Here is a 71,283-nt window from a genome sequence, read left to right on the forward strand (position 1 = left end):
CACGAGGGCCTCAGGGTGAGCCCAGATGGTGGGGCAGCCTGGCACAGGTGTACCAACACCTGTCTGCCTTGGCAGGACAAGGCTCAGGTTGATATTTCCCATGTGTCTCTTGAAGCAAAGGGGCCACGGAGGGGGGAAATAAAAAGGCAAAATGAGATCACATTGGCCATATATTAATGCCATTCTGAATCCTAAGGAAGAGCTGGTGGCAAAATTTGGTCAAAGGGAAAATCACATTGGCTGGCGATCTGTTTCTTTCCTTGGTCAGCCGATCAGCGCTGCCCCATCAAGGGCCTTCGATGAGCCAGGCACCCACATCCTCAGATGGTGTTTTCTGTTGTCAAAAGATTCTTTAGGGAGGGTTTCAGCCTTTTCTTAAGTTTCAGAAACCTGCTTCTTTTTTGGATTGATGCTGTAGGCATTCAAGGAGACTTTGAAGGCTAGTCTTTTCTCTACTTTTTCGTTCAGGTCCTCTCTCCCAGGTGGGAAGAGAGATGAAGGAGAAAAGGCAGGTGGCCCATGTGCTGTTTCCTCAAAATTCCCACAGTTAATTTGCAAAAAACGAATCTTAGTGACTCTCCAGTTCGGCTCTGGGCGTCTGCTCATCCATTCACACCATTCACGCCATTCCTGAGAACCCACAGTGCGTCAGGCACAGTCTCAGGCTCTAGAGCTGCAACAGAGACGCTGGGCAAGTTCCTGTCCTCCTGGAGCTTATGTGTCAGTGGATGTCGCATGTTGTTTGAAATCTGGCCTCCATCAAGAGGTAGAAAGAAGGGGCGCCTGGGTGGCTCAGTTGGTTAAGTGACTGCCTTCGGCTCAGGTCATGATCCTGGAGTCCCGGGATCGAGCCCCGTATCGGGCTCCCTGCTCAGCTGGGTGTCTGCTTCTCCCTCGGACCCTCCCCCATCTTGTGCTCTCTCTCATATTCTCTCTCTCAAATAAATAAATAAAATAATTAAGAAAAAAAGAGGCAGAAAAAAGAGAAGCAAAGTACCTTTTTGGGAGCACAGACACCGTAACTCGTGCAGGATTTCTGCCCTTCTTTCGTTTGGGGATGGCCAGCCACCACACTCACACTGGGGTCCTTCACCAGACCCAGGGGAGGAGGGCCGGACCGTGGGAGCAGCCTCCCCGGCTCCAGAGTGCACCTTCCTTTCTGAGTCAGTTTGCTAACTTCCAGCCCAAGGGGATTTGGGCTGTGACGTCCCTGAACATGGGCACCATTGGCTTACAGAAGCGCTCAGGGCCTCACAGGCTTCCCCTCAGGCCAGCCCGGGGTCCTCCCTGCTGTTTGCTTGGGGAGGTGGGCCTAAGGGACAAGCACCACCTTCCTGGCCAGGGGAGCACTGCAGACTGCCTCGGAAGGATGAGAAGAGGGAGGTGTTGCTTGCCCTGGACCTGGGTCACCAGCTGACCCAGGTCATTCCATGGCCCACCATGTCCCTGTGGCCCCTCCCCCTTGTGAAGCCAGCTGTGGTTGTCACAGCACCCGATTCCAGATTTCACTGGCCCTCCCCATTTGCTGGGCATTGGGAGTCTGGCTATTTGCATCGAGGGCTCAGCTGACCAGTGAGCGAAGGGCGGGCCACTTGGAGAGGCAGCCGGGGCTCGTCCAGCCTCGTGACTTTTGGGAGGATGGCCACTGTAAACAGTCTGTCCTGGCTTTGAGTGTTGGCCTTGCCACTTATTTGCTAAATGATCTTGGCGAGCCACTTAAGTCTTTCTGAGCCTCAGTGTCCACATCTGTAAAATGGGCATGATCCCGATCACAGGAGCCTGTGTGAGGTTCAATCTGATATGTAGGCAGAGGACTGGGAGCAGGGCCAGGCTCTGGGCTGGTGGCCAGCGAGGCTGTCCTGTCAGTGCCTGGGGAGGGTGAAGAGCTTTCTCCTCCCTGTTGGGCTCAGCTTTGCCACCAGAGTCCAAAGCACAGCATCTTTGGTGGCCGTTACTGAAATAAATGGAACCAGCATTCCCTGCTTTCTTGCACACCTCCTGCCACACTCCTTTTCCCTGGAGCTGCCTGCCTCTTGCAGCCCTGAGCCTGGCTGGACCCTGGCATTGTGAAGGAGGAGCCCCGTTGGGATTTCCTTGGGGAGGGTGTGGGCACACGGTTCCGTCCCTCGGCGGGATCACCACGTCTGGGAGACCAGAGAGGTTTGCAGTCGTCCGGGAGAGCAGAAGCGTGGGTAGCACGGAGGCCGGAGCAGGGCCGAGGTGCCGAGTCAGGGTCAGGGGCAGCAGGGATACCCTGAGCTCCAAGGGCACAGGGAGGCTCATGTCCTGGGGCGGTCCCTGCTGGGAGGGGGCTGCCGGGGGCTGAGAGGCCTGGGCCGAGGGGAGGCGGTCCTGGAAAGGCCTGCTTGGTGGGAGGTCAGTCATTTTGCTGCTCTGTCACTCAGACTTCTGAGGAGGACTGGGTCAGGAAGCAGAGACAGAGAGACAGAGAGAGAGGAGAGAGAGTGGGAGAGACAGCGCTCTGGGGGAGACCACGTGCTGGGTGGGGAAGTGTTTCTGAACGTCACCTCGTCTGATCTTTTCAGTAAATACTGTTCTTGTGCTCATTCTACCGATGACTGCAAAACTGAGGCTCAGGACCCCCTGCTCCCACTTTCCACATTTCCCTGCATTCCTGCAACCCCGAGACTCCACTGTTCCCTCCCTTGACAAGTGTCCGAGGGGGCAGTTTGGCCACCATGTCTCCTTCCCGGGTGTTTCAGGTCTGACACATGTGAATCTTGTCACGCTAAGTTTTGCCTTTTTCTAGGGCAGAGAACATGTCAGAATCTTCTCATAAAGATGCTCCCGTGGAATTGTGCATGTGTGTGCGTGTGTGTGCACGTAGGAATTTTTCATCGGGTTACAGTAAGGGAGACCAAGAACGGTTCAGGTCATGATCCCAGGGTCCTGGGATTGAGCCCCAGGTCGGGCTCCCTGCGCGGTGGGAAGCCTGCTTCTCCCTCTCCCTCTGCCGCTCCCCCTGCTTGTGTTCTCTCTCTGCCAAATAAATAAATGAAATCTTTTTAAAAAACCAAACCCTTGCCAAATATACCTCAGGCTCCAAATCCAGAAGGTTCTAGAGCCTCAGCCTGTTCGACTTCATGGAAACTAAAAAAGCCCCAGTAAGGGGAGGGCAAGGGCCAGGCTGCCGGCCTTGTGAGGGTAGGGGCTGTAAGGGCAACTCGGCTGCTCTAGGTGTGGACTCTGGAGCGCCACTGCCCGCACTCAAATCCCACCTCTGGCGCTCACTGGCTGGGAGACCTTGGGAAAGTTACTTAACATTCAACTTTTCCATCTGTAAAATGGGTATCATGAGATAGCTCCTACCTCATAGAGCTGTTGTGAGCTTACCCATAAAGACAGTGTAGACAGTGTACCCAGTCATATGAGGTGACAATCCAGAGGGGGTGGCTGTCGTTGGGTCATCTTTGAATAGGTGTGAGGAGGGAGTCTGGCTCCTGGCTCCTGGCCCAAGCTCTGTCATGAACTTGCAGGGTTTCCTTGGGCTGGTCCCATTTCCCTGTCATATTTGACCAAGTTGGACCCAGCCGGTCAATTGCACACTTGAACAAAATGCTTTATTTGAGCAGCAGAACCCTGACTTCAAAGGAGAGTTTACCAAGAACCCGAGTACAGAGACTGAAGAAGCAAAGCTCATGAGGTTGAGAGGTATGTGTGCTGGGTGATGGGGGAGCCCAGAGCGACCACCCTCAGCTCTTCTTCCTCACCTGGGTACATCTGCAAGACCCCTAAATCCCCGTGAGACAGGTGCCCTGGACAAAGGGTTGATTTTTTTTTCTGACTCTGACAACACTCATCCTGGACACGTGTCCCTTTGCTGGTGACCACCTACTCCATGTGGGACGCGAGTGAATGGGAAAGAAGGCTCCCCGTCCCAGATGCCACCCTGGGGGCCTGGGCTTGCAGGCTGACGTGCATCACGCCCCACCTGTGACTTGGTCTGATGCCAGACACCCTCACGCAGTGGCCCGAGGACCTGGTGTCTGGTTCTTCCAGGGCAGAGAAAATGAGTGGGGGTATCACGGGGCCAGGCCTAGGAGTTTAGGGCTGCCGGGCAGGTGGAGGGAGCAGCCTCTGGGAGGCCGGGCTACACAGCAGGACTTCCTTCCCTCATATGGGGAGCAGCTTTCCATTGTTGCTGTTGTACCAAGTGTGAGTGCCCTGAGCCCCAGAGCCAGAGAGAGGGCTTTGTTCTCTGTCTTGTTTCCGGGTGGGGCCAGCCTGAGCTCACTTGGGGCCTTCTGGGTTCTTGTTTAATTAATTCTTCCTCAAACCCTACTCCCAGAAATTCAAGTCCACATTCGGGCCCCCCATTTTGTGGATGGGAAGGCTGAGGTCCAGAGGGGCAGTTGCCCAGGCCACACAGACGGTCAGAGAGGGCCGAGTCAGAATCTGCTCTGTGGTGATGGGGAGAACCGAGGATTATTTAAATAATCCCAGAGCCTGACTGGCGGGAAGCTCTCTATCCATCAGATCTAGTGGCTTAACCTCTCACTTTAGACCTGGGGAAGTGAGGTCCGAGGCTCGCAGTGACTCACCAGGCCTGTACCGTGGGCCAGAGCCAACTGAGGCCTCGTCCACCTGGCCAGGTCGAGTGAGTGGACATCCCCACCACCTCTCTGCATCTTAAGAACAGAATACTTGTCAGAAGGTCCAAATATTTACAACACTTGCCCCGCCTCCTAACTCCTTGCTTTTCCTTTCCTTCCCTTGCTCCGTCGCTGCATCAGGGGCTCAGAAGTTTTCTGGGTCAAGTGTGCTTTTTCAGGTGATGGTCAAGGCTTGTGGCTTATTAGGGAGACTCCTTGATCTTTGTTTAGGCTGGTTAACTCAAGGAAATTCAACCCTGCTAGTGGAAGAGGCCCCTCCCTGGCTTTCTGGTTGTCCCTGGCGGTGGTGCTGGGGAAGGTGGTGGTGGGGTGGGCGGGTGGCCTGTTTATCTGTTTGTTTAGTCTCTATGGTGGCCATTTGATCGGTGCCAGGTGCAAAGGACCAGATGTCATGCATCCATTCAATCCTTTTTGCACCAAATACTTAATGAACATCTACTCTGAACCAGTCACTTTGCGGGATGGATTCAGGCATTAGTACAAGAGGAACTCACAGTCTGGGGAGAGATGGGCTTGTAGACATCAGACAGTAACCCAGGTGAGCACCAAGGGCTGAGAGGGAGAATGTTCAGACCTGCAAATATCCACAATACCTTTGTCTTTTGTAGGGCCAAAGGGGGAGGAGATGGTGAAAGGGACGAAGATGCCCCAACCTGGAACAAGTCAATCATTTTAAAATCTCATTGTTGAACCTGACATAATTCAGAACCCGTATCTGGCTAATGCATCAGTTCATTAGAACACAAAATACACTATCAAACAGACAATCAAATTTCATATAAAATAAGCTTCGGCATTAAAACGGTTCCTGGTGTTTTATGTGTGTGACTCAGTGGGCAGATATATTTCTTGCTGCGAGAGCAAGACTGATTTGTGTGAAGGCTCCCAACACCAAATCACTTCGAAGGTTGGGAGATAAAATGTCGCTTAGGATAATGTAATTGGCCTTAAGGTACAGGAGTTGAATTATTTTCGGTGATTTATAATGTGGAAATTAAAGACTCACTCACTTTCTAATTTAATTCCATCTTCAATGGAAAAATGTTCACTCTGATCTAAATTGGCGAGTAATGTTGCTAATTCAAATGCAGATGTAATTTCGATTCTGGTAGCAGTTTGCGGTGATTGACGGGTCTCCAAAGAATCATTAAGATCCTTATCTCCCAATCTCACAAATTCCCCGGCAGTTGTGATAATAACTTTGGCTAAGGAGAAAAGGGGAAAAAAAATAAATTTTCCCCTGCCCTGTTGGTTTGAGCCTTGCTTTTTGCGGGATGTGAATTGCGTGTCTCTTTCAAATTTACCTTCTGCCAGAGACAAAGAAATGCTCACTTACCAAATTCGGTGGTGGTGTAAACATGGCAGTTTAAATTGTTTACCCGTGCCTTCCCTCTAAAATATGAATGAAATGGCCCAGAGAAGTTATACCCAGTTCACAGTTAATTATCTGGGATTTTACACCACATTTGGTGCAATTCATTGATAAGTATCAACTACCTAGGGACAGGCAGACAATGATTAGCCATAATCACGCAGGCTTCGCCCTCCCTCTCTCAGCTGTCACATGGCTAGAACATGGTAATGTGTCTTCATCTAAGTAGACCCTAAGAAGCCACAGTGGAGAATGATGGGGTCACTCCTGCTGTGTGAGAAATGGCCAGGTCAGAGGGATGGTTGTCTGCATCATCTGTTTGCCCACCGAGTAGCAGCGGTGGCTTGGGTCACAGCTTTGGTCCAGTGTGCATATTAACACTCCTGACCCGGCCAGGCAGCGGCTCTGGCTCTCGCTAAGCAGACGGCAAAAGAATTGATTTCTTTGACCAACAGCTAATTTGACTGAAGTAAAGCCATTACAGTCCGAGAGTTGGTAGATTCTATCCAGCTTAGACAATTACGTAAAGATAGGGGGGAAGTTGGGCATATTCCTGCATTTCTAGGGTTGCTGAGGACCATGAACGTGGAGTGGGACATGTCTTGGAAACAGGCTGACCCCATTTGTCGGCACGTTCTCTCACTGCACATGAGCATTTTCTCTGCACAAGGTTTTATAGCAGAATTTGTTGATTTATAGCCTATGTTAAGTCTCCAGGGGCACATGGTCATGGATGAATGACTTTGGAGAGTGGGGGAAACACATCTCAACCAGCTTGGAAAAGAAATAATTCTGCGTTGGAACAGGAATGAAAACAAAAGCTTTTACAAAATATTTATTGCTATTTTATAAATGTATTTTTAAAAGTTTGATTTGAGGGGTATGAAGCTATCTGGCAAAGACTGCTCATGCTCACCAACATCCGTGCTCTCATCTTATTCTTGGGCACACTGCTGGACCACGTCTCCCTGTCTTTTGTGCTGTTAGATGGAGATGTATGACTGAGTTCTGGCCGGAAGATCGTGTTCATACATCTCTTGTAGATCTGGCCCAAGAAAAACTCTTAACGTGTGACCCTTGCTCTCTCTCCCCATCTGTTGGATAAATGGAGAAGACTCAGAAGATTCTTCCTCCTGCCTCCAAACACTAGAACTAGAAAGAAATTTTACCTGAACAAGAGAGAAAAGCCTATTGGGTTAGACCACTGAGGTATTGGGGTTTGTTTATTTTAGCAGCTAACCCTGCTCATCCTAATACAAGCTGTATCAAGCACACTGGTATAAACAATAGATCTATTGATTTCCTCTAATCCCCAAGTTAATTCTTTGTGGATCTCATATATATTACTGCCAGTGGTCAAGCTGATACCTGCATGATCCACAGATGAATGAACAGTACTTCCATTTTGCCTTTAATCCCCATGGCACTTTGAGTCAGGCTTTGGCCTTAAATATGATGACTAGTAAATGGGGAAGCATTTTGATTTTACAAATTTGTAGATGGTCCACTAAGATTGCATTTATGTTCAGAACCAGGGTCAGTGGATAAGCTTTTGATTTCAAGAAGGAAATTTTTACTTAAATATGAAGACTCGCCGAGGCATGGTGTGTGTTTTTGGCCATTGCTTTCTCGGTCGTAGACTTAGCCAATATTTAGTCTTTCACAAATTTATCCATGATGTACAAAGACAGCTGGCTGGAGATCACGTGCCTCTCCCTGTCACCACCCCTTTTCGTGGACTCCTTCCTAACCTCTCCACACGTGACTACTTGACACATCATTCTCCATTGTGTTGGGAGAATTTTCTACTGATGGTCTTGCTGATGGGACATGCTTCCGTGAAGCTGGGAAGGTCTCAAAGACCATGGAATAAGCTCAGGGGATAGACTTCTTTTCTGCTTTTTAATAAGGGTGCCAAGGATGTCCATGCAACTGAAACTCATCCCAGTGTGTGACGCAGTGTTGGCGACCTTAGTCTCAGCCCTGCCTACCTGTGGGCTCAGTGCACATCTTCCCTCCTGTGCCCCTTGCTTCCCTGTCATCAACAAATCTTCATTCCTTACTATCCACTGGATGGACTAAGCCTGTTCCCACCTCTGTGCTTTGTTCATGTCACTTTCTCTGTCTGGAATACTGTGCTGGCTTTGGAGTAGAAGTCCGCCTTTGGAGTAGAAGTCCAATTAGTGTCGGAAGTTCAGCTCAAGCAGCTGTAGATCCTTGAAGGGCTTTCTGCCCAGTTCCCTTGCTACCCACGGGAGATGTGGTCTTCTCTTGTCAGATGGCTCTGTCCCAAGTAGCTGGGGCTTTGGACTACTCTAGTTTTCTTAGCCTTTTGTCTCCCTCTACTCTGAGCTTGGAGGACAGGGTGGTGATGCTAAATGTTATTGCCATATTGTTCATACCTTGTCATCATCACCACCAGTTACATTACAGAAATATCCATGATACCCTTTTCACGCTGTACCCACAGGGTGGACATCCTGGATCCAGGCTAACTTCTGCCTTCTGCCTTAGGCATTGAGAGTCCTTTTCTTTCTGATGCCAGGCAGTTGGCATGTCACCTCCTAAGGGTCTTCCTCTGATAGAAGTGGTGGATGGTGATGCTGCTTGAGTTTGTGACTGCCTATAACTATGTACAGAGCTGCCCATGTGTCTGCATTTGGGTAGATCTTCTATAAACTGCCTGGGCCACTAGATGCCAAGAGGAGTGGCAGAACCAAACTGTGCTGTCACTCTCCATGCACCTGATCCACCTGAATCATGACTTGCGATCAGGGGTTCCACAGACCAATGACCTGGCGTGTACATACATATTTCCTTGCATGCTTTTTAGATTTTTTTTCCTTTTAATTTCCTGAAGTGCTCTGTTGTCCCTGCACCATCACAGTCCAGAGAGACCCTGCTTCCCCTCCTTTCAGGCAGCCACCTCAGCACACGCGGGCCCTCTTACGCCACCCTCTTCTCCGCTAGAGGCCAAATCTTTTTCATCTCTCCTGATACGGCCATCCTCTTGCAGAATTTTGGCTCTGAAGCTTCAGGAACAATCTCCAAATTCACTTGTTTAGCTCATTTTTTCTTGATGATAATAATAAAACAACTGTCAGTGATTAATGTGCTGGCAGTGGGCCAGGTGCTTGGCATGCATTTTCCCATTTGATCCTATATCTAATGGGATATTGGAGATACTACTGCCTCCACTTGGTGTAAAAAGGGATGGAAGCCCAGAAGAGTCACGTCCAAGGTCACATGGCTCATCAACTTACAAGGCTGCGCTGTACCCAGGCCCATGCCGTGCGCTTTCCAACTGTGGAAAGAGCCGATGCTGTAGTTCAAGCCTGAAGGCCATCTGCTGAAGGAATTACCTCTTGCAAGGGAGAGGTTAGTCTTTGGTTTGATTCAGGCCTTCAACTGATTGGATGAGGCCCACCCGCCACATGAAGAGCAATCTGTTTACTTAGAGTCCACCAATTTAATCCCATCCAAACACACTTACAGGAACATGTAGAATAATGTTTGACCAGATATCTGGGCACTGTGGCCCTCCCAAGTTGATGCATAAAATGAACCCCCACAGCCTTCTTGCTCTGTTTTGAGGATCACAGTCAAGGAAACATTTGCCCATTTACATAGTACAGTGCCATCATCAGGAATGGGCTCAAGACTGCATTTGAACGCTGATCTCTCCATTTACTTACCATGAGACCTCAGGAAGGTAGATTAAGCTCAGCTGTTAACTGGACATAATAATGGCTGGGAAAAATAACACCAGGCTGATGAGGAGATAAATAGCAGTGCATGTGATGAAGAGCTTCATAAGTGTTAAAGTGACACATCAGATCACTAAGTGATCTGGGCTTATTATCATTTCTTGCTTGGACATGGATTTCCACCTCAAGCCCTTTGGAATGGCATTTCCAGCTGGAAATTCCTGATGGTGAAGCCATCTTGGATACCAAGGCAGCTCTCCTATAGTGGGCATGATATTAGGCACATCAGGCCATGTTCTCAAAGCCACCAAATCGTGGGCGGCCAGAGAGTGGCCTGGTGCCTGGTTGGGTGATGTGGGACAGCGAGCCTATCCTCAGAAATGATCCTGCAGATGTGATTTAGGAACAGAGGATGTGGACCTGCTGCTCAGACCCCAATGTGTGGCTCACACTGATTTTTTTTCCCTAAAAACACTTCGGCTGGAAAGTTTCTGAGCACATTGTATATATTAACTCCTTCCATCTATGAAGTAGTATTCTTCCCATTTTACAGATGGGCCTGAGCTACAGGGAGATTGAATGATCTGCCAAAGCCACACACTGGGAACTATCAGGATTCAAATTTGAATCCAGGACAGCTAACCTAAGAACCTGTGTTTCTATCCACTGCTCTATGGCTGTCTCAGTGGCTGGCACATGACTGGAAACCAGCAGAGACAACCAGACCTAAGGGGGCTCGGTGATTTGTCGCATAAATGCTCACCGTGGAGTGGTTTCCAGTCTCCCCTGTGTGACCTTGGAAAGGTCTTTTCTTCTCCTAGAGCCTCACTTTCCCCATCTGTACAATGAGAGCCCTTCCTGTGCTGCCCTCCTTGGCCTTGTGACTTTCTCCTTCCCAGAAGTGGGTCCTCCTTAACCCTGGGCGCCTGCTCTGAGGCTGCCTCTTTGATTGCTCTGGTCTCAGGGGGTGCCTGGGATCAGTCAGCGAGAGCAGATCCACCCCACAGGATGGAGAAGCAACTGGTGAAGGCTGGGCTGGGTGCTTGTGTGTGACCACACCTGGGCTCCCTATTCGCTCTGGCTCTCCAGAATCGGGACAGCATTCCTGCCTCTTTTAGCATCCGGCCGGCCACCTGGAAACATACGGAACCGAATGCAGGAAGGAAACAGGGATTGTGGCACGGGATGAGAAAGGATTCTCATCTTGGAGTTCTTGCCCTGAGGAACTGCGGGGGGGTCAGGGTGGGAGCGGGAGTCAGTGCGAGCACAGCGTGTTCTCCGGAGGCCAAGGCCAGCTGGAGGGGAGGCCTGGCTGTCCCAAACAGGCACTGTGCTTGGATGGTCAGCCAGATTAGGCAAAGGGGAAACCTGACACCAGGACCCTGCTAAGTGCCTCGTCTGGAGGTGGCGGAAGGAAGGGGCTAGCAGCCCCCCAGCACCTGTCACGTGCCAGTCACTGCACCGGGCACTTCCCGAGCACTGTCTCCATCATTCTTCCCAACTGTGTCCCAGAGCCGAACTTGTCCAAAATCACACATCTGGCCAGTTCTGGAGCAGAGATAGACCACCCCCAGAGCCGCTTCTCCCAGGCTGTCTGACCGGGACCGAACCAGGGGAGAAACCTCAGAGCCTGGCCTGCCACATGCCTGCTCGGCCTCTCCTCGGCAGCTGGGGGTGGGGCGGGGGGACCACTGAGTGGGGCTGGCCTTGGGGGGGGGTCTCTCTGCCAGGCAGGGCTGCAGAGCTGGTGAGCTGTGCGCTCATTTCCTGTAACTCACATCTCCCTGGCCGTTTAGGAGCCCTGTGGTCTTTCTGGCAAACGTGCCTGGTCAGGGCCTTGCTGGCTTTTTCTGCGGAGCCGGCGCACTGTGCTATTGTGAAGAACGATCACTGTCCAGAGAGGGGCCCCATCAGCCGAGAGCTAGCGATCGTAAAGATGAACTCCCAAGCGCCCTGATAACCCGGCAGCCCAGTGGATTCTCAGCTCTCCGCGTCCGGCCCCCGACCAGGGGCTTCTCGGTCAAGGCCGGCCGCCCTCTAGGGAACGTCTTGGAAGACCGATGCCATCAAAAGACGGAGCAAAGCAGGACTGAGCCCCGAAATGAGAACATAAAAAGTTTTCTAGTTTACTTATTAGTACAATATGTAATTGGATAGAAGGAGCAAGTTTCAAAAATTTGTCTTACCATAATGACTATAATTTTTTAAAGATTGAAAATGAATCTGACTAGAAAATACCATTAAACTACCAAGTTGCTTAAAATTTAAAGGGTAATTCACATATAATGCTTTTATTTAATAGCCCAATTTACAAAACGTCTAAAATTAATGCGGATCTTTTCAGGACAAAATCAGCCATAACTGCACCAACTAATTTTTGCTCATTTGAACTGAATTATTAATAAGAGAGAAATATACCATATGTTCCCCAAAGAGCTGGATACATTTATTTCAAATAAAAGCACTGTGTTTGGTGGAATATAAGAGGTTTAAATGCTTTCAGAGAAATGGGTTACTTATATCCAGATTTAATAGAGTATAAATCAGGCAGCGTAATTAAGGACGCAGATGCTTCTGAACCCAACGCTAGCAGCTTTTGCTTCCGAAGTTCCTTTATCACCTGCATGGCTTTCATGAGCCACCATTTGTTCTCATGGAATAATACTGGTGATTCAGTGATTTTGCAGTTTATACTACCCTGAACAGGAATTTTACAGCAGGTTTTAGATTAACCTTGGTCATATCTATTGAGTTCATCTATTTCTCCTCTACAAGGTATTTATTGAGTGCCTACTATGTGTCATTCAGAGAATTGGTCTCTGAACAAAATGGACTTGGACCTTGCCCTCAGTTTCGTTTCCTTCCTTCCTTCCTTCCTTCCTTGCTTCCTTCCTTCCTTCCTTCTTTCCTTCCTTCCTTCCTTCCTTCCTTCCTTCCTTCCTTCCTTGCTTCCTTCCTTCCTCCCTCCCTCCCTCCCTCCCTCCCTCCTTTCCTTCCTTCCTTCCTTCCTTCCTTCCTTCCATTTACCCCTCATTCTGCAAACCTGGGGATTCAGGTTCAAAGTCACTGACTCCCACTCACATGGTGGAATGGGTCAATGCCATGGCAGATGCACACCGAGAGAAGAGATTTTCCCCACCGCTGTTCATGGGTTCTGCAGCCTTCATCTGGTCACGGGAGCTTTTAGCCCCGAGGTGAGTTAGAAGACTCTAGTCTGTACTTCCTGTGGCTCTGGGGACCTGAGTGCTTTCAGAATTAGAGCCCCCCACAGCAGACCATCGGGGAAGAGCCCACGGCTGAGCAAGTTCAAGTATTACCGGCACAGGCAGGGGCTGGAGATGGGTTTTCTGATCCTAAAATGTCCCCAGCTTTACAGCAAAGCTCACATTTCTCTCTGTACTGGGTTATAATGCTTGAGTTTAACTGATCAGATTGCAATGAGTTTTGGAACAGCTTACTCCATCCAAAGGCTGTCAGCATGTGGACAGTTCCAGAGACTATGTTTGGTGCCTGCTGATCTCCGAGGGCTCTGCATGGGGATCTCTGTGCCCCGGCATCTCAAAGGCGGTCGGGGTCCTGCATTGTAGGCACTCCGAGCATGCTGCCATTGTGTGGTCATTGCTTTAATTTCTGTCCCTACCTCTGGATTCCCTGTAAGCCATGGGCAGGCACTGTGTTGGGTCGATTACTATTCTCATGCCTGTTGTGGTGTTCGGCCCCATTGTGGGTGCCCGAACCCCATGTGCCATGAACGAACCTTTGTTCTTCTTTAATGATTTCTTTAATGAATGGATGTGATTTCTGAATCATGGATTCAGAGGCACCTATCCATTTCCCAGCCTCTGGCAAGTCTTTGCCGGCTTTGGCAATGCCGTGATGACAAGCAGAGTTTAATTCCGGAGGATGTGCTCATTTCCCTGTAGGCCTGTGGGCCGACAGGGGCTGGAAACCATGGGCTTTGAAAATCGGGTGTGTGTGCTTCAGCAGGACGAGCAGCCGGCCTCAAACCCCAAAGCACTTGCATGTTAAATGTATCTCAGAGTGAGTTTTTGTTTTAATGGAAGCAGTTTTCCAACTAGCAGGCTTCAAATTATGAGACTGACGCGCTGCCTACTGCGCTAAGGAGGCACCTTAACTAGCAGGCTTCAAATGGAAATAGCAGCTCTCTCTCCATAATGGGTGAGGGGTACTTTAATTAATAGCACCTCTTGGATTTTAATGACAGTGGCTTTGGTTTCTGGCCATCTGATGACCACTTGAGCTATTGTTCAGGGGGTGCAGGGACATGCAGACTTGCCTGAGTCAGCTGGGGCACAATGGGCATCTCAGAGGTGTTACGGTTTGTGGATTTACTAAGCCTCATGCCTGTGCCTTATTTATATCTCAGGGCAGGCGTTGTACCCCACAAGGTTGGGGAGAAGAAAACCCTCTCCATTGTCTCTTTTATTCTGGTGCAGACTCAGAGTAGAATTTCCAGCTGCCTACAGAGCCTGAGCACAGTTTCCTGTTGATGGATGGATGCTGCTTTGTCACAATGTGGCTGTGCCCACCGGGAAAGGTTCAGTGGCCTCCCAGCCTCCCTGGGTGCCCTAATAGGCTGGTTCATCGTGTCCCGGCTCAGATGTGCCCAGGAAGCCAGTTTTCTAAGGCCCGGGCCTGCAACTGATGGGGAGAAAGCCTTCACTTCCCACCCCAAAGAAGCCACGACTAGGGGTGGCAGGCTGGGGACAGGGCTGGCAATTAGGGAGAAGCTACTCACGTCACCCCTCCCAACCCCACTGAGGGTCTTGTGTTGAGGGCTGAGGGTACAAGGGGACGAAGACCCTCGAGGGGCTCACTGTATGGGAGGAGAAGGGCATGGAAGTGAGTGTGTCATAGGTGCCATGTGAAGCCCGGGTCTGGGGTCCTATGGGAACATCATTCGGCTCTAAAGAGGGAGCAAGAGGTGGCCTTTCCAGCAGCCAGGAGCAGCTCCCAGACTTCCTGACAGGCTTGCCCCAGGAGACCCTGCTCTTCTGCTGCTATGAGGAGCCCCAGGGACAGTGGTCCCCTCCTCATAGGGGCTCCACCAGAGAAGCTCCAAACCATCCCATGCCTGCCCCCCCACCCACCCAGCCCCATCTGCAGACACTGCAGGCATGAGGGGCCATGGAGGGAAAAAGGTGGCTGTTTCAAATGCAGGGGGCATGGTGGGTGAGTGGGGCCTGGACCCTCTGCATCCTTCCTCCTAGCTGGGCCTGGGCCTCTGCTTGGATTTGGCTTTGGCTGCTGAGACCTCATAAAGCTGACCCGGTTACTTACTCAGCCATCCTACCCAATACGTACACTCCTATAAAGCCCTCCAGGGCCCTCCTCATAGTGTGAGGCAAATCCCGGGGATGGGGTCCGTCACTGTGCTCTGCACCCCCCCCCCCCGCCGACTTTCACTCCAATACCTGGTCTCCTCCCTCTTACTCCCGCTGTCGGGAACACCCTTGACCCCCCCCCGGTGCGCCGGGCCTGCTGCCTCCTGTGCTCCAGATCCCACTCCCTCACTCCATTAGGAAGCCCTCGCTTCCCCAGCTGGGGCGGTGCCCCTCGATGAGAGCCGTGCACGTTACCTCCCGGGACAATGCCCTTATTTCCCTACTGAGTCCTTCCCTGGGGAGAGGAGACACTAGCTGCTTCCCCTTAGATGCACATTTTAAGATCTGGGAAATATGGAGAAGTGGGGTGTTCTGTTCCTGGCTCTCTCCACCGGGGAGGCTGGAGGGAGCTGTGATGACATTTCCCCCTCCTGCTGGACCGGCTGTGAGCCCGTGAGGTTTTGATCCCCATCACATTGTCCAGAACCCACAAGGGCTGCAAACTATTGTTGAACGAGCAGATAAATGAAGAGTGTGTGTATGTGGGGCGGGGGTTAGGACGCCCCCACTTGGGCATAGGATCTTGGCCCTTCCCGTGCCTGGGAGCTGCCCACAGGACCCGCCCCAGGGTCACCCTTTTCCTCTGCCGCCTGCCCTCTCGGATGCTCGCTGGAGCCTCCCGAGTCCAGGGAGGAGGTAATTAACCCTCTTAGGTACTCTGGCTTCTCACCCGGGTATTTAAACCTCCCTGATCCCTCCATTTAAATAATTAATTATAATCTAACTACCTGAAAGAAAAGAGGAAGCCGCGGGCTCCCAATGCACAGGTCCTTTAACCCGTAAACCTTGATCTCGGCCCCAAAGGTCAGCCATCAGCGCCTCCCCCTGCAGCCTGGCTGATGTTTAATTACCCAATTAACGCATCATTTTATAGCCGGGTAGTTTAAGGGACTGCAAAAAGAGGGTGGGCTGCCTGGGTAGCAGCCTTTGGTCATGGCCCTGTGCTTCTAAGGCACGAATTAAATATCTGTGTCTTCAAAAAGTCAGTGTGTGATTTATTGGAAAATTGGGTGGAAACAGCCCTTGCGGGGGGGGGGGTTGTGTTCAAAATCTGTTTTAAAAGAGGGCTGCTGGCTATGACTTTTTGATTTCCTCTATCCTATTGAATGCCATTAGCCGTCTTTCATGTAAGATAAACGTTTGCATGCAGCTCATAGAGGGCTTATTTATTCATTTCGTTCCCTTCACTGCCCACTATCATTATTTCTCTGTTGATTCTCTTCTCTGGGAGAATAGAAATAAACCCTTCGCTTCGAGGCGCGTATGTGGGATTCAGCCGACATGGAGGCCCCCTGGGCTTGCTCCCCTAACCCCCATCCTGCCCCTTGTCGGAAGCTGGAAGTGGTGCATTTCAGTCCCGGTAAATTGTGTGTAACTCCAGGACGGGAAGGACTCTGGCCTTATTGTATTTGTGATTTGCTGTTATTTATTTATTGGGAAGGGTCCTTTTCCCAAAAGAAGCACAGTCTGCAGAAAAACCTAAAAGGGGGACCTGTTCCGTTTTATGAGCCGACGTGAAGAAAGCCACTGTCACCATTTTCAGGTAGGGAGGGGGCTCTACATGCTTCATCATAAATTGTATCCTTATTAAAACACCCTCGTCGACATCTGGGAGGTGTGGAGGGCCTTCTCTTCAGCCACCTGACCCTCTTCTGACCTTTTAATTGGCTAGCTGAAGACACCAAAGAAGTCCCTTCATTTAACAGGTCACTGTGGGCATGGGAAAATGGGCCCACTTATGAAAGAGAGTTTCCAACATAAGAAAGAGAGTTTACAGAAAGACAGCCGAGATGGGAAGGATCGCCTTGTGGGCAGAGAGGTCCCTGACACTGGGGGTAATCAAGCTGATGTACTGGGAGGAAACAGGATATGTCAGAGATCAAGTCATGGAAGGAAACTTGGATCAGCCAACATGAGTGTTCCATCTACCTTTGCATCTCAGAGTCCAAGATCCCAATACTTCACATTTATAAACTGCAAAGCTCCTGTTAGCTCTGTTTTCCCAAAAGGCTCGAAGGCCAAAGTGGATTTGAAAACTTCTTCTCTGGCCCAAGCTGGCAGCCCCTCCAGGATTTGCTTACAAAGAACCTATGCTTTGCGTTTGCAGAATTGAAGGGACTCCACGGTCCAGCACTCTAGGGCAGTGCTTTGTAAACGGGGTGCTTGGTTATTGCTCTACAAATACGTGAGCCAACGCGCATTACGCAGGGAGGAACGAAAACGGGGATCATTTTGTCTTGGGTCCTGCTGATGTGTCGCTGTTCTCTGACTTCTTTGCTTCCATACCAGAAGATGGATGGGCGGCTCTCCTGGGGCCGAATCCCTCAAGGCCTAGCAGAGGGAACACAGGAAGTGAGATCTCAGTGGGGCCGGCATTTGTGGGCTTGGTTGGAGTGGACGTGTGGCCAGCAGCCCAGCATAGCATCTTGCTCTAGGGAATGTCCCCTGGAGCCAGCCTGCCTGCGTTCTCGCCCCAGCCCCTCCGAGTACTACCTGGGTGATCTCGGGTAAGCCGCCTCACCGGTGCAAGCCTCAGCTTCCTCCTCTATGGTTTTGGCGCATGCTAGTGCTACTTCGTGAGGTTCTCGTGAGGATTAGAGTTACTGCATGGGGAACATGCTAGGCGCCTGGAGTGCTGCGTGAGTGTGAACTGCCTCTGTGAGCGTGAACTGCCTCTGTGAGCACCCGCCACCTCTGACTTGCCTCCCTTGAGCACTGCACTGAATTTTCTGGAAAGGATAAGCCACTGGGCTTGGTGCCAGTCCTTTGGGATGGTAGTGCATGTGCCCAGCCTTAGGAAATTGTGTGAGGTCAAGGAAATGCTTCCAGTCACTGGAAGGTGCCTTCTAGAACATTTCAGTGGGGTTCAGGGGCTGTTTGGTCCTGCACAGAGTGGCCCCTTACAACAACACTTTTGTCCTTGGGTCTGCTTTTCAGGTTTAAACTGTCTCCTGTGGCTTTGGCTTCTGGCAAACTTAACTCTGGGATCCACCCCGGACTTCCTCTTCTGGTCCTTTGAAAATTATTTTTCATGTGCTCTGGGCCAGCAATTAAGATTAACCATATGGTGGTAGAGTGTAAATTCCTAGTAAGTCACGTCTGGGTGAAGGACGAAAGGATTCCCTTATGAATAAAATATAGTGCTTTCCTCTCCATGGAATCTGGATGCTGTTCCTGGCCTTCCACCTGGCCTCCCTTCCCCCTCGTGCCCTTCTTCAGTTCTTCCCAGCTCAGAAGACACTATGGTCATTTGGATTTACATAGCAGAGCCTGTCCCTCTCCTGTTTTAAAACGTCAGTGGGTGTTACTCCCATGAATCAAGCCCAACACCCTGCCCGTAGCAATCTGGCCCTGGGCCATCTCTCCAGCCTCATGCTTGACTAGTCTCTTTCTTGCTCAAACACCTGTTGGCCACATTGGGCATCCTTCAGTTCCTCCAACATCACTGGCCTTTCCTGTGTGGGGCCTTTGCCCAGACTACCTCCTGGGCCCAGGACATCCTTTACCCCACTGTGCTTAGAGCTGTTTCCTCCACATCTTCTGGTTCTAAACTTGTAAGCTACCTGCTCGAAGACACCTTTCCTGACTACCCATCCCCTCCCTTTCTTATTGTTGCCCCTCGTTGGATTCATTCTTAGTACATAGCACATTTAGGGGTTGCTCTTTCCCTCTAAAATGTTAACTCCTGCTCATTGACACACCTCCATTGGCTGCCACCCCTCCTTACACACACTCGCCCTGCAACCTGACCCCTGTTTCCTGAGACACCCTCCCAAGTAATCTGCCTGCAGCCCAGCCCTCGTCCTGGAGTCTGCCTTAGGGAAACCTGAGCTAAGACACGGAGGGAAATAAAATGTGGGAATGTTGCAAATGCGACATGTTTCATTTGCATTTAGAATCATTTTGGCATTTTTCAAAGCACTTTCACATACATCCACCTAAGCTTTGCATATACCTTCAGCTTTACATGACCACATTAAGATATATAACTTAAGCTTTATATTACTATTGTGAGGACTAAGTGAGGCAAGTGTTATTTATTTCCCTCCAGCTGATGAGAAAAGCAAGAAGTAGGTCAAGACCCATAAAGTCACACAGCAGGGTGATGGCAGAGATGAGGCCTAGCGTTCTTGGCTCTGCACTTGCTGCCTTAACTGCTGGCCATTCTAAACCCTGGCTCGTGTGCTCTTTTCACAGGAAAAGAGCTCGGTGGTTGGGAATATGCTATTATCACCGACTATGTATTTTTCTCCTGAATGCCAGGCTTCAAACTGATGTGTTTTCTACCTTTCCCACCCATACCCCAATACCCAAAAGGAGACATGTGTTAGCGGGAGAGGACACCCCACATTAATTGAAGGTCAGGTACGATAGCCATTCCTTTACGTGTTTTATGAACTTAACAACAGTCCTGTGAAGGTAGGTGATGGAATCCTTATTTTGCAGAAAAGGTCGTATCCAAAGTACCTGACACAGTGCCTGGTACATGGTGGGAACGTGTTAAGTAGTTGCTATAGACCAAATGTTTGTGCTCCCCCAAATTCCTATGCAGAAGCCCTAATCCCCAGTGTGATGGTATTTGGAGGTGGGGCCTTTGGGAGGTAATTAAATCTGATGAGTTTATGCGGGGAGCCCCATGATGGGATTAGTGTCCTAATAAGAAGAAGAAGAGGCACGAGCTCCCTCTCTGTCTCTGTCATGTGGGCACACAGGGAGAAGGGAGCCATCTGCGATTCAGGCAGTGGGCTCTCACCAGGTACCCTATCTGCCAGCACCGCGATCTCGGACATCCCCACCTCCAGACCCGTGACAAATACATGTTTGGTGTTTGTTACCCAGTCTCCAGTGTTTCAGAATGGCAGCCCATACTGACTAAGACAGTAGTTTACTGAATGAACGAGGTTCAGAGAGGTTCAGTTGCTTTCCTAGATCACACAGCCAGTAGGTGGCATCTGTCCCATTCCTAGTCCGAGGACCTCTCCCTGCCTTTAGAGCAACCCCCCCGCCCCGCCCCAGCCCGCCCAAGACTCCATCAGGGCCTGTCTTCTTTCTCATCAATGCCTACCTGGGGTACTCAGCCGTGGTCACTCGGTATCCATGGACTGACTGGAACATCACAGTCCTCCTCAGTGACGCCCTAAATGTCTGAGTGGCTGGTCTACCCACAGCCATTGCCTGGCATCATCCACCGTTCCATCAGAAAGGGCTCATCCCAGCCCCACTTATGGACACAGGTGGGGAGACACCATGCTCCACGTACCCCCCACAAGTCGCCGTGCTGCTGACTGGATCACTGACCCACACAGGCAGAAAGATGTGCACGGCCGAGCGTAACAGCTGCTTGGGAACCATGACAGTCTATGGAGCCCCCACCTTATGTTTGAAACGTGGCATTGACAGGCTTGTTCCCCACACCTGCACAGCCAAGGAGCAGCCAGACCCGCCCGGCCGACTAGAGGCATTCACCAGGTGGATGGCAAATCTGGGCCCAGGAAGGTGTCCTTGAGAAGAGCATGGTGGTGTTGGCTGCGCCATTTTGCCTCCCTAAATCAGTGGTAGAGGAGGCAGCCAGGATCTGCCCGGGCCGCGCGTGCATCTCATTGAGGTTATAATTGATACACCTTGTAATGGTGGAACATTCCTTCAGTTTTTAAAGAAAAGTGTTGTCCTAAAGATCTCAAAGCACAAAATAAAAATTGGCCCAGGTATGTGACAAGCAGATGACAGGGGGAAAGGGGCAGTGAGGTGGGGGCTCTCTCTGGAGATCCGAGGCGTCCTGTGAGCTGCTTTAGCACAGTGAGGCGGCATTCAGTCAGTTGGTCGTCAGTATGGCCATGGGCGACCAGGGTGTGTGAGTTTAAAGCCCTGTTTTCGCCTCTCTTTTGTCCTTTTATGCGTTTCCGTCTCTAAAAGGTCATTGAATTTGGTGCAGGGGCAAAATCAGTCCTTTTGTCTCATTGGGGAAAGAGTCCCAGCTTCTTCCATTTAGAAATTCAAGGAGTGGATTGACGTGGAAGGGCAGGTGTGAGATTGACACCCCGGGCCCCTTCCCCAGGTCCCTTCCCTCTCCCCGCCAATTGCCCAGAGATGGAGTTGATGGAAACACGCGGTGTCCCGGGTTTGGATCTTCTTGGCTTTGAAGCTAGGGGCATGCCCTACATGGGAAGCCAGTGGTATGCCTGGAGACTTAGCGAGAGATGGCAAGGAGAGCAAGGGCCAGCTTGGACTTGGCCCTGAGGATAACTGCAAATGTTTTCAGATTATTGAACAAGGGGGTGACCCCTTGCAGTTCCATAGCTTGAGTGGGCAGCCCCACTCACCAAGGCTATTTTTCAAGCACTGCCTTTGAATTGCATATTTCAATCAAAATAGTCTTAATTTGCTATTGAGCGTTGCATTTCATACCTGCCATCCTGAGAAGAATAGGTTGGAGGAGGCAAGAACCAGAGTGAGGACAAGCAGCCAGGAGCATGTGCAGTAGTAACACAGTCAGAGACAAGAGCCCACCCTGGAGAAGTGGCCACACCGCTGAGCGTTCAAAATATCGAGGAGGTAGAAACACTGGGGCTTGCCGACCAACCGAATATGTGGTATTCGGGGCTGAAAAGAGGGTATCTGCCCGCATCGGGGCTCGGGTGGTTGGGGAAGCGATGAAGCCACTGAGGAGCACACTGGAGGCAAGGGAGGCAAGTGCAAGAATGCGAAGCCGAATTTGGGACGGTTGTGTTTGAGGCCTCGGGGAAATATCAGGAGGGATGCGATGTCCTTGGGGCAGCAAGGTACCGGGATCTGGAGCTCATGCAAGGTTAGGTTCACAGGCTGCAGCAGAAGCCACACTATCCCTACTTTAAAACAACCACCACAACAATAAAAGAGCTACAGTTGAAACTGACATTCTCCTGGATGGTACCAGACAGGCAGGTCGGGCAGCACAGAGCCCAGCCACTGACTTGACTCTGGGCAATGATGTCTTTTGTGCCTGGTGCAGATCAGAGGGAGTGGCAGCTCAGAGTCTTCCCTCTGCCATCCCGGCACCCTTGGCCGAATGCCAGGCGTCAAGGACGGTCCCTAGCCCCTTTGGATTTCCCGGGCTTTGTTGGGCCCGGGTCACCGCGGTAATGTTATTTAAATCTAGGGTTTGAATGGAACGTTATTAAATGCCTCCTCAACCACACGACACTTGCGATGGGCCATAGTGAATGGGGGATTAGGCAGATAAATTGCTATTGTGACTCTAACACGATCACCAGGTTTGCTGAGGACAATAATTATGTAGCTTACAGTGTTTGGAAATACTGCCTAAATCTCCTCCCCACATGTTGTTTGTGATGGAAAACAATTAGACAAAAGGTCCTTTTGGTAAGCTGCCTGGGATTCAGATCAGCTTGATGAATGGGCTTTCTCCTGGACCCTGAGCATTTGTTAGAAGTAAATTATATGTCATTTCAAATCCAAAAGGTCTGCCTTTCCATGTTTATTGGGACAAATTAAATCTTCTAAGGAGGGTAAACAGAAGGCCCCAATAATTATTTGCTTCTGTATAATTTAAGCTGAAAAGGATGTTGCCAAGAGGAAGACAGGGATAGTAACACCCCGCATTGTGCCCACCACAGAGAAGGTACAATGGGGAAATTTAATTTGATACTGATCTACACGCATCACATCAAGTTGGGGTGGGCAGCCTCACTCACTCACCAAGTCTGTCTTCAAATTCGGCCTTTGTGTTGCAAATTTCAACCAAAATCATCTTGAGTTGCTACTTGAGAATTAACTTATAAGTTTAAGAAGCTTCCTTACAGAGAGGATGGTGCTTCTCTGATCAGACAGGCTTCTAGTCCTGAGACCAAGATAGGACCTTCTCCAGCCTATGCTAAGGCCAGATCTGAAGGCTTTATCAGCATTGGTAGGAATCCACCCATCCATCCACACACCTGTCCATCCCTCCATCCGTCCATCCGTATTCACCCATCCATGCATCCATCCCTCTACCCACCCACCCACCTATCCATCCGCCCACCCACATATTCGTCCATCCTCCCACACGCATCTGGCCATCCATCTGTTCATTCATCCACCTATCTACTCACCCTTCCAAAAATACTCATTGAATCCTTCTGTTGAATGCTGGCTCCCCACATAGGACCAACACAACCCGTTGACAAGACAAAGCTGAGGTGATTGCTCACGGCGGTGAGGGAGAACACCACCTCTACAGAGCTTTGGGAGGCAGTGCCTCAACAGGAGATGGCAAGGTCAGGATTTATTGAGAATTGGAAGTTTGGTTTAATGGCGGGACTTTCAGTGTGGGACATGTGGGAAGGCTGGATTAGGGTTAGATGAGGATCAAGATACAGCAGTCCAGGAATGTAGAAACAGTGAGGCGGGATTTTGGAGGTGAGAGATTGGAAGATTATTAGGGTGCAAACTGTCTAGTGGTGCTTCCTGTCAAAGAATTGATGTGTCTTTTGGGAAGTTCCTTCAGTGAAAAATCAAGCCGTTTGCCTGGGTAAGAGGCTTCCCGATATCCAAAGTCATGCTAATGAAGGAGTGGGACGCACAGTCTGGTTCATGTAGACGGGTACAATTTGAGGTCTCGGTGTCCAGGTTGAGTGCGGGATATATGGGTTTCATCCTCACCTCTAGGTCCAGCTAGAGGGGAATGTGCCAAGGTAGTGGGCCTGGGAGGAATTTCTGAGTCCAGCCAAGGTGTTGGATCTGGTGGGGACAGCTCTGTCAGGATTCAGTCCCTCCGCCTGGTCTTTGTGTCTCTGTCCTACATCCCTGCAAACACCCGAACGACAGCAGTCCCTGAGCGTCATCAGGTGACACTTGGCACCTTCATCCTGGTTCAGGCGTAGGAGGAGACTGCACCTGCACCCTGAGATGTACCAGACCAAAGGAGGAGAAGCAAGGAGGAGCAGGGAAGGGAAGAGAAATTATTGCCAGTCCGTAGTCAGCATGCCCAGCACCCCAGGCCGGGAACAGCTCCCCGTCTTAATTGCTGCCTGGCGCCCGCCCCAGGATGTCATCTGTGGTGTGAGGGTCCAGGCTCAGGTTTCACTGGTCCAGCCAGTGATAACATCTGGCTCTTGGGGTCCTAGGCCAGTGACCTCTTAGGCTCCCTGGTGCCTCACAGTCTGCAGGGAAAGTTTCCTTTGCTCCTGGGCTGACAAGCCTCCTTTGCTGGTGCGAAGTTAGCCCAGCTTCCTGGCCCCTCCCTGAGCTGACTGTCTCCTTCACACAGAGTCCTGCAGTGTCCTGCCCCCGGGCTCTGCCTGGCTCAGCTTTGAAGGAAAATTCCATTCAGCCATTACCATTGCCCAAACACCATCTATGCCCTTGGCCTGAGCCTGCAAGAACAGACCTGTAAAAATCCCGAATGTTACTGTTTCAGCTTCTGTCATCAAGCTTAATCATGGCTGGTTGGAATTCAGAGACATTAACCAGTGCCTATTAGTTAATGCTGACAGTAAAGTGTGACATCTCCCCGATATAGAGTGGCTTCACCGCCCGAGCTGATTCAGTCCTCGGATGTGGTAGTGATAGCCCATTTAACAGAGGAGGCAGAAGAGGCTGCTGGTGGGGTCAGTTTCCCAAGAAACAGGCCCCTGGACATGGGGGCTTCACAGCTCCCCCTGTGACCCAACTGAGGGGCAGAAGGAATGGGGGATAGCATCACTTGCGATAGACTTGGGTTGGAATGCAGACCCTGCCCCCACCTCCCTCTATGCCCCTGAGCAGCCCCATCCCTTCCTGAATTCAGTGACAACCCCCATTGTGAACTACGGCAGAGTCTTCCATGCAGAGTCTTCTGCAAGCCGGAGCCAGCGAGCCAGCTGTCATGCTTAGACCACGCGTGTTGGAAACATGACATTGAGCCAAATAGAACAGGTCTCTCTCTTTTAAAGACTGGAATTCCTCTCTCTCCTTGTTCTTGTACCTTGCCTTTGGCCCCCAAGGCTTGCTGGCTGCCTCACCCTGGTTTTTGTTGTCCTCCTGTTGGCCTGTCTGTGACCTGAGCACATCTTCCCTTTGGAACTCTGTGTACACCGCCCCTTCCTGGCATCTCCTCCTCCTGGACCATCCCATCTGTTTCCTTGAAGCCTGCGCCCGAACCTGACCCTTCGGAGATGCTTGTGTTTCATGCAGCTCCTGCCCTTGCTGGGACCTTCTGTCTCTGTCCCCACACCCCCCAATCCAACCCCCATCCCCTCTGGTTCTTTTCTCTTACTCCACACCAGTGGTTTTCAAAGCGTGGTTCCGAGGCCAGCAGCATCAGCATCACCTGGGAGCCCATCAGACACTAGACTGACCGAATCTGAACTCTGGGGGCAGGCCCAGCACCCGGGGTTTTACCAGCCTTCTGGGTACCCCTGAGAACTTTGGTGTACACTCTCCCGGATGATCCCTGGAGCTTTGCTAGCCTTTTATAGGAGAATGCATCCCAAAGCTCTGTCTCCAGCCCCGCCCTCCCCCTGGTGCCTGGTAATTCCATGAGAGCGGGATGCTTTCTCAGGATGGTGAGATTCACAGAAAACCCTGGAAGAAGCCCCAGAGACAGGTCAACTGGAACCACCCTTCCACTTCACTGACCAGAATCCTGGGCTTAAGAAGGGTTAAGGGGCCCACGAAGTTCATACAGTTTCTAATCCAAAGAGGACTTTCTTTTTCAGCAAGTAGATCCTTTCTCAAAATAAACCATAGGTTTGGGGACGTGGACGCCCATTTCATAGACTCCAGGAGAACTCAGGTGCCTGAGGAGCCTGCACGGGTCCAAACCTTCCCTTCACATGTGGGTTGAGAGCTATTCTCAGAAATCTAGCAGGGATTGGGAGCTGCTCATTGATTTCCATTAAAAAAACACAAGTCTTAGCGAAGGTGGGTTGTTCTTCCTCAATAGGTTCCCATACTAAGAAGATTCAGATTAGATATTAATTAGTCTCATTGTTATGAGCCTATTAAAAATCTCCCAGGCTGTCCTGTGTTCTCTACACCTGGTCTAACAGACCCCCTCAAAAGACAAAATCTGCTGGGCGTCAAGGCTTGCTTGGGCCTGCTTGGGAAAGCTGTCTTCCCGGCAGGCTTTCAAATGCTGCCGGCCTGGCCATGGGATTAGGCATGGGTCAGAGCTAGGGTCAGAGGACAAAGATCAAATGTCAGCCCTTGGGGCTAGGCCTGGGCCCACGACACAAGCCAGGTTGTTTTCCTAAGTGACTCATCTTCCAGTCCAAGCCCAGAGTCAGGGGCAGGGCAGAGATGGGGTCTTGGGGGCTGGGATCTGGAGACCTGTGGTCTCTGCTTCTCCAGGATTTGTAATCCCCAAGTTCAGGGTTCCTGGAAGGAAGCCTCCACTGGTGAGTTCAGCATCATCACAGCTATGTTCACTGAGGTTGACCGCTCCCAGGACTGTGCCTCCTGCCTGAGTGACCTTCTTGATTCCTTCTGACATCAAGGAGAGAGATGCTGTTTTTGTTTAATGAGGTGAAATTCACATGATATAGAATTAACCATGTTAAGGTGACATTCAGTTGAATTTAGTACATCATGGTGTTGGGTAACTACCACCTCTATGTAGTTTCAAAACATTTTCAACACCCCAAAACCAAACCCTGTACTGATTTAAGCCGTTTTTCTTCCTTCCCTCATCCCCAGCACCTGGCAACCGTTAATCCACTTTCTGTCTTGATGGATTTGCTTATTCTGAGTATTTTATATAAATGGAATCATACAATATGTGGCCTTTATACTTAGCATAGTGTTATCAAGTTTCATCCATACTGTAGCTTGTATTGGTACCTCATACTTTTTTTTTTTTTTTACGGCTGCATAATATTCCATTGTGTGGCTATGCCGCCATTTGTCTATCTGTTTATCTGTCTGGCTATTTGGGCTGTTTCTACCTTGGAAAGTGCTACTTTCATCACCATTTCACAGATAAGGACTTTCAGAATTTGATGCTCTTTCCCAGGTTCACCCAGGAACTGGCTGAGCTGGGCATTAAATTCAGGTTTTGAAATCTCCACTCTTAACTACAAAGTCTGCTACCTCTCGACATGTCTGAACAGCTGATCTTGGGCTAAAAAGACAGAGGAATGGTATTCTCTGGCTCCTCTCCTAGGGCTCTTTGAGGAAGAGGATTCTTGGCTGGTCTATGTTTTGAATACCATTTTGCAGGCAGAAAACTAAGAAGCCTGAAAGAAGATTAATATCTAATGTGACATAATTCCTCACGATATTTCTTTTAAAAAGTCACCCTTTTCGGGGCGCCTGGGTGGCTCAGTTGGTTAAGCGTCCAACACTCAGTTTTGGCTCAGGTCATGATCTCGGGGTGGTGAGATCGAGCCTCACGTCGGGCTCCACACTCAGCGGGGAGTCTGCTTGAGATTTTCTCCCTCTGCTCTCTCCCCCAGCTTGCACGTTCTCTCTCTCTCTCTCTCTCAAATAAAATAAATAAATAAAGTCTTTTTAAAAAAGGTCACCCTTGTTGAGGTGGAAATCACGTGCAATAAAATTCACCATCGTGAAGTGTACAATTTGATGAGCTCTGACACATGAGCACAGTTGTGTAACCGCCTCCACAATCAAGATATAAAGTAATTATGCCTCCTCACCGCGCCTCTGGCCATCACCTTTCCCAGCAGCCCCCTACCCGAGGCCCGGGCTTCCTCCACCCGCCAGGTGGCGCATTGCAGTTCAAGCACGTGTAGCTTACTCTTTATTGCCCGGCGGTAGTTCCTTATTCAGATCTGCCTCAATTTGTTTATCCATCCCCCAGTTGATGGACATTTGGGTAATTTCCAGTCTTGGGCTCTTATGAATAAAGCTGCTATGAACATTCATGTACAAGAAGCTGTCTGGACACAGGAGTGGAATTGCTGGGTCATATGGAAAGTGTACCATCATATGTCTGCCCAGAGAGGTGGCTTTCTGTGGCTGGCTCCCTCTTTGGGATCCATGTGGGTTCAGCCCACAGATGCTGCGGTGAGGCCCCTGAGCCTGTCCTTCCTGGGCTGGGGGAGGCCTGTGTGTCACCAGGAGTTTAACTGTTCCTTCCCTGGGGTGATCTCATGGTGCTCAGAGGGTGGCCATGGCCTTCCCAGTGAAGCGGGCAGGCTGGAACTGGGGATGAAGCTTGCATTAAAAAACAAAAACAAAACTCTCCTCTCAGTATTCTGAGCTGATGACTCAGAGCAGGTCAGCCCTCTGGTCCGTGAGGATATTTTCAAGAGCTTTCCTCAAAGTGCTTCCTCTGGTGGCCTTGGGTCCCTGAGAGTGGCAAATGGTCTACTTTTCTTTTTTCTCTGCATGAGATGGGGCTCCTGGTGGATTAAGAATTTCAGGGTGCCGAGGCTAGGCCCCTCCTCGTGGCCTGGCCAAGAGGCAGCTGAGCTCCTCCCGGTCAGTGGGCCTGTACCTACCTGCTGCTAGAATTTTACTACACAGGACCGTTGTGGTGCCCCCACGTTGTTTGGAACGGAAAAGGAAAATGAGCAGGCAAATGTCCAGGCAAATGCCTGTGGGTTTAAAAACAGAGCTATTCTCTTCCAGGACTTTTCTAGGGGAGTCATTTGCATGCCCGTCTGATAACAGGGGCCCAGCCAGGCCCAGCAGATAAAGTCCATCTGGGACCTTTGAATGAAAAATAAACATTAGCTTCTTTCAGACCCCTAGAAGGTCATTTGCATAAAAACCTGTGGCATTTTCAAGCTCTTCAGAGTAGGGGGTTGGAAAGGGAGAGGTAAGGGAGAGTGAGTTTGCATGAGCCTGGGAAAGCAGAACTAAGTGGTCCAGGTTAACCCATATTGTTTCCTTGTTATTTGCAAAGATAGGGTCTCCTAGCAGTTCGGGCTGGGGCCCTGATCCTTGCTCTGGTTCCACTTCCAATTTCTCACTTGACCTCTTTGGACCTCAGATTCCCCTTCTATAAAATGAGTGAATGGGGCCAGATCCCCCATTGAAGCCATCTGCATGTATCGAGCACGGATTATGCGCCAGGCACTCTGCTGGGAGAGTAAAGTGCCAGAGGACAGATGAGGTCCCTGCTTCCAAAGTGTTCCCCGCACAGCGGGCGTCAGGCAGGTGGGCAGACACCAGCCGTAACAGCGCCAGACAGGAAGAGGGACTGGGCCCAGGGTGAGGGGTGGGGAGAAGGTACGGAAAAGATCTCCAGGGCAGGTAATACCATCCTCCAGTTCTGGCCCTTAGATCTGGGACGGTCCCACCTGCCTCACGGGGGGCTCTCAGCTCCGGATGATCTGGGCTCACTTCCAGATGACAACCAGCGTTTCTCCCACATTGACAGATCCCTTTTACAAATGCAAATGACAAGTTTAAAGACACCTACCATCTGAATTGTGGCTGTCTTCTCCTCTCTACTCTCCCTGCTTCCTTTGGAGCCCCTGGAGAGCGTCCTAGAAGACACGTCCCCACTAGACCCTCTGGGTAGTGGGACTAATGTCCCATCGGTCCCAAGCTTGGCGTCTGTGGGGCCGCATGTGTGCTCAGGCGTGGCCTCTGGGTTTGGGAATCTATGTGAAATTTTGGTGTCACTGGAAGCACATAAGGAAAGAAAGGGGGTGTGATTCTGGAGGACAATATGTTAAGTCCGTTAAGTGTTTTGTTCTGTGCAAGAATAGAAGTCTGAAAGTAGAAAATAATTGGATGTTCTGAGAGGCACAGCAGCCAAGGCCTTCTCAGCTGGAAGGCAGTGCCGGACAGCAGAAAGAGCCCGAAGGGGTCCGGAGACTGGACTCTGAGCCTGGCTTTGTCGTTCACCAGGCAAGGCCTCTGGGATTCCGTTGCCCCGTCTGTGAAATGAGCAGGTTGGACGAGGCAGGCTAGGGTTCTTTGATGCCAACAGAACATGGTCCTCCATGTACCTGATCAGGGAGAGCCCGATTCAGAGAATCTGGGAGAACGGGCTCAGGCCTAGCAGCGCCAGTCAGATGATGGAATGGCCCAGTATAAAGGCGGAGACTATTTCTGGCTGGTGAATGGGTTTTGTCCTTTTTGAAGGATCCTGTTACCTGGAGACCCTCAAAGAAAAGAGGCTTTGGCTTGTGCAAGGCACGGAGGCGATCGTGTTTGCAGATGGGGCTTCTCACAGTGCCCCTGGCTGCATTGCTTCCTCTGGACATGCCCTCCTCCAAAGAATTTATTTCAACCCAGAACCTGAGCGTCGTGGGCTTTATCAAAGAAACACAAGCTTCTGCAGCTCCAAGCCATTGGAGACCTCCCTCCCCTGGTCCCCTTTGCCTTTAAGAATTCTTATTGTGACTGACGAAACTCTCGGGGCACAATTAATTAAGTCAATGGCCTTCTCGTAAATTTAAAAGTACATCCCCCATGTCTTTAAATCTCCAAATCCCAGCTGGGAAACTGAAAGGCGTGAAATACACAGCCATCATGTCACAGTCATGGAAACGGGATCCTGGAGCCGTAATTCTGTGATAAATGTCTCCAAGACACACACCCACAATTTGGTTATGCCCCAGAGGTGCCAGGAGGGCCCCCGAGAAGGTGAGGGGAAGGTTCCAGAAGGAAAGACTGGGCTGCCCTGTGGTGTGCTTTGGGGATCGGCATAGCCTGGAGACTCAGACAACAATGTGGGGCAAGACCTGGGCTTTCTAGAAAGTTCACAACACAGTTGTCTCCATCCATGGATTTAGAAAGAAATCCCAGAAATTCTGCTGAGACCACTGGGAGGCAACATGGGCTGCATCCTGCTCATTCCCCTGAGTGAGGCGATGAAGGAAGTGACTGTTGGTGACTGCACTTTTCCTGCCAGAAGGCTAGACTGCTCGGACCTGGCTGAGCAAACAACCCTCTCAAAACACCGAGGACCTGCTAAGCACCAGGCTCTGACCTAGGCGCTGACAGTGGGCTGGCCCCTGTCCTTAGGCGGTGAGCGCCCTAGAGGGGCCATGGACACGCTCGCAGGCAGGGCAGCGTGAGGACGGGACGGGTGCTCCCTGCCTCCATGGACAACCTGCCCGCTGGGATGCAAGCTCTTGGGGAAGGAACTCCTGGAAGAACTGAAGGGTTAGTAGGAACCTCCCAGGTGAAAGGGAAGGCTGGAGGGTGGGGCCCCCTGCAGAGGGATGGGTGGAGGGAGAGGCTATCGCACAGAGTTTGAAGGACTGGAAATTGTTCAGTGTGACCCCCAGATTGGGGGTGTTGAGCTCTGGCCAGGGGATGAGCTTCCAGACAACCTAGAAGGGCACCACCTCAGTGCCCTTAGAACCTGCTGGGAGGGACTCAGGGTGGCCGGGGAGGAGGCCGATGGGCTGTGCATTCTAGGCGTTCAGCAAATGCCCTCTGGTGCTTTTGGGGAATTCACTTTATTACCCAATTTGACACAATATTGAAGTTGAGACTTTCCCGTCCCCGTTGGTTTCAGTAGATTCTATTCATTTTTATTTCTTTTTGTTTTTGTTTTTGGTTGATATTGTTCCCAGTTCACTGAGAATTGTATTTCAGAAAATACTGCTTCCCGAACTCCTTGACTTTTCATTACAGCAATTATTTTATTTAGGACAAATAAGGGAAAGCCTTATTTCTTTTTTTTTTTAATTTTTTATTGTTATGTTAATCACCATACATCACATCATTAGTTCTTGATGTAGTGTTCCATGAGTCATTGTTTTGTGCATAACACCCAGTGCTCCACGCAGAACGTGCCCCCTTGAATACCCATCACCAGGCTAACCCATCCCCCCACCCCCCTCCCCTCTAGAACCCTCAGTTTGTTTTTCGGAGTCCATCGTCTCTCATGGTTCGTCTCCCCCTCCGACTTAACTCCCCTTCATTCTTCCCCTCCTGCTATCTTCTTCTTTTTCTTTTTTCTTAACATATGTTACATTATTTGTTTCAGAAGTACAGATCTGTGATTCAACAGTCTTGCACAATTCACAGCGCTCACCATAGCACATACCCTCCCCAATGTCTGTCACCCAGCCACCCCATCCCTCCCACCCCCCACCACTCCAGCAACCCTCAGTTTGTTTCCTGAGATTAAGAATTCCTCATATCAGTGAGGTCATAGGATACATGTCTTTCTCTGATTGACTTATTTCACTCAGCATAACACCCTCCAGTTCCATCCACGTCGTTGCAAACGGCAAGATCTCATTCCTTTTGATGGCTGCATAATATTCCATTGTGTATATATACCACATCTTCTTTATCCACTCATCTGTCGATGGACATCTTGGCTGGGAAAGCCTTATTTCACATATGCTAATAAACCTGCAGCCTTCTCCCCCCCTCCCCCCACCCCCCCGCCCCCGATCTCTCTTCCAGGGAGGGGAAACCAAACCCGCAGCTTTGACCTCTGCCGTGGGGCAGGGTGGGAGTTCGCAAGCCCTGTAGTCTCTCCGAATACCAGTCAGTTCCTGGCAGGATCTGTGTCTGACTGCCACTTCTCATCGAACCCTGCACGGGAGCTGTTGCTTTCCTGATCGGACCGATGAGGAAACAGGGGTCTGAGAGGTTCCAGGAGCACCCGAGTGAGAAAGCAAAACAAGCCTGGTGTCCAGGGACGGTGTTTCTTCCGTTGGACCTACCTAGTGGGGAGGGTTCCTACATCACTTCAGCCGCGATCACCCCGCTCCTCCAAATCCCCTTTCTGATATGGCCAGGGAGACCTTGGCTCTCCCAGAGAAGCAAACGTGGACCCTGCATGTTCCAGGTGTAAAAGCGACCCCCTACCCTGGGCTCGTGCCACACTGAAGGCTCTAAAAGCCAGGGTCGGAGCAGGGGAGACGGGCTCATCCTTTCTGTATGTCCCCCCAGGTGCCCCAGCGTTCCTGGACCCTTCGTAGACGTGACCGGCCAAACTGTACATTTTAAACTTCTTTTTTTTTTAGCAGCGGACTTTTAAGGCAATTTTGAGTGAAAGCAAATATATTGCGTTGGGCTGGTGAGAGGAGAGGAGGCCCCGCCGAGGCTCCAGTTTCCAGTGTCTTCAAGGCGAGACTCTGCTGCGCCCTCCCTCTGCCCCCCCCATCTGCCCTGTCTGCATAAGAAGTGTTTGAAACCACTGCTTGATAATATTCTTGAATCTACATCTATTTTCAGCTTATGCTCGGTTCTTAGCATTAAAATAAACCCTAGCACCTCATTACACACTGTATGAAGCAGAACCTCCTTTCATTTTTAAAACTGTCTCCTTCAAGCTCCAAAGGGTGCTTTCTAGTTGGCACAGGAATCTGCAGGCTTTCTTGGGAGAAGTGCATGTTTGGGAGCCGGCTGTCCTGGGTTTCATCCCTGGTCCTGGGCTAACGAATGACTACTTCCCCTCTGTGTTCATCCTTTCACTGGGGTATGTCACCTGTCCAGATCCTTTACGACGGTTGGATATGTTGATTAGTGACCCTGTCTTGCTTGCTGCACCTGCTTGCTCAATCTTCTCTCTTTATAAGCTGGATTTTAGTAAACACAGAAGGAATGAATGCTCTTTGCTTATTTGGGACTGTGCTGACCTTATAAAGTTGGTTCTTTTTCTTTTATCTTTTTCTTTCTTTCCTTTTTCTTTTCTTTCTTTCTTTCTTCTTTTTTTTTTTTTTCTTGGTATCTCTGAAAGCTAGTCGTGGCACTGATCATTCCAGTAAGCGGTGACTCGGTCAGCTTGAACATGGGGCCTTTAGACCCTGTTGGATGGGGTCTCACATGGGCAGTCACAGGAGCTTTTAACCACAAGGCCCTACCCACGCCCCAGAGCCCCCTCCTCATATGTTTCTACTCCGAGCAGAGCCCTGCGATGTCACCTATCACCCCTACTTGCCAGGACTTCTCTCTGCAGGTTACCACCCCCCCCATCTTGGTCCCCGACCTAAGGACTCCAAGTCCCTGATAGGTCCTGGACCACTGATTTGAGGCCTTTCTGTTCCCTTTGATTCAGTCTTTGGCAGAGCCCCAGAAACAGGAGTCCTTGATGGCACCTGGCCCTTTCTAGTCACCGACAAGGGAAACCTGAGAAACCATTCTCAGAAATGGAACTAAATTGTCAGTGAATCTGTCCCCATCTGGAGAAGAGAGGAAGATTTGGGATGGCAACAAAGGCTCCTTTGATTTCTGTTAATTAACTACTTTGGACTCAGGGGTCTGAAGTGGCTTTCGTTTGACACACAAAGAATCCGGGGCAAGGATGACACCCACGCTCAGGGTGTCTGCACTGGAAAGGGCTCCGTGTATTTACCTGTAGGGCAATTCAATTAAAAATAAAGAAAGGGGTAAATCTATGAGATTAGCTCCAGGAACAATGGCACTGATTGTGGCCGGGTGTAACAATCCCGCCGAAAGCAGATGTTAAACAAATATTTTGATGGCTCCAGCCAGCCCCAGTGTGACTCTCCCGTTTGTCTTTTTCATTATCTCCAGGGGTAGAAATCCTGAGATCTTCGCCAGTAATCCATTTTGGTGATTATTGAAACGATCATGTAGCGAGAACTTGGTTATAAATATCCATATGAAGGGGCACAATTTATGAATGTGGGGACATTCTGGTGTTGCCTACTCACTTTTCCTCATCCCTCCGATCCTTCTGGGAATGTCCTTCCATTACCGGGAGGCTTTCTTGGGCTTTCGTGACAGGCTCAGGAGAAGGAGGGGGCAGGAGAAAACAGGCTGTAGGCTGGGGTCAGGCACAGTATCGATGGGAGGACCCTCGTGGAGGCTCCTGGAGGTTTTCTCCCGAGGGGTCTGGAAGGGAGAGTAGATGGGGACGGCAGTGTGTGAGGAAACATGATGTGAAGGAAAGGGCGAGTTTAGGGAGTGTCGTCCTGGACTATGGGTCTCCTTCACGAGCGTGCGTATCAGGAATGAACGAATATGTGTAGAAACGTGCGAAAGAGTGACAAGCCCTTGCGTATAGGTTGGCTCAAGTGATTATGTTGTTAGGTTGTTATTTTGTTTTCAATGAAGCAAGTATGAAACTTGGAATACTTTTTAAATACTTGAATAGAAATATTCAAGATAGATAGGACCTAATACAACTTTGGAATATGAACAGCATTTCAACCTTCCAACAGGAACAATCACCTGTCCTCGACACACCTCTCCTTTCTCCGTCTGGGCTGGGTGCCGGCCTCGCAAGGTCAAGGGCACCCCTATCTTGTTCATGTTGGGGCTCCATGGCCATGGCCTGGTGCTTCATAGGCCTTCAATATGTATTTGTGGAATGAAGGAAGGGAGGAATCAAAGAAAAGTCAGGTTTTCCGTGGTCCATCCTGTTTCCACCCCACGTCTCTGAAAACAGTTTGGAGCAGCTCAGATCCGAAATCCAGTCTTGCGGGCCAGATGCTCTGGAGACTTCCTGCCCTCTCCTGGGCTTGCCATAGCTCCGGACTATGTCTCCACAAAGCAGTTGGGCTGCATTTATTATAATGTTGGTCGCACTGGGCAAGTAATAAAATTTGAGTGGTAGATACAGAATCATTTCTTTTGAACATTTTTAACTTCACATTTTTCAAATGGCCATCTGGCTTTGTATAGACACAATGAAAGAATTACGACCTTTGGCCAACTTTGCTGAACAAGGCAATAAAATAGAGTTGAAGTATATAGTGCCTTTTGATTTGGGGGGAGGTGGGGATGTCATTATAGCCTGAATTATTCTACTTCATCGAATGGACCCGAGCATTCTACAGAGACTGGAAAAGTCCTTTGGCTCAGTCTGTGAACCTTTGGGGGAGGAAGGGCGGCTGGTCCTGGGAAGGAGTCGTTCGTCTTCTTAAGGATTCCTGAGAAAAGGAATTTCGCAGCTGCTAGGTCGAGTCCCTTAGTTTCCCTGAGACTCGGTCTTCCCCATAAAGCATGGAAATCACATGACCTGATTTGCCTTCTTTAAAACATGGAAATGATGTTACCTGAGTTGCCTTCTTTATGTCACAATTGTGTGGACCGGTTAGAAAAAGGCATCTTAAAAGTACTTCCCAGACTTTGAAGTGCCGTGCAAAAATCTCTCTCATGTTCTATTTGCTTAAAGCGACCCTTCCTCAGAGGCTTGGAAGACATATTATATTTGGACATATGAAAAGATAAATCTTAATATTCGTTGTAAGAGTCAGTAACACAACATTTGTCAGCTACATAATCATTATTTACCTACAATTGCAGATTACTTGGTGAGGATAATGACTTGGGTAATTGCTTTGTTATGGCAAGATATCCACACACTTATAGCCAACCATGTAAATTACAGCTTTTTAATCTCACAATTACAGAGCAGTGGGAAGGCTACCAAAGAGTCTGAGATATAATTGCTAATTGCCAAACAGTGCACTGGGACTTTACTTATTTCCCGTCCTGACAGTTTAACGGTGGGATGCAAAGTGAGCAGGGTCATCTGGGGCATGGTGTGTACGTGTGCAAGGTGAAGACTCAGGCCCAGGCTTCCCACAATTGCATTGTTTCAGTTGGCGTTTAAATAGGACGCTTCCCAACATGAGATGCAAATGTAGAAATTGGAACGCTTGCCTTCCACTCTGCCAAGTGATGACATAAGACGGCAGATACAGTGGCCTGGGAATTACCTCTTGAATTAGTGCCTGCTTCCTCTGAGGTCCTCGGGGAGGGGTCAGCATGGAGGTCACACCCCTGATGAAGAGGATTTAGATCAATACAGGAAAGGGATCGTTGGCTCCCATTCATTCTAGTAAGAATCCATTCAGCTCTTTGTAAGAGGTGCACAGCACTGGAGTGGGGCTCTTTGAGCTTGGATGGCTCTACCATTTTTGAGCCACACGAACGGGAGCCTGTTACTTCTCCCCTCTGGGCTTTAGCTTCCTCATCTGTAAAATGGGAATGACAATAATAGAACCTCTCTCGGGGCTGGTTGTGAGCCAGGTTAAATGAGAGGATGCGGGCTCAGTGCTGAGAGTGGTGCCTGACCTGCAGGGAGAAGGCTGGCTGCCGTTGGCTGGGCACCCATCTGATGTAACCGCACACTGACGCCTTACACACTAATTCCTTACGTCACTGATTCATGGAACGTTGCCCGCCTTAGGGAGTCCTCACGTGTTCCATATGCTGCCAAGTTATGACCATGCACTATCAGCCGAGAGCAGTCCTGCCTCAGGGGCTGGAAGCTGACACTGAGGGTCAGTCGTCTACTTTATGTGAGGGCGCTTTGCATCTGGGCTTTCCTGATGCTCGAGTGACACTCCAGAAATGCTTTACTTTTTAAGGCTAATGAATCAGATCTAGCTTACAGGGTTTTTGGATGAACATTCTCAGTCTTCCAGCTTGGTCTCCATGGGCTCCAACCTGCCTTACTCCAAAATCCTGCTCCCACAAGTGCTTGACTTACCTTGTCCCGCCTTCTTCTTCCACGGAAACCCCCTTTGTTTGTCGGGGTTCATGTGAATCCCAGCCTCCCATAGAGCCATTTTCTCTCCATCCAACCTGCAGATTCATGAGCCATCCGAATACCCACATGGGTAATGTTCACAAGTGTGCTTGCCAGCAACTCAGGGAAACTTGCACAAATAAGACCTTGACCTTGACACTCAGAACTTGACATTTCTCAGCCCTGTTCTGTCTTTCAGAATCTGAGCCCAAAATGATAGCTTTCTTTAGGGAATGCCAGCATGCCTGAATTCACCTATCCCAAAGCCTTGACATGCATGTGTCTTCCTTGTGGCCAGAGAGAAGTTCCAAGAGTCCCACGTCGGAATGGGGAAGGCAGGGGATTTCGGAATTCTTCTCTTAGGAGCGGTCCCGGGAAACTCAAGGGGAGTTGTACTGCAGAGTTGACATTGGCATTAAAATTCAGATTTCTATTTCTCTTAAAACCATAGTCTCAAGAGGTTTTTGATCCATAGAAAAGAGAGCCGTGGACAGCTGGAGGGAAGAAATAAGTGCTTCTGTTAAGAAGACGAATGAGCTGGCTCCAGGTGAAAGCCTTTCCCAGGTAGCAGCTCTGTGTTGGCGTGTCTATCTTGGGAAGTATTTTCTGACCCATTTTCGTGCCCGAGAATAGCAGCTTTCCCACGATCCTGCCCATTCCCAGGTCCGGAGAGCATGAACTGTAGAGGCGCATAGCTTTAGACAAATGGAAGTGGTGCATTCTAAATGCTTGTCCTTTTAGCAGAAATGCATGCCGAATGGCTGCATTACGTTCATCTTTTTAGTGACATCAAAGCCAAGTGCAGAGAAAACGCACTATTAAAAAAGGTCAAAGGGTGTAGGTGCACGATTTTAATACTAGGAGAACAAGCAATTTTCTTTTCTTTTTTTTTTTTTCTGATGTGAAAAAATGAAAGACTCTCTATTCTGGGTAGGGGTCCTGAACTCTCTGCTAAGAGACAGTCACTTTCTAACTAAGCTGGACTTGTAGTTGACTCAGAAGTTCTGTGTGTTGGGGCCTGACACCCTCTGATCTTCTGGTCAGTGTGTCTATTGAGGAGGGTCTGGTGGTAGCAGCTCTAGAAGTGGACCCAGGACCCAGGTCTGAATGCCTGGTCTTCCACTTTTCACACGGCCTTGGGTAAGCTGCTGATATTCTTAGCCTCAGTGTCCACATCTCTGTAATGGGTAGAGTAATAGCTGCCTTGCTGTGACATTATACAGCATGTGTGAAAGCACAGGATAGAGGCTGAAGAAATGTCAGTCTCCTTCTCATCTTCCTCTGTTCTTCCCCATCTGTCCCTCCATCCTTCCCTCCCCCCTCCCTCCATCCTTCCCTCCCCCCTCCCTCCTTCCTTCCCTCCCCCCTCCCTCCTTCCTTCCCTCCCCCTTCCCTCCTTCCTTCCCTCCCCCCTCCCTCCTTCCTTCCCTCCATCCTTCCCTCCCCCCTCCCTCCTTCCTTCCCTCCCCCCTTCCCTCCTTCCTTCCCTCCCCCCTTCCCTCCATCCTTCCCTCCCCCCTTCCCTCCATCCTTCCCTCCCCCCTTCCCTCCATCCTTCCCTCCCCCCTCCCTCCATCCTTCCCTCCCCCCTTCCCTCCATCCTTCCCTCCCCCTTCCCTCCATCCTTCCCTCCCCCTTCCCTCCATCCTTCCCTCCCCCCTTCCCTCCATCCTTCCCTCCCCCCTTCCCTCCATCCTTCCCTCCCCCTTCCCTCCTTCCTTCCCTCCCCCCTTCCCTCCATCCTTCCCTCCCCCCTTCCCTCCATCCTTCCCTCCCCCCTTCCCTCCATCCTTCCCTCCCCCCTTCCCTCCTTCCTTCCCTCCCCCCCTTTCCCTCCTTCCTTCCTTCTTTCCCCTCTTCCTTCCTTCCTTCCTTCCTTCCTTCCTTCCTTCCTTCCTTCCTTCCTCTTTTGGAGTGCTTTTTGGAGTATAGGGGCGTGGAGGGAGAAGTGGGGATTCCTGGAAAATCTGGGGTAAGAAAACTCGAGTGTGTTCTCAGACCTCACCGCACAATGTTGCTCAGGGTGAGGTCTGAGGACACCCTCATCAGAGGCATCTGAGGGGCTTGTGTCACATGCAGGGTTCTGAACCCCGCAGCAGACCTGCCCAATCAGAAGCTCCGAGGTGGGCCCTGGGAATCTGGGTGTTAACAAGCACTGGGTATACCCCGCACTGCTGAGGGCCTGCAGATGGCCGTCGCCCTCCCTTTTCCTGACAGAGCCCTGTTTTGTTCAGGTGTCCACCCTTCCTTGACAAAACTCGAGGGGCAAATCCTGGTTTGTCTGAACAGACCCAGAAGCCCCCGGTCCTCCTGCCAGTGACGGGTTTAGTGGAAGGCAGGGGGCTCCGTGCTGACCACAGAAATGCACAAGGATTGATGCTGGGGGCTGCTGGGCAGATTTCCTTGTTCTTTGAAAAACTCCTCTCTTCTTCCACTAGGTGCTGTGGTTTGTGTGTGATGCCTGGAACCAGGGTGGCTGTCTTGCAACCCAGGGACCAGCCAAGGGCAAAGCTGAGAGTGTCCTCACTGATGTATCGGGCAGGTGGGCCACTAGTGGCCATTTAAAATATTGAGACATAATTAATAGAACATCACATTTACTGTATTAAATATATTATATATTAATTAATTAAATATATTATATAATAATATTAAATATATGATAATATATAATAGAGTGACTTTTCTTTTTGCTTCACTGTGTTCACAATGTTGGGCAACCATCACCACTAATTCCGGAACATTCCTATCAGCCTGAAGAGACACCAGTACCTACCACCAGTCACTCCCAATTCTCCCCTTTCCCCAGCTCCTGGCAACTTCTAACCTACCTCTGTCTCTGTGGATTTGCCTATTCTGGACCTTTCACAGAAATGGAATCATTCAGTATGTGGTCTGCCAGGACCACCTTCTTTCCCGTGGCGTAATGTTTCCAAGGTTCATCCACACTCTAGCGTGGGTTAGCACTCTGTTCTGTTCCACGGGCGAACAATATTCTGCCATACAGACATCCTCCATTTTGTTCATCCATTTGTAAGTTGAGGGGCATTTGGGCTGTTCTCGCTCTTTGGCTGCTACGAATAATGCTGCTGTGAACATTTGTGTACAACTTCTGTGAGGAAGTACGTTTTCAAATCTCTTGGGGATATACATCAAGTGGTTCTTATCTTCCTAAAATCTAGGTAATATGGCAGAAAGCTCAGAGGTCGACTCTGGAGTTTGACCACCTGGGCACAATTCCTGGTGCTAGCGCTTACTAGTGAGGGGACATTGGGCAAGTGACAGGACATCCCGGGCTTCAGTCCTTCTGTCAGATGCTGCTGGCAACTGTCTCGTCTCCACAGGATTGCAGTGAGGACTCAACGAATTAATCCGGTAATATGCCTTAGAACTCTATGTGGCACATAATTTGTGCCCAGAAAATGCTAGCTGTTGTCACTTTTTTATAAAGATTTTTATTTTACTTATTTGAGAGAGAGAGAGTGAGGGAGAGAAGACGAGCCAGGGGAGAAGCAGAGGGAGAAGCAGATCCCCCCTCCCCCACCGAGCAGGGAGCCCAACATGGGGCTCCAGGATCATGACCCGAGCCGCAGGCAGACGCCCAACCGACCGAGCCCCACAGGTGCCCCAGCTGTTGTCATTAATGTTATAGCCACACACCAGAAGGAACTCACTGGAGATTTTTCCACTGAATTTATTCTTACCTGTCTCTGGGGAGCGGGGTGAGATAGATATCTGTCTTTGAAAACACCGTCATCACCTCCATCAGCCCTCCTGATGATCCAGGCAGAGTGCACACTGGCCGCACTGGTCAAAACAACCCAAAGAGTGGCCCAACAAGAGTGGCCAGTGGTACCACCTTCTGTTTCCTCCCCTTGTTGGTAATTATTGAAAATACCGGCTTTGTCTTTTGGTACAAGACACAAGCCCACTCTGCTTCCCTGTTCTGTGTCTACAATTCTTGCACGGTTTTGATTCTTCTTTGGTCATTACCTTTTATCAGAGTGCACATTTCCCTGGGCTCTTTGCTCCGTACCTCTACACATCTTTTTAGCTTCTCGTGTTCAAAGGTCAGCATTTTAGTCAGACTAGTAATGGCCTGCTTCTCCCACCCCACCCCAGTTCCAGCCAGCAGGAAGGCTGGTCTGCCCTTAATACCATGCCTTCGTCACGGCTTCGAGTGAGAAATATGAGACAAGATATGGCCTTGGGAGAGGTCTGCGGTCCTCCATTTCGAGCATTCCCCGAATGTCATAATTAATGTGTTATAATTAATAACTAGCACTGCCCAGCCTGAGCTGAAATTCACAACCTGGTCCCAGGGGGCACATGCATCTTGGTAGAGCTACAGTTCCTGGGCCCGTGGCTCAGACTCTTTTAGTGTTACGGGGTGCCTCCTTGCCAGGCCTGGAACCCCGAGGCAGGTCGAGGATTTGATTCAGCCGCCCTGGGGCTCTGGGCCTGAGAGGCCTCCTATCCCGAACTGACCATTGCAAACATCCCGCTCTGGGAGACCCGATGGCACCCCAACCAAAGGACCCCAGATCTCAGTGTCCAGCGCTGGGCCCATATCTGTGAGTTTCTCTTGGCCACGCGGGATGGTAGCTAAGCAGCCAGGCCCTGGAATCAGAGGGTGCAGATGCAGCTCCTGCCCCTTCCTCTAGCTGTGTGATCTCGGGCCAACTCCTTCCCTCTCTGAGCCTCAGTGACGTCATCTGCAAAAGGGAAGAGAAGACAACATCCACCTTACCCCGTCATTTTGCACATCACACAGGATGACATGAAGTGCTCTGCAGAGTCTCTGGGGGTGAATTCTCACCAAAGATTAGCCGCTGTCACCATCACCTTGGTCACACTCAGCCTGACCTCGCTGTGTTCTCTTCCCTCCTTGTCCCTCACCACACTCAGAGAAACCCCGTGCTACTCTGAGCACCCACGGGCCTCCCACACCCCTGTTCACACCGCGTGTAGCCCTCGAGGCCCCTCCTGCCCCAAAGACCTGGCCTCGGGGCGGCTCTGTCTGTGGACGTTTCCTTCCGACCCCTCCCCCCATCAGATAAGTGCTTCCCAGCCCACTGTGCCCCCGTGGCTCCCCTGGCTGTCTCTGCTGTCCGGGGGTGTCAAACGGAGGCCTGGCATCAAGCCCCTACCCCGAGGGCTGAGGCCTGGACTGACGGGCCAAGTCCCAGCCCCTACCCTTGCTCCAGGCCGAGCCGCTTGGCCAGTGTCTGTTTGGTGTATTGGCGGGGCGGGGCCTGGAGATGCCACAAAGCCCCCACCTCTGATTCATGAAAAGGAAAAAGACAGAAGCGCTGTTCTGCTGCTCACAAAGCCATTCTAGAAGGTGTTCACCTGGTGGGAATGGAAGTGCACTCGGATTTCTCAGTGGAAACCCCACGAGCTGGTTTTCTAGGTCAAGGAGGAGGGCAGAGGGGCTGGGAGAACAGGCCTGGCTCTGGCTGATGGACAAGGTGGACCAGGGCAGGAGGGGGCAGAAGAGCACTGAAGGGCATGGCCAGGTCTGGGCAAACTTCAGCTAAGGGTCGGACCTTTTGTCGGGGTCAGAGCCCCGGGCTGGCGCTCTGGCTCCACCAGGGCCTCACATTACGAGGCTGATGAGCAGGAACCTGTAGTTCAGCGGGAAAAACAAGCACGGGTCGGCTCGGCTTGCCCCGGCTCCGGAATCCAGCACTCATTACACAGCCGTTTTCACGTCTAGGCCTGGAATGAAATGTTGAGCTGCCGACGGCTTCCTACAAATTCCTCGGTGTTTTGTTTAAGGGGAAGAAATGCATCCAGATCTTACTCCGGGCTCTCCTTGCTCCGTCAGCCACAAAATAAATTAGGTCAAACGTTGTAGATTTAATCTCACTGTGAACTGAAAACATAGTAGCTCTCCTTGCCATCGGAGAATCTGCGAGCGCGCGGTGACCCCCAGGTGAACCGGAGGGGCCGGCAGGTGCAGCTGCAGGGACTCAATGTGACATTCACCGCGCTTCTTTGTGCCCTTCTGAGAACCGCTGGGTAGCGCTTGGAACTGAATACTCCAGGGCTTTCCCTCACCGGCTCACGATGACCCGTGCGAGGCAGAAAAAAAGGAGAATTTGAGAGAGAGGCAAGAAGAGGGAGAGTGGCCACGGGCAAAGGGGGCAGATGCTCCAGGCCTGCGGCGGAGGCCATGGTGGTTCCCATTAAGGGCAGACGCTGCCACAGGAACCACCGGGGTAGAAAGAAGCGATAGAAACAGTGCTTGGTAGACAGACGGCTCTCGGCTTCTCGGCTTCCCGGCAACCCGGAGGCGGCGCCCGGTCCCTGCTGGCCTGATGGGGAGGAGAGGAGAGAGAGCGCCGCTCTGGGCGGTGGGGGTGGCGCCAGCCGGGTGGCCAGAGGCCTGGAGAGTCTGGTGGCTTCGGGCCTGCAACGGGCAGCTGCTCCCTGGGTGGATTCGCTGCAGCCAATGGGAGCCAGCCCCCCGAGCCGCTCTTTCTAGGGAGAAGGCTCCCGGCCCCACCCTGCACAGCCACTCCCTCGCGAGGGACCGTCGGAAGGTGCCCCACTCGGCAGGAGCATCAGCAAGGCCTGGCCCCTGGAAAGGTCGTGGGGGAGTTCAGAGCACAGTTAGCCAACTGATCTACGCGGGGATTTCGTTCTGGCCAGACAAGTCTCCCTCTCCGTGCGAAGGCAGGCAGTGAGAGGTGAAGTCCAGTTTGAATCGCAGGGAAGGCTGGACTCTAGGGGCTCAAGGTTGGGGGCTGCATTGGCTCTCAGATGTGCGGTGGCAGACTTCGGTCCGCAGGAGTCATAGGATTGAGAGAGAAAGGGGTTTGACCCCCTTACAGGTACCTTAGGGAAGGCCTAGAGCCCCCAGAGCCCCTGCTCCTTCTCCCTGGGATGTCCCCATCCACACATGAGTGTCACCTACACCAGCAGCTGGTGCCCAAGGGTGGGTCATGCCTGAAAGTCGCCATCCACAGGAGACCGGGCAGGTGTAGGGAGAAGGGCTGAGGCAGCCCCTCTTAACTGCTTGGTATCTCCAACCACGTAACAACCTATAAAGTCCCCAAGCCTCAGCCTAAAAAGAATCATATTTTTAAGGGATTTTTGCAGAAGGGCCAAGAAAAACCATGTTCTGTAGTCCAGGGTAGAGCCGTCCTCTTGCCGTTTGTAGGAACCCAAAGGGGAGGAGAGGGAGAGGGTCTAGTTCCAGGGCAAGAGGAGACCCCTTGGGGACGAGGGGTGGGAGACAGTCGGGGGCTCATCCACCGAGAGCTTGTGGGCCCACAGTGTGTCCAGTGCCGTGTCAGGCTCGGGGGATTTTGAGGCTGATAGGACCTGCTCTGGCCTTAGCAGGGCTCACGGGCAGGTGGTGGTGTCACTGACCTTGCGGTGTTTTGGGCAAACCCACTGAAGTTCTCCTTCACCGTGAGCCTCCCTCCCAACCAGATGCCAGCAGGGGAGCCTGGGAAGGGTCCATTATCTGCTGCTCTGGGTCACTCGGCACAGAGGCCCATCCACCTCCCCCCCAACCAGGAGCCCTAGGGCAGTCACCTTATGCACAGAGCACTGGCCTGGGAGTCAGGGGCCTGGGTTTGAGCCCCAGTAACCTCCCTAACCCTTTGGCCAAATCCCTTCTCAAGTCTGAGCCCAGTTTCTATCTCTTGGCTGTGGTGTAGAGCCCTTATGGGCACGTGCCCCAACACCTGAGCTAGTCTGAACTCTGTGGCCACTGGGCCCACCCCCAAACCCTGAAGCAGCCCCCAGGGATTAGGCTGTTCTGAACGATGGGGCCAGCCCCAAGCCCAGGAAGGATGGGAGGATCTGAGCCTCCTACACTTGCCTTTTCCACGTCACAAGAGCACTGGGGTGACTTATTTCCCAATGACCTCCCCACTTTCAGATTCAAAATGGGCGTTCCCTGAAAACACCTCCAACCCAGGAACAAAGATGCCACCAAAGTGGGGCAGGGGAGGGACATCCAGAGGGGGTGCTGAGTTATCTTTCTCTCAGGGCCCAGACAAGTCCTTGGCAGGACTGGGCAGCACATCCCAGAGACTCTCTGGGTGAAGAGTGAAGGTCCTGTTGCTCCTGCTCACCTCCAGGATCTCCAAGATCATGCGTTTTCCTGGGCTGGGTTGGGGCTGGAGTGTAGGTGCTGTGAGGGCAACAACCTTGTCTGTCTCACTCACCACTCCTCACATGCCTGGCACATACCCGGTGCTCAGTCAATGTACATTGGCTGACAAAATGACCTGACACTTGCCTCCCTCCGTGAGGTGATGGAGGGATGGAGCAGGTGGTGCTGGTGGGGAGTGGTCTGCTCTCCCTGCCCGCGCAGACAGTGAGGAAGTAGACTTCTCTCCCGTGGCTGGTCACTCATGAGGCAGAGCTCCACCTTGGCCTGGAGATGCCACAAAGCCCCCATCTTCTTTGTTGGGCTTTTCCTCCTGGCTCTGGACACTGAAGGTCCATGCCCCTTTTTCTAGGCATGGCCCCAGCCACAGGGACAGAGTCCCTGTCTAAGCACTCATCAGCTTTCCCTATAGGCAGCTGATTTAAAAGAGATGCCAGGGTCATGTGCGTAGGCTTTCCACAAGGCATTATCCGCATCCTTACCATGCTCACCCCATGCACCCCATGAGTAGTGAAGACCATTAATTTGTGAATACCATGGGTTCCCTGGCCACAGAGAACACCAATGTCAGGGAGGATTTGATCAGTCCCACAGGAGATGTTTGGAAGAATTGCTTTGGAGGCCCAACGAGGGAGAAGAATCACTGGCCAGGAAGCATCCAGAAAGACTTCATGGTACACTGGAGAAGAGCCTCGCAGCACAAGTGGGGCCCAGCAGGTGCAGAGGGAAGGAAGGACATTTCTGGGGAGGGTAGAGCATGAGGACAGGCTGTGTTCATGGAACATCTATTGGTGGACTTGGGTGCAAATGTATCGAGAGATGTTGGCATGCCATGACCGTCTTGATATTGCAGTTCTTGCTCGGTGATGGGCATGAAGCAGGCACAGAAGAACAACATAACACGACACTGCAAAATTATAGCAGGTAAGGATGGAAGGGGGTCTGGGTGCACACTGTGGGCGACTTCAATGCCAGGGTCAGAAGTTGGCCTCTTCTGAATCCTGTGGGTAGTGGAAAGCCCCTGAGATTTCTGAGCCTTTCTGATTTCTGATCAGCATTCCATTTTAGGAAAGTATCAAAAGCGGGTATTCTATCTCTTTGGGTAAATTTGAAATTCACTATGCAGAGAACTTAGTTGAGCTGATTCCATCTGGAATATTGGGCCTTGGTGGGGTTTCCTCTTCAACGATGACTCCTTCAACATCTAGAATTTAGAATGTGTCAAGACATGCCCTCCATCCCCTGCCCTCCGGGGCAGACCTGAGGTTAGGCAGGACTGTGAGGTCTCCTCTAAGGAATGGTGTAGACCAGAGCTCAGGCATTTATTTATTTATTTATTTTTTCCTGTACAGGGCGGATAGTTAATATGTTAAGCTTTATGGGCCCGGCAGTTTCTGTTGTGGCCGCTCAAGCCTGCCATTCCAGATGCAGAGGTACAGGTGAGGGGGGTGGCTGTGTTCCAGTAAAACCGTACAAACAGTGGATTCGGTCCTCGTGTCACAGTTTGCCGACTGCTGGGGTACATGGCTGAAGGATTTGGAGCTCAACCCTCTCTTCAGGCCATGATGCTTCCCTTGTCCTCAGGCGGGGCTGTCATTGGGGATGAAAACCCACCCTTGGTCCGGCTGCCCAGATTCAGAGCCAGGGCTGATGCTGGCTTCTTCCGTCCCCAACCCCAGCGATGGTGTCAAGCCATGCCGACTGACTGAGGAGTGAGATGTAAAGCCGAAACATGCCCAAAGATGTTGGCTTTCAGGGTGTGTTTAAGTGGGCTCCTGAGCTTCTGTACGATGCCCAGCAGCTCCCTGCTCCCACTACTCACCATTTCACAAAGGGCCACTTGCCAGAAATTCCTCCAATGGCCACTGTTGACATTGCTGTCACTCTCTGCGGGTCAGTCCCCACCACTGATGTAACAGACAATTTAAAACAGGCTTAGAAATGCTGTCAACCATCCTTTTGAGCAAAGCCTGCCAGGACCCGATTAAACGGGGCTTGTAGCCGAAGCCGTTCTTCCCTTGATGACACATGGTAAGTGGCAGGTAATCCGCGTCCTAATCTCCTTGCTGCCCCCAGAGGCTTACAGTAACTGATCCTCCTGTGAATGCCACGGAGTCTGATTGAGTTACCTTGAAAGGCCAAGGCTTCTTCCTGCTCCTTTCCTGATGGAATGCGGTCAGATAAAGGCACCTTGAAGTTGGCCACGGTCTCCTGAAATGTTGCTCTGAAGGGAAAATTGGATTTCCCCTAAGCTGTGAGAGGACTTTTTTATTTTCCCTGAAGCATCTCGCCGAATGCAGCCAAGGTGGCCAGTGCGCACCTGTCTGCAGGCCACCTGGGAGGGGTGGGGCGGCGGCGTGGGGGGAATCCTGGGGGCTAGCCTGCTTCCTGTTGTGGTTTCTGCCTTCAGCTCCAGGGTCAGAGCAGCCCTGGCCCACGGGGGAATTTCACGATCCAAACTCTGACTTTTCCCACCACAATCAAGACCTGCCCCAGGGCCGTGCTCCTGCGGACGCAAAGTGTTCGTGGTGCCCTGGGACTGGAAAGCCTCTGAGCACACAGGGGCTGAGCGGCTTGATTCAGGCACTGGCAAGCTTTCCCTGCATCCTGGCCCCTCTAGCTGGGGACCTGGAAGGCAGCCTGGTGGAGCAGAAAGAGTCCTCCTGGACCGGGTCCTTGGAACCTGGCCTTGGGCCTCTGACTAAATCACTAACTTGCCTGGTGGGTAACCCGGACCCCGTGCCTTCTCTTGGCCCATCTGTAGATTGAGGAAGTTTAGTGAAAATATCAGTCAGGTTTAAGGTTGCCAGATTTGGCAGATAAAAATACTGGACACCAAGTTAAATCTGAATTTCAGATCAACAAAGAATTACCGCTTAGTGTAACTATGCCCCATGTAACATCGGGGACACACTTATACTAAAAAGTTCTGTTTATCTGAAGTTCGAATTTAGCAGGGTATCCTGCACTTTATCTGTCAACCCTCCTCCCTTGGCTTTCACCTCAGCTGGTTTTCTGAATCTACACTGCGAGGTGCATGGTTTTCGTTTTGATATCCAGTGGCTTTAGGTAACCATGCGTAAAAGGTAAGAGGGAAAGGTCTAGATAATTCTGGAAAGTACCAAAGAGATGCTTAGTGAGTACTGGTTGCATGCATGCATGCATGGTCTCCAAACAATTCACCTCCGATTCACCATCCACTGCACCTTTGTAACTTTTGTTTGCCCTTCAGGCCATATATTTCCAGTCTAACGGGACCGCTGGGTCTTCCCAATACACACCCCATCCTTTCAAGACCACTCTGTCTTTGCGCAAATGGTCCTCTTCCTGGCACCCACATCCCTCACACAGAAGGTAAGTATCACACAGGGAGCAAAAAATCATGGGTGCTGATTGGGTCTCACGTCTACCGTTGTGGATTTTTGCACAATTTTCTTTAATTTTCTGCGCCTTGGTTTTAGCATTTATGAAACGGAGGTGACGATAAAACCCGGTGAGGCTGATTTGAGGCACAGATGAGCTAATACATGTCTGGCATTTAGAAGACAAAGTTCTTCTAATCAGGGTTCTTACTCTATTCCGTCTACAAATCCCTAATCCCAACCGTCCTACAAGGGTCACTCCTGATTGACCTCCACAGAGCCCTCCTGATTGTCCTTTTCTTACAGGTGGAAGGCAGGGTCTCCCTTTAGCTACATTCCTGGAATGTATCCTCCTACCCAGCGCTTTGGGATAAAATAAAACATGGCCATTTCTCTCCTGTAGATCACAATACTTTGTGGGAAGGACCAACTCAACCACACTTGGGTGTCTACATGTTGCCTGGTACATAGAGGAGACCCAAGACATCTTTGTTGACTGAACGAAGTAACGAATCAGTTAGAACGCACAGTGGCTACAGAAAGAATTTCCTGACAAGTTAGAGGATAGGATTGTTACCCTAGGAGGTGTTTTTATCCGGTGCTCCCACCCAATAGCGGGGAGATCTAGGGAGGTTGGAAAAGGAAGATCCCATCTAGCGCCAACCTGGTCTATCACAAGGGGAACAGCTTGGTGTGGTTAGAAAGAGCAGAGGATAGGAGTCCAATGGAGGCATCCAAAAACCTAGCTCTGTTCTTTCATGGCTAGAGACCTACAGAAACTTCCACCTCCTCACACGTGAAAGGGGCGTAAGAATGCTTCATCTCGGGGGTGGGATGGGGAGGGCTTGAGTACTGAGGAGAGATGGACATCGACAGAGGGCTGCACAGAGAAGACACTATGCTGATGGGTACTGTCCAGCGTCCAGTTACTGGGTTCAGCTGATGCTGGGTCTGGGGCTATTTGGGTGCTTCCCTTGTCCACACAGACACAGACATGGGGCTGGGGGCTGAGAGTGGAGAATCTGGCAAATTCTCTCTCCCACTGAGCTTTTCCTGTGGCTCTGAGCCTGATATATGGTGTGCACGTTCCTTACACCCCCAGCTACTCAACCCAAGGGTAAAGGTCATTCTGAGCTTCAGTGGTTTGAGCTAGTAAAGATTTTTATAAAAACTCACTGTCTTGATTTGTGTTCAAGTACTTTAAAGTTCACATATTTCTTATTTGAACTTTGCTGGCTGTAGTCATTTCATCCACAATCAGCCTGGATTGGTTCTGCTTATTCAGAGCCCATCAATTACAGAGAACCGGACTGGAGCACACACTGCCCATTCGTTGGCTTCGCCCCAGGCTAGCCGATTTATCTGACATTTAATAAGGAGTTTTAGATTTTGCAGCTTATCAGGAGAGCACCGTGCGAGTGCAGGTGAGCCAGTGAATCCCAAATAAGTGGGCTGCTCAGGAATCTCTTCCTTTTAACCCATTCTTTGTCATGCACCACGGCTCTGTCCGTCAGAAACCTCCTATCCTTACCTTCTTCAGTTTTTGTTGGGCCTTCTTTCTTTTCTTCAAATTGTTTCTGGGTCTGGGTCGGTGTTTTAAAATCACGTCCATGTTGAGAGACCGTGGGGAGAATTCCAAATCCAGCTTCGACATAAGCAGAGAAACTCTGGAATTGCAAACAAGGATTGGGGAGCTCTGCTGCCCGATAAAAACTCTAGTCAGCAGATAATGCTGCATGCCAGGGAGCTAGGTATGGGTGTGGCTGAGATGAGGTCCCTGCCCTACAGGGACGCATGGTGTGCTAGGAAAGCAAGGCCTGGACATAAATAACATAAATCTCAGGGTGACTGAGCCACCACTTTAATAGGGGTATAGACAGAGCATAATGGGAGTGGTGGGGGTGGGGGAGAGATTAATAATCTCCTTGATTTGTGCCGTTTGTTGGAGGCTCAGACAATGAGTGCACATTTACACATTTGACTACATAAAGAACTTTGTTTTATTAGGCTACTTTCCAGTTTCTTTTGAACATCCAGACTATTGTGTTAGACTTATTTCTCCCTTATTATGGTCAATTTGGTTCTCTTTGGTATTTTGTGTATGTTTAACCCACCTCGCCTGGGTTTCCATCATAAATGTTCTTAGTGACAAGGGTTTCACTCAGTGCAAGAACACCAGCTGGCAGGGCATTTCGGCAGGAAGAAATGACTTTTCATTGGCTTTTTTTCCGCCTAGTTTCTAGGTTTTTCTTCCCTGGGATTTTCACTGTCATTTTAGGTCTTTAGAGTTATAAGTTCAGTATATGTCTAGACAGCCATATACGAAAGTGTCTCTTCCACTACGCCCTCACTAATGGTGGGTCTTCTTCTTCTCCTCCTCCTCCTCTCTCTCCCCCTCCCCTCCTTCTTCTTTTTCTTAAGAAAACAGAATTGTATAGATTCCTCCAATGTTCCTCTCTAGCACCATCAGAGTTTCTACAAGTTTGGTCCCAGACCATCTCTCTCCGTTAAGGACTCAGGTTCTCAGCAACTATCCGTGAGATCCTAATTCATGGGGGTGAGATGGAGCCCATGAACTCTCATGTTAATGGAGGCCCACGTGACTCTCATGTGTGTCAAAGTTGGGGGACAAAGTCCTGTGCATTATCTCTCAACAGCCCCATCCAACCCCAAGCTTGGTGCTGACTCCCGCACCACCAGAGCTGGGGACGCAGCTGCTGCCTACACAGGCTCCCCTGGATGACCCACAGGCCCCCAAACCCAACGTGCCCAACAGTGACCGCATCATCTCCTCCCTAAATCTTTTCTCCCCTCTGTTCCCCACAGGAGTGGGCATTGCCCAGGACGGATACCTCCTTCTCTCTTCTTTCTCACACCCATTAGCTACTAAATTGTGAGCTTCCATGTCAAAAAACAAAAAACAAAAAAAAAAAAGAGAGAGAGAAGTCTCCATCCCATCTGTTCATCTAGTCAATTGCCACTTCGCTAGAATAAGCTATTGGCACTGCTCACCTCCACTGGCCTCCTTGTCCCAGGGCTGGCTGCACCTAATCCATTCTCTTCACCAAAGGCAGAGTGAATTTTTCTCCTAACTGGCCAATCTGATCTTGCTGCTTGCCAGCCTCAGACCCCAGAGTGGCTCCCCGCTGCTCTCAAGATGGAGCATATCCTCTCTGCCAAGGCTTTGAGGGCCCTTTGTGCCCTGCTCATCGCCTGCCTGTCCACCTCCCTCTTGCGCCATGCTTCTCCTGATCCACGCGCACCAGGCTTCTTCCAGGAGCTCAGACCACCACGCTCGCTCCTGCAGTCCCCTTGCCCCTCTGCCTCAAACACTGCCCCCTGCATCACCTGCCCAGGAGACTTCCAGTCCTCGCCTCTGGCTCGAGGTGGCTGCCACTCCCTCCAAGACGTCACTCCCCACCTCCCTAAGTTAGCAGCCTTGTTCTGCTCTTAACGGCACCTGCCACCTGATTAAAATTGTCCATGCACCTGGCTCTTACCCCAGCGGACCAGACCCTAGAGAGGCAGGGTCCCACCAGCTCCTGGCACCAACCCTAGCAGGTGGGTGGAACCATATAAAATGGCTGATTTTTGACCTACAAAAAAATAACCATTTCATAAGGGCTCAACCTAATACTCATCCTTCATAAATTTTTGTCAAAAGATGTGAACACTCTATTTCTTTGTGTTAATTAGAATATCTTTGTGAACGAGGGCAAACTCCGTAATGGGTATAGACTTTTGAACATAAATTTCAACTGGTGGCACAATGCTCACGAAAGACCCAAACTGGATTATTTGAAGGACGATGCACAGCATCGCAAAGGAAAAGACCCCATTCCTTCTGCTGGCATGAAGTTTCACATCTGAGTGGCATTGAAGGGACGTTGGGGGTGGGGTGGCTGGGATGGTGGGAAGATTTGTTTGGACAGGACCTCAAAGAATACTCACCTGCTTTCATGGAGTCTATGCCACCAGGTGAAACATTTAGGTGACAATATTTGGCAAATTACACTCTTGTTTGCAGACTGTTTCCCCTGGTGAAAATGTGATTGGTGAATACTTTAGAAACACACTTTTTATTTCCAAGATTAAATATTCCCAATGGCCATGTTAGTCTAGGAGAGACTTGACTTCTGAAGATAAATGACTAATTGGCTGGTTTCTGTTTCCTTTCTGGCCCTATTGCATTTGCTGAGAAAGTATAGATCGACAGAAGCATCTTTTCCTTGGATTTTAGTTAGCAAGAGGCTGCCATCTATAGATCCTTGACCCAACTGCACACTGTTTTTTTTCTTTTTTTTTTTGAAGATCTAGTTGGCTTTATTAAACAATTCATGAATCAGGCAGCATCCCATCCAACAAGCAGAGGGGAGCTCCAAGAGATTGAACAGAAAGGTTTCTAGGGAAGGGAGGTGGGGCAAGAAAGTTATTTGCAAAAGAAAATTGTTCCAGGCAAGGCTTTCCCTTAGGGGAAACAGGAGGGGGGTCTAATCAGGTAGATTCCTCCATCCTCCTTTGGGGATGGAGAGGGCCCCTGTGGTAGACTCCTTGGCACCCATCAGAGAACTTGTGACTGACCAGGAAAGACTACATTTCTGGGGGAAGTTGAAACTGCAATTAGATTAGGTATTACGCCCGGGTTTGGGGACTTGGCCTAAGTAATACCACTTTGGGGCCCGTGGGTTTTCAACACCACACTTCTTGTGATAGAAAGAGTCTTCGATACCTGCACTACCCAACATGACAGCCACTTGTGGCTACCAAGCACTTGAAATACGGCTTGTGCAAGTGAAGATGTGAACTTTACATTACCATAATGGACTGTAGTTCTAAATAAGCTGAGGCCTCCTGTTTTGTTTGGAGCAGTATCCCCAACACCTACAGCAGTGCCCAACATAAATGCATGTTCCATAGACATTCAGCATATAAACATTAGTATCTAGACATTTCAGGAATACCTAAGTCCACAAACTATGCTATTTCCCATTATACCCCTACTTCTAAGCACATGGTGCCTGGCTCATAAATAAATGCTTTTTCTTTTTAATGGACGGACCTTCACTCCACACTGTTTTAAGAGGCCGGAATGGCAGGACTGTGGCTCTGATGGGCTTTTATGGGTTTCCTACCTCTCAACTCTGAGGATTACGGTGGCAGGTTTTTAATAGGCTTTCACTGTTTAAATTAAATTAAATTTGTTTTATTTTGCAGACAAGCTCAATGTGCTTATTGTAAGACTTAAGAGTCATCTAGTTTCCCGTTTTGCAAAAGAAGAAACTGAGGTTAGCCAAGATCGGAGGACTTTTGCTGCCCGAAATTCCCCAGGATGTGAGGACAGAGCTGGGACTTGCATCCAAGCTGAATGCTCATCCCGTCCCCAGCCTTCTCAATGCAGGAAAAGCAAGGTTCTTGGCGGAGGGGTGCACACCTAGCAAATTGAGTCTGGCATGAGCTCAGTGCCACGGACGCCAGGTCCCCCGCACCAGGCCCTGTGTTAATGTTTCCCATTTTAGAGTTTGCTTTCTTTATAGCATTGACTCAACTCCTTAGTCTTTTTTTTTTTTTTTTAAGATTTATTTATTTATTTGGCAGAGAGAGAGAGATAGTGAGAGAGGGAACATAAGGGGGGGAGGGAGAAGTCTTCCTGCTGAGCAGGGAGTCCGATGTGGGGCTCCATCCCAGGCCCTCGGGATCATGACCTGAGGCAAAGGCAGACGCTTAACGACTGAGCCACCCAGGCGCCCCCTCAATTCCTTAGTCTTTTAGACAAAGTAACAATGACAATGATGATAATAAGGATTGCATAAGCAGAGTTGTGATTGGGAACAAGATTTATAATTAGGATTATTTTCATAAAATGCCTCTGTGTTTAGCAACAATATTATGGAAACAGCAGTAAGGCTATCTGCTTCTAATGAAGGGAACGGGGAAGGACGACAGGACTTTAAAAGAGCACATTATACAGAAACAAAGGGGTATGCCCCCCGTCCCCCCCCCTCGGGCTGCCCTCAAGTTTAAGTCTACCGTGTTCCGGCCAAAAATGAAATGCCTGCTCCCTGCTCACTCCCAGATGCCAGGTCCGTTGACAAAGGCCCACTTGTTCCTTGGGACACGTGCCTAGATGCATTTTCAGAGGGAGGTTTGGAGGGCACCCGTCACCTGCAGGTCCCCGGAAGATGATGCACATCACGGGGCTGTGCCCCCCCCAACCCCCCCATCCATGTGCTCTGCGCGGTGGACTCCTGTTTCCTGCCCCACAGTCAGCCTGAGACGAACCCCGCTGTGGTAGGAAGGGCACTGGGCACACGAGGTTGGAAGTCCCCAGACGAGTGCTGGGATGGCCCTCGCCGCTTGTGGTCCACCCATGAGGGCAACTCCTGCCCTCGGAATCGGGAGGGGTCTGGGTGGGTGCACTGTGATGGAGACCGGAAACGGATCCACGCAGAAATCGTTGTGCCTTGATGAGGGTAGGCACAGCCCGTGGAACCTGGCCATGCTCTCTTCCCCTCAGGGCCCTTCGTGGTGGCAAAGCTGCGGCTCTTGGCATCTGTGGTCTCCACCTTGCCCACCATAACCTCTCGGGCCAAACTCTCGGCTCTTCTCCTGCCACTGCGTGCCCTGAGCCGCCATCTGCGCACAGCGGCAACGGACCTGCCTGTCGAGGTGGCCCCGCCCCTTCCGGTTCTGCCTTTGCTGCCTTGTCCCGCGTCCAGACTCCCCCTTCTAGCCTCACACGCGTCCCTATGCTCGCCGTCCGCTGCTTGTCCTTCAGGACCCGGCGCCACCGTCGTTCCTCCGAAGCCTTCCCCAGCCACCGCTCCCAAGGAGGACTGGTTGCCTGTGTCCAGACATTCCATTCCATTCTGTAATCCTGTGACAGTGTGGGGGTCCCTTGCACAACACCGTGATCTCTTGGAGGACACGGACTGTGTCACTGTGTCTGTTCACTTCTCTGTTACCAGGCTGGAGCTGGGAGCCTGCGGCAGGTCAGGTGCTCAGAAGCATTTTATGACTGAATGATGAATTGGGGTGGCCTTCTGAGCCCCGCCAAGGCAGGGCAGCTTGTATCTCGGGCTTCCACATCTGATAGCTTAGGGCAGGGGTGGGAAACCTTTTTCTGGGGGGTCCGATAGTAAATAGTTAAGGCTCTGTGGATCAGATGTCTCTGCTGCAGCTGCTCAACCCTGACTTTGTAGTGCAAAGCCCTCCGCAGACCACATGCAAACAAAGGAACAGGGTTGTGGCTTGATAAAACTTTATTTACAAACACAGGCAGGAAGCCAGATTTAACCCACCAGCTGTAGTTTGCTGATCTCTGGCTGAGGGTTTGGAATGGAACCAGATGCTCCAGGGCAGGGGTGATGAGTGGCTTACACTGGGCTTACGCTCTCCTTTTCTTCCTTACTCTCTTCACTATAGTGAAGGTCTCAGAACTTTCTTCCAGCCTTCTAGCTAGCTTTCTGGGTATTTTCTGCATTTTTTTTTTTTTTTTTTTTTTTGTCCAGATACCTGCCCCAGCTAATTCTAAGGAGGACCTGACCCCACCAGAGCAGGAGGAAATAGGCTCCAGTCATCTGGGTCTCTCCCACACACCTGCTAGGTAAGGTTCCTCTCCCCCTCCCCCAAGCCCAGTCCCGAGTCCCTTCCTGTTTCTTCCATGCAGAACAATGGCGACCCCAGCATTGCCCTCTTGCTGCCACCTAAGCCCGCATCACAAACCATCACAAGCTGAAAAACCACAACAGCACTGTTTTTTTCCATGGGCAGAGCTCAGCTCTTCTCTTCTCTACTTGGCAAAAGCTGGGTTGCTGGAAGCCTGGGACTGGAGTTCTGTGGAGGCTTGTAGACTCACCATCTGGTACCCAGGCCAGGAGGACTCAGTCCCCAGGAGGATAAGCAGCTGGGGCTCCATGGCTCGCTCGCTCTCTCTATCTCTAATGGCACCTCCACGCCATCTCTCCAGCATGGTGACTTCTGGGTCACCACATTTCTTAATATCAGCCCAGGGATCCCAAGGTGCCTGTCCCAGAAGAGCCTAAAAGAAGCCATGTCACCTTGTGTGACCTAGCCTCAGAAGTCCTGCAAGATTACTTCTGGCACATTCTGTTCCTTGAGGTAGTCCCAAAGTTCCACCCAGGTTGAAGGGAGGTGAAATGGGAAAGGATAATGCTCTGTGAGAGCATGCAGGACCATTTTTAGGAAATAGAATCCCCACCCTTCCGCTTTGTGTGTCCTGCTGTGTGCCAGGCACTGCACTTGTCACTTGGCTATCTACGTTCTCTGTACAGACGTGTTATCAGTGCCTGTGGATCTGTGATATCTTACGAAGTTCTTTCTTCATTCCCCTGAGTCCTTATTACCCGCATGCAAACTTTGTTTTGAGTGTTTCCAGTTCTTTAGGCAGCTCTCTGGGGTTTGGCAGGGAAACCAGCACGTGCATCCCTGTAGAGGGTGAAGGACACAAGTCTCGGGGGTCTGGGCTCCCTTCCGGGGCGGGCTGAGCTGTCCAAGGTACAAGGCAGCAACAGCGTTGTGGGGGCAGGACACGTCTGCTGTCAAGTCACTGTGCCAGTGCCAAGCTGGTAATCGTGCCTGGGGCGCACACGATCTCCGTCCCCCTGTGGTTCTAGGTGCCCAGTGTTGGTCTCAGGAGGTCACTGTCCACAGGGACATCTGGGAGCCGGCTGAGCGGACATCAGTGGAAGAGCAACCTCACCACTCACTCTGCTCTTTTCCCAACGGGAGTTGGTCAGAGCAGGAGGACACACTGTCCTGTTGTGAGAGGGGCTCTGCCCACGTGGGACCCTCCATGTGGGGCAGGCTGGGGTCTGCGGATATGAGTTCGCCACAGCTCATATTCAGGGCTCCTAAAGGGACGGAGGCCAGCTTCAGTTTCCATCTAATTTTTGGTATTTTTGTACTTCCTGAGCTTTTATTCCTGTCTTCTTTCTTAATTATTATGGCTTTGATGAGCAGAGACCCTTCAGGCCAGCAAGATTCAGGGGAATTCCTAGTTTTTCAAAAACAGGAACAATTTTATAGGCTTCAGAGACACCTCGAAGACCACTTGCCGAGCCCCCTTGGTTTTACAAATGGAGAAACTGAAGGTCAGAGAAGGGAAGTGACTTACCCAAGGTCACACAGGGTGCTGGGCCAGGGTTTTGCCCGTGGTGCCTGCATCTCTCATGTGGTCTCTGTCTGGAGGGTGCATTGCTCCCGACTTCTGAGTCAGTGTTTACCTCTTGGCCCTGCTGTGGGTTAGTGCTCTGCAGCTCCAAACGTTTTCCAGAGTATTCCAGCACTTTCTGGGCCACCAAGGACAATGGTGGCAATTCCACATACTGGCCTGTGAATTCCCTTTGCTGTTCTGTCAGATTGCTCTCTGTCTTCTGCGGTGCCACCTGGAGACAGTGTGCGAGGCCGAAGCAGTGGTTTCACCCGTGCACATGGGGGCCACATTGTGGGCTCCTGGATGCTGCCACAGCCCTGCCTCAGCACCTGCAACCTGGCAGCTGTGAAGTTCAATGACCAACGGACTGCAGGAGGGAGACCTCCTCCGAGGCTGCCTCGTCCCCTCCTCGTCTCTTCCTGCACTGTTATTTGGCTCTGGCTGGCAGGCATTCCCCTGGATGGGCTGATTGTGGCAGCAAGCCTGTCCCTCTCCCCTACCCTAAGCGGGGTCCAGGACATCCTGAGTTTCGGTGGAAAGCACAGGCTGTGATTTACCCGCCACTGGCCCTGGCCGCACGGTCTCCTTCCCAGGTCATTCGGTTTGGTGGTGGCGACATGAGAACACACTGTGTTCTGCCCTTTACATATGGCAGCTTCTTAAATCCTTGGACCCTGACATCTCTGGGAAATTCCTGGCATCCCCTCTATTTCCCACCACCCCAGCGTCTCACGAAGCCTAGTCTTCTTATTAACTAACTCGGTCTGCATTAGAATTAGAATTGCAGGGGCTCCTTTTTTTGAAATGCAGAGTCCTGCCCCCCCCCCCCACCCGCCCCGGGAATCGTCTGCTTCAGATTCTGGGGACAAAGCCCAGGAAATATGCACTTTAACAAGCTCCTCGGGCACTGTGTAAGCAACTGGTGTTTGAGACTCCGCACTCGAGGAAGGCTGGAGAAGTTATTTTGTCTACAGCTGGGCACCTCGCTCAGAGCCTGGCACTGACCAGGTGCTAATAAACTGTTCTTTGGACAAGTGAATGGTGCCCTATCCCTGAACTTGACCCTGATCTCTTTGTTTTGGGACTGGCCTCCCATCCCATCCTCCAGGCCGCTCACCTGCTGCTTTCACACCTAGCGCAAATGTGACAGGTAATGTTCTCTCCTGCTCACAAATATTATCATGTTAATGCTGCTCCAGGTATGGTCGAGTTCAGGGATATGTAATACATAATCTCAGGTTAAAGAGGTTAATCATCTTTAAAATTATTTTGTGTGTGTTGCCTGTGTTAAGTGTTTAAGGGGTTCAACAGAAGGACATCCTATTAAATTTGAAACTGTAAAATTATGGGAGGACTTAGTTGTCCCTAGCCAACGTATAATGCACAAATGCTTTATTTTCGCAGTGTCACTTGATGGACACATAACACATGTAATTTGGCAGGAAATATGTTTTTAGAAGAGCTCGCTGTGCTGAGGGAAGCACAGGCCGAGGAGGGGGCAGGCTGGCCCTGCCCTGTCACCAGGCACACGTCAATGGTCTCGGGAGGAGCAGTGTGTAGGGTCGGCATGCACGCCCAGCGATGTGTTCTTGAAAGGCTTGTAGTCACAAAGATGTGGATAATTTATACGATGTTTAACTATCTTTTAAATAGCCAGTTTTTCTTGTACAGTGGCTGGGCTTCCATAAAACAGACAAGGCCTGCCCATTTGGCTCAGTTTTAGAGGGGCTGGTGCTGTAAAGTTAATGCAGTGAGAAATCTATGGTGCTCTGGCATTAAACCCAACACGGGACATAAAGAATTGGGGCTGCTCTAAGCCATGGCAGCAGGTAAAGAGATTAAGCAATCTTTGCAGATGAGAATCATCCTGAGTGGGTGGGAAAGGGCCTCCCTGCACTGAGAAACTGGGAACTAGGAGAGAGATGGGTGGGCTCTGTGCCCTAACCATCTGTGCGGTAAGGTCTCTGAAAAGCCAGCCGTTGTATTTAACCATTGCTGGACCCCCCAAATCAGGGAAGTACTGAGAGAGAGAGAGAGAGAGAGAGAGAGAGAGAGAGAGATGGAAAGTACTCACATGATAGTTTAGTTCATTTATTTATCCTTTGTGTGTTTGTTCTCATGCCTGACTTGGCTTCTGGGAGAACAGGGTACGGGTCCTCCCTGGTGACAGCAAGGCATCAGAGCACAAAGAAGAGAAAGTATCTCAGGCCGCTGGGCATTGCAGCTCAAGGTTCCTGACCAGGCTTCCAGGCCAGGCGGGCAGGGCGATGTGGGTGCTGCCGAGGAGATTTGGGCCCCGGCCCCCGGACATCATGCTCAGTGCTCCCCCCCACCGCCCGACCACTTTTTGCCAGGGGACTTAGACAAGATTTATTTGATCAAGGCACCTTCTCTCCCCAACCTGAGAGGCTGAGTCAGAGACCTCCAGATCCACAGGTATCACCTTCCCAGGTAGCTGTCATTGAATGCGTCTGCTCTGCTTAAGGGCGATTGGCCAGAAGCACGTGTGGGGACACAGCAGCTCCGTATCGGGGCAGGTCAAGGACCTGAGGCTACTGAGTGACTGAACACAGTGGAAAGACCAGTCCTGAAGGGGGCAGTGAGGGGCTGAGCTGCTGAGGAAGGGGCTGGGGCCTCTGGAAGCCTCTGGAAAGTCTGCAGAGAGGCCCTGGTGTGGTACCTCCAGAGCTTTCAAGGCCCCTCACCCTGGCCTCTGACAAAAGTACCTGATAGGTTTTTTGTGCTCATCCGGGACAACTGGATTTCCTCCCGTGGTGAAAAGCCCAGAGGAAAGAGGAGACTGGAGGGAGGTGTGCAGGGAGGGTTGGGCTGGGGGAACAGAGAGGGAAGGCAGGGTGCAGAGTGGACAATGAGAGCTGAGCAGGGAGCAGCAGGATGGGCAGGAAAAAGTCAAGGCCACGATCCCAGATTTCAGAGGCTGTGACCCTCCCAAGGGCCCCAGAAAGGGTGGGAATAAAGGGCAAGCAGGGCAAGCGTGGCCCTCCCCTGGAACTCAGTGGCAGCCCTCTGAAAGCACTCCCCACAGCTGGCCCGGCCTCCCCATGCTGAGGCGGGGGTCTATGTCAGACCCAGCTCCCTGTCCCGAGGGCCCCCCGGCACCCGCAGACAGGAGATGAACAACTGGAAGCATGTGCTTAGGGCTGTGATTCTCCACATGCTTCGTCCACCTGCTAACTGGCCCCTGAAATGCTGCCTCTTCCAGGAAGCCTGCTGGCCACCAGAATACAGCTCACAATGAGTCTCCCTGGTGCTTCTGACCCTGGCCTCCATTCTAAGGGGACAAATGCAGCTGCCTTGAGATTGCCACCCCTTTTCCAGTCAAGGTGTGGGCTTCACACAGCTCCCTGTCGTCGGCCATCGCCCGGGGCCACCTGTCTTGTCTCATGGGAACAGGTGGGGCTCTCTACAAGGGCAGGCAAGGTCTCCACGAGCAGCTTTGCCCTGTGAGCGCTGCAGGCCAGGTGCTGGGGCTGCACGATGCTGTGCTGGACCAAAGATGGTGGCAGGGTATTTGGGTCGCCAGGGCGATCCTCAGATCCCATAGGGACCAGGCTCCTGCTGCCCCAGGGCTGAACTCAGAACCCTTCCGAGGCCTGAATCTTCACCCTGGAAAGGGAAGAAAGCAGTGTTCTGCACAAAGATCAACCCGTCTCAGGATGTCACCGCGCACGGGGACCCTTTCTTCCTTACAGAACCCATTGGCCGAGAATCTACTCCGTAAATCCCGAATTCTAACCTGCAACCCACAGATTCCAGGGAGGCTGGGGGTTAACTTTGGGACTCTGAGAACCCGCTGCACCAGGGAGCGTCTGCCGAAGGGATCAGTCAGGAATTCATAAAGTATTTATTTAGTGGCCCCCCGGCCCCCACCGCCCTTTCTTAAGGTAGAATTGATGCAAAGTTTCCAAGACAAGCCCGCGATTGCGGCTGTCACCAAACAATGCCATATTTCTTTTCTTCTCTTAAATTCTAGGGATCATTCCCTGTAAGAGGGCAATTTGTCTGTCAGGCAGGCAAAACAGGGGCTGCTCCCTGCCCTCATTAAACTGACAGCACGGTTATTAGCCGAAAACGAAGCCCGCCCGCCATGAAGCTAGCCACTGTTTTATGGCGAGCACCAGGGAGATATTTTCAGTAATTAATTTGATAAATATATTAATTATGAATTGAGTTGACAGTACAATCAGATTGTCAGCCTTCCAGACAGCCTCTTGTGATAAAGCTCTGTGATGAAGTGGTTGGATTTCAGACCTGTCATCCTGCAGGGCAGTCCCTTATCACCGTCTGCCCATTCACTATAATTTCCTGCGCGTTGTAATTAAATGGTAGCTTTCTGATTGGAAGTGACTCCTCAAACTTAATCTCTCTTTCTTTTCCAGCCCGGTGGGGGAGGGGTACAAAAAAGCCCTTTGTTTCAGGGGATTTTTAATGTTAAGAAGCGGTTTTCTTTCCCCCTCTCCTTTCAATGCACCTATCTGGTCCCACGGGGCCCCTGGAGTGGGGGAGAGAAGGGGGAGCCTGGTCGGGGGTGTCTGGCGACAGAGGAGCCATGGAGGGCTGGGGGTGCTTACATGTCCCTTGGGCAGGTGACTGCTCCTCTGTGGGCCTGTTTCTTCAGCCAGAGGAAGAAGGGATTGGTCAAAATGGTTCCGTGGGCATCCCCGGGCCTGAAATTCTGGGTTCCTGGGGACTGAGCAACTTTGCAGGCTCCCCTGCCCTCCAGAGTCCTGGGAAGGGGAGAGGGGGGAGGGAAGGAGAAGCGAGCCAAGTGTCAGCTGTATTTCTGCAGGACAGGTCATTCAGGGAGTCCCTTGCCAGCATTTTTTTTTCCCCTTCTGATGAAATTAATTATGAACACTGCCCGGGGTCATTTGACTCCGGAGATACATGTCAAGATAAAATATTTCAGAAACACTTATATTTAATAATTTAATATGGTGGTTCGCATTTGGGTGCAACAAAGGGAATTATTGGTAATTGCACATTTTAAAGAGGCAGGAGGAAGCCCAGCAAAGTGGGGAGACCACAGGACAAAATGGGGAAGGTCGCCAGAGGTTTTTGTTTTGGGAGGAGGATCCGTGTCATTTGGGTATCTTGTAGGGAAGTCAACTCCTGAAATCTTTTGAGGGAGTAGCGTCCAGGGCCCCAGGTGGCACCAGTGGGACAGAGAAAGAGAGAAAGAGAGAGAGAGGACAGTGGACCAATGGGTAGTCGTCCTCAGCCTTGGAGTCAGAAAGCCTGTCGTCTGGGACTCAGAGACACAGGGGTTGTCCCATGTCACACAGCTAAGGAGCGAGAACCCCCAGAAGCTTGGTCTCCTAGGCCAGTGCTCCCAGATCACGGGGCTCCGAGGAAAGAAGAGCAGTTCTGCGTGAGGAAAGCCGAAATTCCAAATCCAGCTGCCACTTGCCCGTCATGCCTCAGTTTCTTTATTTGCAACACGGGCTAGTAAACTACCCGCCTCAGACCTGACATGAAGATGAAATGAAGCAATGCGTTGCAGAGCAGCCAAACCACGGTGGAAGCTAAGTGGTTATCAGCCGGAGCACAGCGGTGCTTGGTGAATATGCACGCACGCGAGCACGGCTCCATGAACAGCTGACGTTGAGGTCTTTAGCTGCTCTGCTGTCTCAGCCTTGTCAGCCACCCTTGTTCCCTTGTGACGCTATTCTCCATTCATGGCCAAGCACATGGCCAGGGCCCCCACTGCAGCATGGCACAATGGGTTAACTCCCAACAAGGACCCCAAAAAACTAACTGGTCCTGCTCCTGGACCAACTCATCTTGTGGCTTTGGCCGAATCCGCCTTCGAGGCCTATTGTTTCTGCATCTCTAAACCGTAGGCAAGCGGCGTGCCCGAGGGAGCTGTGCGGGTGGGGGCTCGTCCAGGCCGGGTGGTCTCTGATGGTCTGGGGCCTGCCCCCCTCCAGTGGGGAGAGCCGGCCAGTCCCTTCCCTGCTCTGGGCCTTTGTCCCCTCATCCTTAAAGTGAAGGTGCTGCCCTCAGCCACTGGCGGTATCATTGGAGAAGCTGCCGTGGCCTGGGGTCTACAGCTGGACCACACTTAAACTCAGCTTTCTCCAGAAACCACGCATCCTACTAGAAAATTCAGTTTTTGTCCATCACCTGGAAATCTCAGGCCTACTTTGAGCAGAGCCTAGGAGCCAGGGTCACGAGGATCAGGGCTCAGATTCCCAAGTGGAGGAGCCCCCCCTTAGGGCCCCTACCTGCTAGGTTGCACCCATGGGAGTCCCCCCAGTGCAAGACAAACCCGAAGTTACACCCTCCTTTACCTGCCGCTGGAGGCAAAGCCCCATAAGCAAGACCGAAAGTTGTAAGATGATGTAAGAAAATGACCACTCACCCTAGAAGGATTTCTGTTCGTGTTTCTTTCATGAACAAATGCCCACTTACTTTTTCCCAAAGTTCCAGATTGTGGTCCTTTTCTTGACTTTTCCAAGAAAGCATAGGTACTAGGAGCACAACCAGAGTTGAGTATTTTCCTTTGTCCGGTCATACTCGAATCTATATTTTAACACGTTCCCATTTTATTTCAAAGAGGAGACATGATTGCTCTTGAAAAAAAAGTAAGACCAAAGACAGGGTATTGTCTATTATCCTACCCCCCCCCAGAAATGTTCTCATCGGAGCCAGCCGGGTGTCATTTATTAAATCCCGAATGAAGAATCATAAGCTTCTTTATTTTATACCAGAAGCGACTGGTAAGTGGACGCAAATTGATTCTGGAGAGGATGCTAAGTGATAATCCTTCCCAGGTTCCCAGTAAAGAAAATATACCTATTTGAGGGAATTTTCAACTTGGGTTTGAACTTGCTGATGCCTTTTTAGAGTCCAAGTGGAAACTATGGAGCTTTTGTGTGTCCATCAGATAGCTTTGCTTAATGCCGAGGGAGGAATGATAAATATGCAGAACGCTTTGATGTTAATACCGAAAGGGCCTCCGAAGGGGTGGGGTAGAAGGCGGTTGACACTGCAGTTTTCATCCCTCGGCAGGGATCGAACGGATGCTTGAAAATAAATGGCACCTGCGGAGAAAGTGCTCTGTCCCTGACTCTGTCATCAGAGCCCGCATTCCCCACCACCGGTTCGAGGACCCTGGGCTCAGAGATCTGCCTGGCAGGAGAAGGTGAATGCGTGCAGGGGATAAAAGGCAGTGACTCACTTTGTTTTATTCTGTTTGCCAGAGAGCCTTTCTGATGAGCCCAGGCTAATCTTACGCAGGCAGGGATATGAAAGGGAAAAGCACTCTCTAGACATGAATAGACAACTCCACTTGGCTCAGCTGCCTGCCCCATTGGGCCTCAGTTTTCCCGTCTGTAGAACGAGGGGGTTGGGCTGGATGAGGTCTGAGATGCTGTTCTTTGCCCTTGTTTAGGAAGAGGAAGCTGTCAGACTGGCCCCTGGTTGGGGATGGGCAGCGGGCAGCTCATGCAGGACAGGCGTCTGGGGAGGCATCTGTCTCAACCCCTCCACCCCAGAGCCAACCTCCCTTCTTGGCGTGGTGCGGTTGGAGAGAGGAAAGGGAGGGCATTGAGGGGTGCCGAAAGCCCTTCACAGAAGCCATGTATTGTCGGGGACCCTAGGGCTCTCTCTCATAGCCAGGGGATGCCTCTTCTGCTCTGGGAAGAGAGAATGGGTCTGGGGAGGGGCCATTGTCCTAGAAGTCAGGAGACCGCCCCCAAACCAGCCCACAGACCCTGGCTGTGTACGGGTCATACCTTTGCTATGCGATGCCCAAGGCAGAACCTCTACCCAGCCTGACCTGCCGTCCGGGCTGCAGCATGATTCTCAGGGGCACTGGGCGCCCCCTTGCCCTCATGGACCCTTTCCCCCATAAAAAGTACTACAAATTTTGTTTCACAATTGCCTCAGAATGAAGGTGACTGTAATCCAGGCTGGATTCATTATTATATATCCATTGTTCTCAGGTTCATTTCTTTCTTCTGATTTTAAGAAAAATGTTTGTGTGTGTGTGTGTGTGTGTGTGTGTACCCTTAAAAAAATGTCATGGGCCCTGTGTCTAGTGAATAAATGTCCTCCCTAAGAAGCCATCCCTTTTTAGGAGCTGAGACCCCTTTGGATTTGCATGCCCACTAACTAGAAACCTGTTCAGTACTGGCCAGAGGTCAGAAGAAGATGGCAGCTATGTGCTCTGCTGAGTTGTCTAGGAGGGAAGGTAGGGGCCGCCCTGGCATCGGAGTGCAGCCCAGCGCCGAGCCTGCGGCCTGGTACAGTGGGACGGTGTGTGCTTCGGGGTCAGAAAGACCTAGGCTCTTGTTTCTCCCACTGCTCTTCCCATCCGAATGACCCTTGCAACTTACTTTCTCTTGGTCCCATCCGGAAAATGGGACAATGCCACCTGGACCACAGGTCTCCTGAGGCGTGTGGCACTGGGTAAGTGGCAGCCATTGTCGGAATGTTCTGTGTCCCGTGACCTCAGGAGCCCTGTCTTCCATGAGGTCACAATGTCTGTTTGTTCCTAGAGTCCCACAAAGGCATCATGTTTGGCAGACCACATGGTCCAATTCCTTGCCTTGGGAATTATGGGCTCATAACCCCCAGCGGGGGTTGACAAGGGGGATTTTTGTTTTTCTTTCTTCAACAAGAGATTTCCCAGGCAAATCAGCTGAACTGTCTGTACGGGAACAAAAGCTCTGGGGACTTTGCTGAATTCCTTCTGTTAGCTCACTGGCAACAAACTTCTTAAAAGTTGGCCAATCTCAGCCCTTAAGACATGGTGCACGGTTCGGTCCTGAATCAAATCAATGAGGGGAGTTCTGAAGCCTCCTGTAATTTTGTGTGGAAACAATGTCTTAAATTAATATTTTCTTTAGTTCAAAAGGCTGCCTGCGCCTTCGGCTGAGTACTCAGGACCAGGAAGTGACCCTGGCCAGGGGGCCCAGCTATGTGGGGACAAAAGCCCCACATACACATCAATAACGAGAAAATATCTCACCCGGCGGCATTAGTCCACCAAAAATGTTTTACTCCGGTTGAGCACAAAAATCAATTCTGAAGTGCAGTATATCACAGTCGTAAATTACATGTGTCCAATCCAAAAAGCGAGGGAACGGGGCAAAGGCGAAGACAAGAGAGTGCTCACCGGAAGAGGCAGCTGTGGACATGGCCCACGCTGTCATGCCCGGGACACCGCCAACGTGTTCCTGTGGGTGACAGACTCCCGCCTGAACCCCTGCCCCAGAATGCAGGCGGGAAATGGGATGGGAGTTCAAGGCAGGGCGGAGCACGGGCCTGTGCCCGCACCCCTGATTTGTTCTAGAAGAGCCCAGAGCTCACTGAGCAGCCCTCAGATGTGCTCGGCCCGCTCTGCCTTTGGCTCTGTCATGACTCTAGGTTAACACCAAGGCAAGGCATTGTCTCGGATTGCCCACTATCCCCTTCCCTCCATGTTTCTGATTAGGGGTGCCCAGCTTTTAATGGGATTACATCTTAGGAACCGTAGATGTTGTTGAGTGGCTGCAAAGTGGCTTGCAGATGGGAGGAGATGCGCTTCCTTTTTGGAGTGGGTGGGCTTAGGAAGTCCTTGACAAGCACCCCCAAAATGGACTTGCTTTCCCAGTAACTAGTGGGGAGCCTACATGATGCTTTCCAAAGACCAGGTACCACTCAGCTCTGTCCTGCCCCAGGTTCTTTCCAAGGACCAGCCCCCCGCTCCCCCGGCAGCTGCCCACCTCTCCCAGCTCCCCATTCCCCCTGTAACTCCATGGGGCTTGTCACAGTCAGTGGTTGGGGCTTCTCCAGCGGCCTGTACAGCGGCCCGTCCGCTCTGGTCAAAACGAGAAGCAGCCCGGGCTGGGAAGCAGGGCGTGTGTCTCACGCACGAAGTACTCTCCTGTACCTCCGTGAGATTGCCCCACAGACGCCTTCCATTCTATTCTATTCTATTCTATTCCATTCTATTCTATTCTATTATTCTATTTTCAGATTCATTCCATTTCAGTGCCAGAATGAACCTTAGAGGTTGTCCTGTCTGACCCATTCTTTGTAGAGATGGGGAAACTGAGGTCCCCAGCAGGCAGTGACTGCTCAGGTCATAGGTTGAGGGAGGAGGTCTGGGATTAGGGCAGCTGGTGTCCTCCCCAGGGCTGTCCTGCCTGCCCAGGGCAAAGGTAGGGATTCTGGGAAGCGCTTCCCATGCAGGGAGGTGGGGCATAGCACCCACTACCACCTACACCCCATCCTTTCCTCTTTTTCAGCTGGAGGGGGTCTTCTTCTCCAAGGGAGCAGCGACATCCCTCAGCTCTTTCTCCTGAGTGAACACTGCTCTGTTCTGTATGAACCATGATATGAACTGGAGCCCACTGAGTGATAGGATGTCTCCAGGGCTTGGGAAAACATCTCTTAGACTAAGCTTCAACCCCAAATACTGACCAGATCCTGGCTGGGTGGTGTCTCTGCCTCATTTGGGAGGAAAGGAAGCCAGGGAACAGGTGACCCACCACCTACCTCTGCTGACAGTGAAGCCACACAGCCTCTCAGCCTGGCCAAGCTCAGAACCACCTGTGTGGCCTTGACATCGTGAGATGGATGTGAGCCCCTTTGAGGGGGTTCCTGCTGAACCAAGGGCTTTACTGCCTGCCTTTCCTCTCTGAATAGGGTCACCCTCTACCCCACAGGTCCCCCGAAGTCCCCAGACCTGCCCGGGGTGGCCTTGCATGGGCAGGTACAAAGAGTTCCCTGCCGCCATTCCCTGAGTCTTCTGTGAGGCCAGGTCTATGCTGGACCCTGAGGCTCTGCAGAGAGCAATACCCAGCCTTATCCTCGAGGGACTAGAGTTTCACAGAGGGGGCAAACAAGACGGGGTCTCCAAGTTCACAACTCTTCCACATGGGCATTATTTTCTCCCCATTTTAATTCATCTACTTCTTCAGCCAATATTTATTAGGTAGCAATGTATGAGGGATGATGGGTGAGGTCCCAGGGACGGAGCGGTGGATGTTACCCTAACTCAGCTGCCTTCATGGAGCCCACAATCTGCTCCCACCCGACCCTCCATGCTTTGTACTCAAACCACACTGAATGAGTACCCCTGAGCCTGGCAAACCTTCTCAAGGGCTGCCTCCCTGCCTGGACCACCTTCCTTCTCCCCCACCAACCTTCTTCACCTGGGAAACTCCAAACTGCCCTTCTGAGGTCAGATCAAAAGTCGCTTCCTGCCTGCCACTCTGGATGCCCTGGGGGAGGAGGGCCCTCAGGCCATGCACACGACCAAGCTCACCAGGAGGTTCTACAATTCTTTCCTTAGAAGCCACCTCCCCTACAAGGCTGTGATGGAAGGGGCGCTGTGTCTTGAGCCATCTTTCTACTCCCTATCCCTAGCTTGGAGCCTTGCATTTAGTAGTCCTTTTATCCACATTACCGTTGGATTGAATATCTACTGCACACCAAGCACTCCTAAGCCCCACCTTCCCTGCTGCAGTATGAGACTACATTCAGGCCATGTGTACATGAGACAGTGATCCGTTTTTTAGAAATGTGTGTTTGCACTGGGGGTGGACAGTGAAGAATAGGGAGTTAAGGAAAAAAGAGAACCCAGAGCCTGGTTCCCCACTGGGGTCACTTTCTCCAGGACCTTTCTCATCTTGAAGGCCTCAATTCCATGGGTATGAAAGGTGTTAAGGGCCTGTTGTACTCTGGGCCACCTGCAGAGCTGAAGCAGCTGGCAGCTCTCTGCTGCCTGTTAGGAATTCAGAACCACACTAAATGAGCACCATCTCCACCTCCATGTGGTCCTCCTGTCTGCTAGAACCCCCTCCAACCAGGTCATTGATGGTGCTCAGACCTAGAAGAGTTTGAAACTCTTAATTGATTAAATGAAGGAACGGTTGATTAAGGAATAAAATCTAAGCTGAAACAGTTGACAAAGTGAAATTATGACTCTGGCATGCAGTCATACAGGAAGATTAATGCTTTAACATCCGTGGAGCCCCCAGCATTTCAGAAGTGGGTCAAGCCACCCAAGCTCTCATTTCAAGGCTGTTGGATCTGAAGTCCAGGGAGATCCAGACACTCCCCCAAAACACACAAAAGCAAGTTTATTTGTTCATTTATTCAACTAAGATGTATCGAGGGTCTACTATGACCACCCACTCTTCTACGTCCGTGGGATACATCTGTGAATAAAATGGACAAATATCCATGCAGTTTGGAGAAAGAGACCATAAGCAATAATAAGTTGGTAAATTATATGGTGTGTTAGAAGGTGAAAAACGGAATGAAGAAAAAATAGGCAAATAAGAGGACTGGGAATGCGTGTGTGGGGGGTATATTGTGGGTGTGGGTTTGGGTGGAATTAAATTGTGTGACTTAAACAGGGTGGGTACGGTAGACCACATTGCGCAAGTGAGACTGGCATAAGGACTTTCAAAGGAGGAGAGGGAGTTTGTTTCTAGTAACGTTGCAGGTTTGTCGTGAGTATTAAGTGAGTGTGTACTTGGCATGCCCTAAGGGCTCTGCAAACGGTAGCTGCTCTGGAAATTATCGCTGTCACCATCGTCATCGTAATCTTCATCATAATCCCTTTGAAATTTTATGCTTCCACCTGTAAGGATTTCTTTCCTCCTCTTATTTCATTTTTCCCTTGGAATGACTAGGTGGGATAAGCGTTGGAAGCAATGAGCTCGCAGTTGCCATTTCTGCACGTTCTACGTCTCAGGAAGACCTTCATGGGATTTCCCATCCAGAGCGGTTTCTGCTGCTCCAGGATGAAGGAAATTGTCAGGAACCGTTCCTTGTGAAGGTGCGGGTGGGGGTTCCAAGATTTCATCCTACTTGCAAGTTGACAAATTAGTCTTCTGCAGTTTCACGGATGCTGGCAGGAGACACAAGACTCCTGGGCCCGAAACCAAGGACAGTTTATTACTTAGAGCAACAGCAGAAGCTAGAGTATCAGGATTCGCACCAGTTCTGTAAGACCCAGTTCCTACAGGGCAATGTGATGTGGGCCAGGTGATGCCCTGCACAGGTAATGAGTTGCATTACACGAGAGGGGCACGAAGCTTAGGGAACCTGGAGCTTTTATAATGGGCAATAAGCCTACTTAAACTTGGCCCAAAGGCAGACATGATCTAATACACTTGTCAGTTAACA

At 50.9% G+C, this 71,283-nt stretch overlaps 1 long non-coding RNA gene across 1 annotated transcript; it reads left to right on the forward strand.

Moving 5' to 3' along the window:
* Window positions 1–3,454: 3,454 nt before the first annotated feature.
* On the forward strand, window positions 3,455–47,041 carry LOC113923627. Its single transcript, XR_003520385.2, has 3 exons — window positions 3,455–3,672; window positions 46,184–46,521; window positions 46,950–47,041. It is a non-coding gene; the product is annotated as an uncharacterized LOC113923627 (long non-coding RNA).
* The last annotated feature ends 24,242 nt before the right edge of the window (window positions 47,042–71,283 follow it).

This window comes from Zalophus californianus, chromosome 15, assembly GCF_009762305.2.
Source record: "Zalophus californianus isolate mZalCal1 chromosome 15, mZalCal1.pri.v2, whole genome shotgun sequence".
Classification (NCBI taxonomy): domain Eukaryota; kingdom Metazoa; phylum Chordata; class Mammalia; order Carnivora; family Otariidae; genus Zalophus; species Zalophus californianus.